The 72089-nt window shown below is 42.0% G+C and overlaps 4 protein-coding genes and 1 long non-coding RNA gene across 20 annotated transcripts; 3 read left to right on the forward strand and 2 right to left on the reverse strand.

Moving 5' to 3' along the window:
* The first annotated feature begins 22488 nt into the window (after positions 1–22488).
* LOC127306392 (BAG family molecular chaperone regulator 5, mitochondrial) lies at positions 22489–23513 on the forward strand. The gene has a single exon (XM_051337014.2). The coding sequence runs from the start codon at positions 22685–22687 to the stop codon at positions 23291–23293; it is 609 nt and encodes a 202-aa protein (XP_051192974.1). The 5' UTR covers positions 22489–22684; the 3' UTR covers positions 23294–23513.
* A 138-nt stretch (positions 23514–23651) lies between these two features.
* LOC127306393 (uncharacterized) lies at positions 23652–30904 on the reverse strand. Of its 16 annotated transcripts, none has more exons than XR_007854637.2 (7): positions 30596–30902; positions 30368–30523; positions 30107–30224; positions 29808–30013; positions 29633–29713; positions 26043–26180; positions 23652–24973 (listed from the first exon to the last, which is right to left on the reverse strand). XR_007854637.2 is itself a non-coding variant. In XM_051337016.2 (6 exons), the coding sequence occupies exons 2-6, from the start codon at positions 30417–30419 to the stop codon at positions 26750–26752; spliced, it is 531 nt and encodes a 176-aa protein (XP_051192976.1). In that variant the 5' UTR covers positions 30420–30523; positions 30596–30904; the 3' UTR covers positions 23652–26749. The 16 variants fall into 16 exon arrangements, 9 of the variants coding, with proteins under 9 accessions (XP_051192976.1, XP_051192984.1, XP_051192986.1 ...); XR_007854636.2 differs by having other exon boundaries at positions 23652–25690; XR_007854643.2 differs by having other exon boundaries at positions 23652–23882; positions 24446–26826; positions 29633–30013.
* A 10683-nt stretch (positions 30905–41587) lies between these two features.
* LOC127306390 (uncharacterized) lies at positions 41588–48802 on the forward strand. The gene is made up of 5 exons (XM_051337013.2): positions 41588–42199; positions 45507–45822; positions 46285–48003; positions 48330–48447; positions 48612–48802. The coding sequence occupies exons 1-3, from the start codon at positions 41852–41854 to the stop codon at positions 47964–47966; spliced, it is 2346 nt and encodes a 781-aa protein (XP_051192973.1). The 5' UTR covers positions 41588–41851; the 3' UTR covers positions 47967–48003; positions 48330–48447; positions 48612–48802.
* A 566-nt stretch (positions 48803–49368) lies between these two features.
* LOC127309376 (early nodulin-like protein 14) lies at positions 49369–50380 on the reverse strand. Its single transcript, XM_051340249.1, has 2 exons — positions 50035–50380; positions 49369–49910 (listed from the first exon to the last, which is right to left on the reverse strand). Exons 1-2 carry the CDS (start codon positions 50363–50365, stop codon positions 49540–49542), a joined length of 702 nt encoding a protein of 233 aa, XP_051196209.1. The 5' UTR covers positions 50366–50380; the 3' UTR covers positions 49369–49539.
* Positions 50381–58399: 8019 nt separating this feature from the next.
* On the forward strand, positions 58400–61849 carry LOC127306389 (uncharacterized). Its single transcript, XR_011747557.1, has 4 exons — positions 58400–59085; positions 59160–59402; positions 60378–60437; positions 61531–61849. It is a non-coding gene; the product is annotated as an uncharacterized lncRNA (long non-coding RNA).
* Positions 61850–72089: the final 10240 nt, after the last annotated feature.

The raw sequence follows: 72089 nt of genomic DNA on the forward strand, positions 1-72089 counted from the left end.
GGTGGACAAGTTCCGCGCGGAGGTCGTTGACTCCTTTTCCGACGACGAGTCCGATTAGTCGGCTGATATGTCTCAAACGTATCTAGAATTTCTTATGTTCCATGCTACTTTTATGATGATACTCACATGTTTTATACACACTTTATGTCATTATTACGAATTTTCCGGCACTAACCTATTGACGAGATGCCGAAGAGCCAGTTGTTGTTTTCTGCTGTTTTTGGTTTCAGAAATCCTACAAAGGAAATATTCTCGGAATTGGACGAAATCAACGCTCAGGGTCTTATTTTTCCACGAAGTTTCCAGAAGACCGAAAGGATTACGAAGTGGGGCGACGAGGCGCCGACACCACAGGGCCGCGCGGCTTGGGTGGGGCCCGCACCGCCCTATGGTGTGGGGCCCTCGCGCCGCCTCCAACCCTACCCTGCCGCCTACTTAAAGCCTTCGTCGCGAAAACCCCTGTACCGAGAGCCACGATACGAAAAACCTTCCAGAGACGCAGCCGCCGCCAATCCCATCTCGGGGGATTCAGGAGATCGCCTCCGGCACCCTGCCGGAGAGGGGAATCATCTCCCGGAGGACTCTTCATCGCCATGATCGCCTCCGGATTGATGTGTGAGTAGTTCACCCCTGGACTATGGGTCCATAGCAGTAGCTAGATGGTCGTCTTCTCCTCATTGTGCTATCATGTTAGATCTTGTGAGCTGCCTATCATGATCAAGATCATCTATTTGTAATGCTACATGTTGTGTTTGTTGGGATCCGATGAATATGGAATACTATGTCAAGTTGATTATCAATCATATATGTGTTGTTTATATTCTTGCATGCTCTCCGTTAATAGTAGAGGCTCTGGCCAAGTTGATACTTGTAACTCCAAGAGGGAGTATTTATGCTCGATAGTGGGTTCATGCCTCCATTGAATCTGGGACAGTGACAGAAAGTTCTAAGGTTGTGGATGTGCTGTTGCCACTAGGGATAAAACATCAATGCTTTGTCTAAGGATATTTGTGTTGATTACATTACGCACCATACTTAATGCAATTGTCTGTTGTTTGCAACTTAATACTGGAAGGGTTTCGGATGATAACCTGAAGGTGGACTTTTTAGGCATAGATGCATGCTGGATAGCGGTCTATGTACTTTGTCGTAATGCCCTGATTAAATTTCATAGTAGTCATCGTGACATGTATGTGCATTGTTATGCCCTCTCTATTTGTCAATTGCCCAACTGTAATTTGTTCATCCAACATGCTATTTATCTTATGGGAGAGACACCACTAGTGAACTGTGGACCCCGGTCCATTCTTTACATCTGAAATACAATCTACTGCAATACTTGTTCTTTACTGTTCTTCGCAAACAAACATCATCTTCCACACTATACATCTAATCCTTTGTTTACAGCAAGCCGGTGAGATTGACAACCTCACTGTTACGTTGGGGCAAAGTACTTTGATTGTGTTGTGCAGGTTCCACGTTGGCGCCGGAATCCCTAGTGTTGCACCGCACTACACTCCGCCACCAACAACCTTCACGTGTTCCTTGACTCCTACTGGTTCGATAACCTTGGTTTCTTTCTGAGGGAAAACTTACTGGTGTGCGCATCACACCTTCCTCTTGGGGTTCCCAACAGACGTGTGTCAACTATACGCCAGCAAGACTTTTTCTGGCGCCGTTGCCGGGGAGATCAAGACACGCTGCAAGGGGAGTCTCCCACATCCAATCTCTTTACTTTGTTTTTGTCTTGCTTTACTTTATTTTATTTACTGCTTTGTTTGTTCGCTATATCAAAATACAAAAAAATTAGTTACTAGTTTTACTTTATTTACTGTCTTGTTTGCGTTCTCTATATTAAAAACACAAAAAAAATTAGTTACTTGCATTTACTTTATTTAGTTTGCTTTATTTACTACTGCTAAAATGGGTACTCCTGAGAATACTAAGTTGTGTGATTTCACTAGCACAAATAATAATGATTTCCTATGCACACCTATTGCTCCACCTGCTACTACAGCAGAATTTTTTGAAATTAAACCTGCTTTACTAAATCTTGTTATGAGAGAGCAATTTTTCGGTGTTAGTTCTGATGATGCTGCTGCCCATCTTAATAATTTTGTTGAACTTTGTGAAATGCAAAAGTATAAGGATGTAGATGGTGACATTATAAAATCAAAAATTGTTTCCTTTCTCCTTAAGAGGAAGAGGTAAAGATTGGTTGCTATCTTTGCCTAAGAATAGTATTGATTCATGGACTAAATATAAGATGCTTTCATTGGTAGATATTATCCTCCTGCTAAAATTATATCTTTGAGAAGTAGCATAATGAATTTTAAGCAATTGGATAATGAACATGTTGCTAAAGCATGGGAAAGAATGAAATCTTTGGTAAAGAATTGCCCAACCCATGGACTAACTACTTGGATGATCATCCAAACCTTCTATGCAGGATTAAATTTTTCTTCGCGGAACCTATTGGATTCAGCTGCTGGAGGTACTTTTATGTCCATCACTTTGGGGGCGGCAACAAAGCTCCTTGATAATATGATGATCAACTACTCTGAATGGCACACGGAAAGGGCTCCACAAGGTAAGAAGGTAAATTCTGTTGAAGAAACCTCCTCCTTGAGTGATAAAATTGATGCTATTATGTCTATGCTTGTGAATGGTAGATCTAATGTTGATCCAAATAATGTTCCTTTAGCTTCATTGGTTGCTCAAGAAGAACATGTTGATGTGAACTTCATTAAAAGTAATAATTTCAACAACAATGCTTATAGGAATAATTCTGGTAACAACTATAGGCCATATCCTTCTAATAATGGTAATGGTTATGGTAATTCTTACAACAATAATAGAAGTGTACCCTCTGGTCTTGAAGCCATGCTTAAAGAATTTATTAGTACACAAACTGCTTTTAACAAATCTGTTGAGGAAAAGCTTGGTAAAATTGATATTCTTGCTTCTAAGGTTGATAGTCTTGCTTCTGCTGTTGATCTTTTAAAATTGAAAGTTATGCCTAATGAAGATAAAGATATTAAGTCATTTGCTACAGGAAATGCCATCCAAGTTCGAATTAATGAAAATATTAGATTGATGGCTGAATTGCATGCTAGGTGGGAAAGAGAAGAAAACGAAATACTAGCTAAAGAGAATAATGTAGCTAAAGTTTGGACTATTACCACCACTAGTAATGTTGATGCTTCACATGTTGCTAAACCTCCTACTATCAATGATAAAATAATTGGTGTTGGCAATATTTCTACTCCTAGTGCAAAGCGTGCAAAATTGCCTGAAACTGCTTGTGATAAAACTGCTGAAATTTTTCAAAATATTGGGGACAATGATCCCATTGCTGTAGATCATAATGGTTTAGATTTTGATGATTGTCATATCTCTGAAGTCATAAAGTTCTTACAAAAACTTGTTAGAAGTCCTAATGCTAGTACTATAAATTTGGCCTTCACAAAACATATTACAAATGCTCTCATAAAAGCTAGAGAAGAGAAACTAAAACTTGAAACTTCTATTCCTAGGAAGTTAGAAGATGGTTGGGAGCCCATCATTAAAATTAGGGTCAATGATTTTGATTGTAATGCTTTATGTGATCTTGGTGCAAGCATTTCTGTTATGCCTAAGAAAATCTATAATATGCTTAACTTGCCACCATTGAAAAATTGTTATTTGGATGTTAATCTTGCTGATAATTCTACAAAGAAACCTTTGGGAGGATTGATAATGTTCGCATTATGGTTAACAATAACCTTGTCCCCATTGATTTTGTTGTCTTGGATATTGAATGCAATGCATCTTGTCCCATTATATTGGGAAGACCTTTTCTTCGAACTGTTGGTGCTACTATTGATATGAAGGAAGGTAATATTAAGTATCAATTTTCTCTCAAAAAGGTATGGAACATTTCCCTAGAAAGAGAATGAAGTTACCTTATGATTCTATTATTAGCACAAATTATGATGTTGATGCTTCATCTCTTGATAATACTTGATTCACACTTTCTGCGCCTAGCTGAAAGGCGTTAAAGAAAAGCGCTTATGGGAGACAACCCATTATTTTACTTCTGCACTTTTGTTTTATATTTGAGTCTTGGAAGTTGTTACTACTGTAGAAACCTCTCCTTATCTTTATTTTATTGCATTGTTGTGCCAAGTAAAGTCTTTGATAGTAATGTTGATACTAGATTAGGATTACTGCGCAGAAACAGATTTCTTACTGTCACGAAATTGAGTAGCCCCGTCTGTAGGTAACTCAGAAAATTCTGCCAATTTACGTGCGTGATCCTCATATAGGTACGCAACTTTCCTTCAATTTGAGCTTTTTAATCTGAACAAGTTAAGTTCCTTAGAAAAATTCGTATTTTCGGACTGCTCTGTTTTGACAGATTCTGCCTTTTATTTCGCATTGCCTGTTTTGCTATGTTTGATGGATTTCTTTGTTCCATTAACTTTCAGTAGCTTTGTGCAATGTCCAGAAGTGTTAAGAATGATTATGTCACCTCTGAATATATGAATTTTCTATTATGCACTAACCCTCTAATGAGTTTGTTTCGAGTTTGGTGTGGAGGAAGTTTTCAAGGGTCAAGAGAGGAGGATGATACAATATGATCAAGAAGAGTGAAAAGTCTAAGCTTGGGGATGCCCCCGTGGTTCATCCCTGCATATTTCAAGAAGACTCAAGCATCTTGGGCATCCCCTTTTTCATCGACAACTTATCAGGTCACCTCTAGTGAAACTATATTTTTATTCAGTCACATCTTATGTGCTTTACTTGGAGCGTCTGTTTGCTTTTGTTTTTGTTTTTGTTTGAATAAAATCGGATCCTAGCATTCTTTGTTTGGGAGAGATACACGCTCCGCTGTTGCATATGAACACATGTGTTCTTAGTGTAAGTTTTGTTGTATCGGTTTATACTTGAGTTTGCTTCAAACAACCTTGCTGCCTGATGACCCACAAGTATAGGGGGTGTATCGTAGTATCTTCGATAAGTAAGAATGTCGATCCCAACGAGGAGCAGAAGGTGTTGACAAGCAGTTTCGATGAAGGATTCACTGTAAATGCTCACAGACAAGTATTCAGGGGGTTTTGATGTAACAGTTGAATAAAGTACGAGTAAGTAAAGTGCGAGAGTAACAATTGCAGCGAGTGGCCCAATCCTTTTTAGCACAAAGGACAAGCCGGTTTGTTTACTTATAATGACCAAACGTTCTAGAGGACACACGGGATTTTAGTCTAGTGCTTTCGCTACATACGGCTAAATAATCTTCATTGTTATGATAAGTGTTGTGTGGGTGAACCTATGCTAATGCACCGCCCTTCCTAGGACTAATACATACTTGTGATTATACCCCTTGCAAGCATCCGCAACTACAAGAAAGTAATTAAGAATAAATCTAACCACAGCCTTAAACTCTGAGATCCTGCGATCCCTCCTGCATCGATATACCAACGGGGGTTTAGGTTTCTGTCACTCCGGCAACCCCGCAATTAGCAAACGAATACAAGATGCATTCCCCTAGGACCATAAATGGTGAAGTGTCATGTAGTCGACGTTCACATGACACCACTAGAAGAATAACACCACAACTTAAATATCATACCATTGAATATTACTCAACCATAGTTCACTACTAACATTTAGACTTCACCCATGTCCTCAAGAACTAAACGAACTACTCACGAGACATCATATGGAACATGATCAGAGGTGATATGATGATGAATAACAATCTGAACATAAACTTGGTTCAATGGTTTCACTCAATAGCATCAACAACAAGTAGAGATCGATACCGGGAGAGTTTCCCCTATCAAACAATCAAGATCAAACCCAAATTGCTACGGCGGTGACGATGTCCAGCGGTGGAGACGGCGGTGATGATGGTGGAGATGATGATGATGGTGATGGAGATGATGTCCAGCTCGATGATGGTGACGATAGCGTCGATTTCCCCCTCCCGGAGGGAATTTCCCCGGCGGATTCCTGCCCGCCGGAGAGCTCTTTTCTCTCTGGTGTTCTCCGCCCCGCAGAGGCGGCTATAACTCTTCGCGAGGTACCCTCTGTGGCTTAGGTTTTCGGGACGAAGGATTTCGCGAAGAAAAGGAGGCGAAAGGGGTCGTGGGCCCCCCAAACCACATGGCGGCGCGGCCAGGGCATGGGCCGCGCCGCCCTAGGGTGTGGGCCCACCCTGGGTCCTCCTGGCCCCTCCTTCTGGCTTCCTTCGTCATCTTGAAAAATAGGATTTTTGGTATAATTTCCTTCCACGGTTGATCTTCCGAAATATTGCGTTCTGACGGTGCTTTTTCCAGCAGAATCCTGGCTCCGGTGCTTGATCCTCCAATAATGATGAAACATGCAAAATAGATGAAATAACATAAGTATTGTGTCCCAATATGAAATATATCAATGAATAACAGCAAATTATGATATAAAATAGTGATGCAAATTGGACGTATCAACTCCCCCCAAGCTTAGACTTCGCTTGTCCCCAAGCGAAACTGAACTCGATAGACAGGACCACATGTTTATGGAGTGAAGAGTCGATAAATAAAATACGGACAAGAAGCATCATATTCATTCACACAGGACATTATAGTAAACAACCTCTTATAACTCATCTTGAAACAAGTATAAGGTAATCACAAGTAAAGGTGCATAAGAAATCATAATTGGTGATGGCAAACTTCGTTCTTGGTCAGAGAACAATTAACGGATTATATTTATCTCATTGAGCAGCGCTCTCATGTTAAAGTTTATAAGGCACAACTTGCATACTCAATCATAATGGTCTTCTCATGATCATTGATAACTTGCAAAGCTATATTCATTCAGATAAAACTTGTACTAAACAAGGAAGAATAAAAGGAATGATGAAGCAAATCACAATATAATGGTTTGATCACAACTACTCAAATGCTTGCTTGAGATGGAGGGAAATAGGTTTACTGACTCAACATAAAGTAAAAGACAGGCCCTTCGCAGAGGGAAGCAGTGATTAAATCATGTGCTAGAGCTTTTTCAGTTTTGCAATCATATAAAGAGAATAAAAGTAACATTTTGAGAAGTGTTTGTTGTTGTCAACGACTGGTAGCGGGTACTCTAACCCCCTTGCCAGACAACCTCCAAAGAGCGGCTCCCATATTATTTTCATTTTGTGTGGCACTCCTTCCAACCTTTCTTTCACAAACCATGGCTAACCGAATCCTCGGGTGCCTGCCAACAATCTCATACCATGAAGGAGTGCCTTTTTATTTTAGCTTTATTATGATGATGACACTCCCCCCAACCTTTGCTTACACAAGCCATGGCTAACCGAATCCTTCGGGTGCCGTCCATCAATCACATACCATGGAGGAGTGTCTATTTAGTTTAATTAATTTGGGACTGGGAATCCCATTGCCAGCTCTTTTTGCAAAATTATTGGATAAGCGGATGAAGCCACTAGTCCATTGGTGGAAGTTGCCCAACAAGATTGAAAGATAAAACACCACATACTTCCTCATGAGCTATGAAACATTGACACAAATAAGAGATACTAAGTTTTGAATTGTTTAAAGGTAGCACATGAAGTATTTACTTGGAATGGCAGAAAATACCATGTAGTAGGTAGGTATGGTGGACACAAATGACGTAAGTTTGGGTTAAGGTTTGGATGCACGAGAAGTATTCCCTCTCAGTGCAGGTCTTTGGCTAGCAAGGTTAATTAGCAAGCATAAGAGTCGAGGGAAACAAACAAATATACATATGATAGAAACAATCATGCATCTTCCTTGTAAGCACAAACAATCTTAACTTCAGAATAATAAGCTATGAGCTAACAAGAAAGACAATGAAACATCTACATGTATTTCTCTTTTCTACTTAAACCTCAAAGTGTTGTTGCTATTTGACCAATGCTAAGTTTGCCAAAACCAAATAGATTTATTCAATGCTCCCAAAGTGATACCAATACTAACAACAAGGTAAATCATATGATAGAGATTGCAAACTAGAATAAGATGTGCAATATGTAAATGATAAGACTTCTCATTAATATTCCATAACGATAACTCACACCAAGGGATACATAGACAACCAACTAAGGAGAGATACTTCCAACTGCAACCCATCTTATACGATAACTTCCCTACTCATGATATGACACTACTTGACAATAAAAGTAAAAGGTAGTGATAATGTGATACCGCGGCACTCCCCCAAGCTTGGAACAAACCAAGGGGATGCCAATACCGATGATGAATTACTCCTTTGGTGATGGTGGTGATGAATTCCTGACAAGCTTCTCAATAAGCTCCTGAAGCTCGTCAATCCTGTATATGAGATTGCGAATCATCTCTGAATTGTGCTCGACGCGGTTAAAGAGTCTGTCTGACGGCGAGTCCCAGCTCTTGGAGTTATTTCCCCACTCTTCAGCCTCAGGCTCCTTCTCTCCTGCAGTGTTAGAGCGATCTATATCCCACTGGCTAGGCAATGCTGCCTTGGGAGTCCCTTCAATTTGATTATTGAAAATTAGATTGTGGAAGGGGTGATGAGTGCCCGATGGAGATGTTTTCGAAGCTAGGTAATGACGTGGAACCCCTCCTCCAGTGCGAATTCTTGCGCTCTTGCTTGCACTAAAAGGGTTGTCCACCACCTTGATGCTTGCGATAGTAGCGCGCGGGTGTGCGCGCGAATCTTCCTCCACCTCTTCTTCATCCTCTTCCTTGACGTCCTTGTCTTCCTCTTTCCACCCAAAATCTCGATCATCTTCATCCGGAAACTCCTTGCCCTTGTTCTTGGAGACCATGGTGCTTCTAAACTGAAAACAGATCCTGGCAGAAACAGCTCGAAACAAAACACGTCAAGAACACGATATACGGACCTCCAGGGGTCCAGGGGATTATATAGCAAAAATTTTCATGACAAACGGAAAGTACCAGATCGAACCAGAGTCGGAAAGGGGCGACGAGGCGGCCAAACCATAGGGCGGCGCGGGCCCAGGCTTGGCCGCGCCGGCCTATGGTGCCACGCCCTCGTGCGTCCTTTCCACTCCGTTTCGAACTCGTAATTTTTCATATTTTCCAAAAACAGCGAAAATATTGTTCGGAAAGTAAATTGCGTACTTTTCATTACCGCATCAAGTTACCTATTCAAAGTCGAGTTCTGGCGGACTGTCAATTTGCCCTTTGATGAAAGCCTCCGGTGTTTCCACTTGAATAATATCAACATCAACATTATAGGAATCACCTGAGATATAATGCTTGAGTCTTTGTCCATTCACCACTTGCGTAGCATTGCCTTGGAGAGAGCTAATTTTGATTGCTCCTGAACGATACACCTCCTCGACAACATATGGTCCTTCCCATTTCGAGAGTAATTTCCCTGTAAAGAATCTGAGACGAGATCGATACAATAGGACTTTATCCCCAATAGTAAATTCTCTTTTGATAATCCTCCTATCATGCCATTTTTTAACTTTCTCTTTAAAGAGTTTAGCATTTTCATAAGATTCACTTCTCCATTCATCTAGAGAACTCAATTGCAACAACCTCTTATCACCGGCAAGTTTAGGATCTTTATTTAATTCTCTAACAGCCCAATAAGCTTTGTGCTCTAGTTCTAAAGGTAAATGACAAGCTTTCCCATAAACCATTTTATAAGGTGACATTCCCATGGGATTTTTATAAGCAGTTCTATAAGCCCATAGTGCATCCTTCAATTTACTAGCCCAATTCTTTCTAGTTTTATTAACGGTCTTTCCCAAAATAGATTTAATCTCTCTATTTGATAATTCTACTTGACCACTAGTTTGAGGATGATAAGCGGAAGCAATTCTATGATTAATACCATACTTAGCAAGAGTTTTTCTAAAACCTCCATGAATAAAATGAGAACCTCCATCAGTCATAATATATCTAGGCACTCCAAATCTAGGAAAAATAATATCTAAAAGCATTCTTAAAGAGGTCTCACCATCAGCACTTTTTGTAGGTATAGCTTCCACCCATTTAGTAACATAATCAACAGCAACAAGTATGTGAGTGTTACCTTCTGAAGACGGAAAAGGTCCCATAAAGTCAAATCCCCAACAATCAAACGGTTCAATAACAAGAGTATAATTCATTGGCATTTCATTACGTCTGGAGACATTACCAACCCTTTGGCATTCATCACAAGATAAAATAAATTTCCTCGCATCCTTGAAGAGAGTTGGCCAATAAAAACCTGATTGTAGAACCTTTTGCGCGGTTCTTTCTCCGGCGTGATGTCCTCCATAAGCACTACCATGACATTTACTCAATATTTCTTGTTGTTCATACTCGGGAACACATCTTCGCATAATACCATCCACTCCTTCTTTATATAAGTGTGGGTCATCCCAGAAATAATGCCTCAAGTCATAAAAGAATTTCCTCCTTTGCTGAGCTGAAAAGGTTGGAGGCAAGTACTTGGAAACAATAAAGTTAGCATAATCAGCATACCAAGGACTGTCTCGCGAGCTCACCTTTATTACAGCCAATTGTTCATTTGGAAAACTATCATTAACAGGAACAGGATCATAAGCAATATTTTCCAATCTAGACAAATTATCAGCAACAGGATTATCAGCACCTTTCCTATCTACAATATGTAAATCAAATTCTTGCAAAAGAAGTACCCATCTAATAAGCCTCGGCTTAGCATCTTTCTTTGTCATTAGGTATCTAATTGCAGCATGATCAGTATGAATAGTAACTTTTGAATCAACAATATAAGATCTAAATTTATCACAAGCAAAGACTACAGCTAATAATTCTTTTTCAGTTGTAGCATAATTTCTTTGAGCAAGATCAAGAGTTTTACTAGCATAATGAATAACTTTCAGCTTTTTATCTAGTCGCTGTCCAAGTTCAGCGCCTCCTGCAAAATCACTAGCATGACACATAATCTCACAGGGTATGTTCCAATCAGGAGGTTCAACTATAGGAGCGATTGTTAAGGCTTTCTTAATAGTTTCAAAACCTTCCTTACAATCATCAGCAAAAACAAATCTTAAATCTTTTTGAAGAAGATTAGTAAGAGGCTTTGAAATCTTGGAGAAATCTTTAATAAATCTCCTATAAAACCCAAAGATGACCAAGAACACTACGAATACCTTTAACGTCCCTCGGATAGGGCATCTTCTCAATTGCTTCAACTTTAGCTCTATCAACTTCAATACCTCTCTCAGAAATTTTATGTCCCAATACAATTCCTTCATTAACCATAAAATGGCATTTCTCCCAATTAAGAACAAGGTTAGTTTCTTCACATCTCTGCAAAACTTTATCAAGGTTTCGCAAGCAACTATCAAAAGAATTCCCATAGACGGAAAAATCATCCATGAATACCTCTACAATACTTTCACAAAAACCATGAAAAATAGCAGGACATGCATCTTTGAAAAGTAGCAGGAGCATTACATAAACCAAAAGGCATGCGTCTATAAGCATAAGTTCCATATGGACAAGTAAAAGTGGTTTTCTCTTGATCTTTAGCTTTAACGACAATTTGTGAAAACCCGAATAACCATCAAGAAAGCAAAAATGAGTATTTTTAGACAATCTTTCTAGCATTTGATCAATAAATGGTAAAGGGTAATGATCTTTCTTAGTAACTTTATTAACTTTTCGAAAATCAATGCACATTCTATACCCTACAACTACTCTTTGAGGGATGAGCTCATCATTATCATTAGGCACAACAGTCATTCCTCCTTTCTTGGGAACGCAATGCACAGGACTAACCCATCTACTATCAGCAATAGGATATATAATACCAGCTTCAAGAAGTCGTAATACCTCATTCCTTACCACTTCCTTCATCTTCGAATTAGACGACGCTGATGTTCAACAACAAAGCTTTGCATCATCTTCCATATTAATAGCATGTTGGCAAATAGAAGGAGAAATCCCTTTCAAATCATCAAGAGTGTAGCCAATAGCTCCTCGGTGCTTCTTCAATATTTCCAATAACCTTTCTTCCTCAATCTCTGAAAGCTTAGAACTAATAATAACAGGATATATTTTCTTATCATCAATATGAGCATATTTAAGATTATCAGGCAAAGGCTTTAAATCAAAAACAGGATCTTCCTTTGGTGGGGGTGTTGTACCCAAATCTTCCACCGGTAAATCATGCTTGAGAATAGGTTGGCGAAGAAAAATTTCCTCAAGCTCATCTCTTTCTTTCCTAAAAACTTCACTCTCGCTATCCTCCAAATGTTGCTGCAAAGGATTGTTAGGAACAAGAACAATAGATGCACACTACTCCATTTTAAAATCATTACTAGGCAAATCAGCTTTATAAGGAGTTTTAGTAAATTTAGAGAAGTTAAACTCATAAGATTCACCAGCAAATTTAGTCAAAATTTTCTCTTTCTTGCAATCTATAATAGCTCCGCAAGTATTTAGAAAAGGTCTACCAAAGATAATAGGACAATAATCGCTAGCAGCAGAACCAAGTACCAAAAAGTCAGCAGGATATTTAATCTTACCGCATAATACTTCCACATCTCGAACAATACCAATTGGAGAAATAGTTTCTCTATTAGCCAGCTGAATAACCACATCAATATCTTCAAGTTCACAAGAATCAATTTCGTGCATAATCTCCGTGTAAAGCTCATAAGGAATAGCACTAACACTTGCACCAATATCACATAATCCATAATAGCAATGATCACCAATTCTAACAGATAGCATAGGAACACTAGCTTGTTTGGGTTTATTAGGATGTGAAACAATATTAGAAGCATCTTCACAGAAAATAATATGACCATCCTCCACATTTTCAGTCACAAGATCTTTAATTATTGCAACAAAGGTTCAACTTTTATTTGTTCTTCAGGTTCTACAGGTTTCTTTTCACTTTTATGAACCGCACTATTTATAACAGAGTACTCCTTCATTTTAGCAGGGAAAGGAGTTTTTTCAATATAAGCTTCGGGAATAATATGATCAGCAGTTTCAACTACAACGCATTTATTAATAGATGAATCAATTTTATCTTTATAAGGTTCATGATACTTATCAAAATTCTTCTTTGGCAATTCATAATGAGAGGCAAAAGCTTTATAAAAATTTACAGCAACTTGAGAATCAAGACCATATGTAGCACTCATATTACGAAATTTATCAGTATCCATAAAAGCTTCAATGCATTTATAATCATAAATTATACCTGATTCTCTATCCTTGTCGTTCTCCCAACCTTCAAGTATTTTCTTGGATCCGATCAAGAAGGTCCCTTTTAAACTCTTCTTTGTTGCGTGTAAATGATCCGTAACAAGAAGTATCCAGCAAGGTCTTGTCTTGAAAAGAAAGTCTTGCATAGAAATTATCAATAATAACATTACCAGGAAGCTCATGAATGGGGCATTTGAGCATTAAAGACTTCAATCTCCCCCAAGCTTGGGCAATACTCTCTCCATCATGAGGCCAAAAATTATATATGCGATTCCGATCCTTATGAATTTCACTTGGAGGATAGAACTTAGAATAAAACCGGGGCACAATATCATTCCATTCAAGAGAATCCCCATTATCCAGTAATTTATACCAATGCGCCGCTTTACCAGACAGCGATAAAGAGAATAGTTTCTTCCTCACTTCATCCATAGCAATACCTGCACATTTGAATAACCCGCATAATTCGTGCAAAAACAGTAAATGATCACCGGGGTGGACAGTTCCATCCCCTTCATAGCGGTTATCCATAACACGTTCAATAATTTTCATAGGTATTTTATATGGTATCACTTCCTCACTGGCGCCTCATCCACTACCGTTGCGGTAGTAGTAGATTTCCCAAATAAAAATTGCAGAGAAGATCTCTCCATAATGACTTATAGCAGCAGTAAATAAAATCAGCACAACAAGAAAGGTTTTCCTTACCAATTCCACTTACCAATAGCGCTTCACTCCCCGGCAACGGCGCGAGAAAATAGTCTTGATGACCCACAAGTATAGGGGTGTATCGTAGTATCTTCGATAAGTAAGTATGTCGATCCCAACGAGGAGCAGAAGGTGTTGACAAGCAGTTTCGATGATGGATTCACTGTCAATGCTCACAGACAAGTATTCGGGGGGTTTTGATGTAACAGTTGAATAAAGTACGAGTAAGTAAAGTGCGAGAGTAACAATTGCAGCGAGTGGCCCAATCCTTTTTAGCACAAAGGACAAGCCGGTTTGTTTACTTATAATGACCAAACGTTCTCGAGGACACACGGGATTTTAGTCTAGTGCTTTCGCTACATACGGCTAAATAATCTTCATTGTTATGATAAGTGTTGTGTGGGTGAACCTATGCTAATGCACCGCCCTTCCTAGGACTAATACATACTTGTGATTATACCCCTTGCAAGCATCCGCAACTACAAGAAAGTAATTAAGAATAAATCTAACCACAGCCTTAAACTCTGAGATCCTGCGATCCCTCCTGCATCGATATACCAACGGGGGTTTAGGTTTCTGTCACTCCGGCAACCCCGCAATTAGCAAACGAATACAAGATGCATTCCCCTAGGCCCATAAATGGTGAAGTGTCATGTAGTCGACGTTCACATGACACCACTAGAAGAATAACACCACAACTTAAATATCATACCATTGAATATTACTCAACCATAGTTCACTACTAACATTTAGACTTCACCCATGTCCTCAAGAACTAAACGAACTACTCACGAGACATCATATGGAACATGATCAGAGGTGATATGATGATGAATAACAATCTGAACATAAACTTGGTTCAATGGTTTCACTCAATAGCATCAACAACAAGTAGAGATCGATACCGGGAGAGTTTCCCCTATCAAACAATCAAGATCAAACCCAAATTGCTACGGCGGTGACGATGTCCAGCGGTGGAGACGGCGGTGATGATGGTGGAGATGATGATGATGGTGATGGAGATGATGTCCAGCTCGATGATGGTGACGATGGCGTCGATTTCCCCCTCCCGGAGGGAATTTCCCCGGCGGATTCCTGCCCGCCGGAGAGCTCTTTTCTCTCTGGTGTTCTCCGCCCCGCAGAGGCGGCTGTAACTCTTCGCGAGGTACCCTCTGTGGCTTAGGTTTTCGGGACGAAGGATTTCGCGAAGAAAAGGAGGCGAAAGGGGTCGTGGGCCCCCCAAACCACATGGCGGCGCAGCCAGGGCATGGGCCGCGCCGCCCTAGGGTGTGGGCCCACCCTGGGTCCTCCTGGCCTCTCCTTCTGGCTTCCTTCGTCATCTTGAAAAATAGGATTTTTGGTATAATTTCCTTCCACGGTTGATCTTCCGAAATATTGCGTTCTGACGGTGCTTTTTCCAGCAGAATCCCTGCTCCCGCTTGATCCTCCAATAATGATGAAACATGCAAAATAGATGAAATAACATAAGTATTGTGTCCCAATATGAAATATATCAATGAATAACAGCAAATTATGATATAAAATAGTGATGCAAATTGGACGTATCACTGCCTAAGCCTTGTATTGAGAGGGATTACTTCTCGTGCATCCAAATCCTTGAGCCAAAAATTATGCTATTTGTGTCCACCATACCTACCTATTACATGGTATTTCTCTGCCATTCCAAAGTACATTACTTGAGTGCTACCTTTAAAATTCCATTCCTTGTCTTTTCAATATATATAGCTCATGGGAAAATAGCCTTAAAAACTATTGTGGTATTGAATATATTGCTATGTATCTTATTTCTTATAAGTTGCTTGTTGAGCGGTAACCATGTTTCTGGGGACGCCATCAACTTTACACTTTTGTTGAATATCATGTGAGTTGCTATGCATGTTCGTCTTGTCTGAAGTAAGGGCGATTTTCATGATCAAATGGTTTGAGTATGCATATTGTTAGAGAAGAACATTGGGCCGCTAACTAAAGCCATGAATCATGGTGGAAGTTTCAGTTTGGACACAAATCCTCAATCTCTTATGAGAATATTATCTGTTGTTGAAATGCTTATGCATTAAAGAGGAGTCCATTATCTGTTGTCTATGTTGTCCCGGTATGGATGTCTAAGTTGAGAATAATCAAAAGCGAGAAATCCAATGCGAACTTTCTCCTTAGACCTCTGTACAGGCGGCATAGATGTACCCCTTTGTGACACTTGGTTGAAACATATGTTATGCAATGAAAATCCGTGTTAATCCAAGCTAATTAGGACAAGTGCGAGCACTATTAGTATTCTATGCATGAGGCTTGCAACTTATAGGATGTCTTATACATAACACATATGATTTATTACTACCGTTGACAAAATTGTTTCTATGTTTTCAAAATGAAAAGATCTAGCACAAAAATAGTAATCCATGCTTCCCTCTGCGAAGGGCCATTCTTTTACTTTATGTTGAGTCAGTTTACCTACTTCTTTCTATCTTAGAAGCAAACACTTGTGTCAACTGTGTGCATTGATTCTTACATGTTTACCTATTGCACTTGTTATATTGCTTTATGTTGACAATTATCCATGAGATATACATGTTGAAGTTGAAAGCAACCGCTGAAACTTATATCTTCCTTTGTGTTGCTTCAAAGCTTTCTACTAAGAATTTATTGCTTTATGAGTTAACTCTTATGCAAGTCTTATTGATGCTTGTCTTGAAAGTACTATTCATGAAAAGTCCTTGCTATATGATTCAGTTGTTTAACCATTGTCTTTACCATTGCTTCGAATCGCTGCATTCATCTCATATGCTTTACAATAGTATTGATCAAGATTATGATAACATGTCACTTCAGAAATTATCCTTGTTATCGTTTACCTACTCGAGGGCGAGTAGGAACTAAGCTTGGGGATGCTTGATACGTCTCAAACGTATCTATAATTTATTATGTTCCATGCTACTTTTATGATGATACTCACATGTTTTATACACACTTTATGTCATTATTACGCATTTTCCGGCACTAACCTATTGACGAGATGCCGAAGAGCCAGTTGCTGTTTTCTGGTGTTTTTGGTTTCAGAAATCCTACAAAGGAAATATTCTCGGAATTGGACGAAATCAACGCCCAGGGTCTTATTTTTCCACGAAGCTTCCAGAAGACCGAAAGGATTACGAAGTGGGGCGACGAGGCGCCGACACCACAGGGCCGCGCGGCTTGGGTGGGGCCCGCGCCGCCCTATGGTGTGGGGCCCTCGCGCCGCCTCCAACCCTACCCTTCCGCCTACTTAAAGCCTTCATCGCGAAAACCCCTGTACCGAGAGCCACGATACGGAAAACCTTCCAGAGACGCAGCCGCCGCCAATCCCATCTCGGGGGATTCAGGAGATCGCCTCCGGCACCCTGCCGGAGAGGGGAATCATCTCCCGGAGGACTCTTCATCGCCATGATCGCCTCCGGATTGATGTGTGAGTAGTTCACCCCTGGACTATGGGTCCATAGCAGTAGCTAGATGGTTGTCTTCTCCTCATTGTGCTATCATGTTAGATCTTGTGAGCTGCCTATCATGATCAAGATCATCTATTTGTAATGCTACATGTTGTGTTTGTTGGAATCCGATGAATATGGAATACTATGTCAAGTTGATTATCAATCATATATGTGTTGTTTATGTTCTTGCATGCTCTCCGTTGCTAGTAGAGGCTCTGGCCAAGTTGATACTTGTAACTCCAAGAGGGAGTATTTATGCTCGATAGTGGGTTCATGCCTCCATTGAATGCAGGACAGTGTGAGAAAGTTCTAAGGTTGTGGATGTGCTGTTGCCACTAGGGATAAAACATCAATGCTTTGTCTAAGGATATTTGTGTTGATTACATTACGCACCATACTTAATGCAATTGTCTGTTGTTTGCAACTTAATACTGGAAGGGTTTCGGATGATAACCTGAAGGTGGACTTTTTAGGCATAGATGCATGCTGGATAGCGGTCTATGTACTTTGTCGTAATGCCCTGATTAAATTTCATAGTAGTCATCGTGACATGTATGTGCATTGTTATGCCCTCTCTATTTGTCAATTGCCCAACTGTAATTTGTTCACCCAACATGCTATTTATCTTATGGGAGAGACACCACTAGTGAACTGTGGACCCCGGTCCATTCTTTACATCTGAAATACAATCTACTGCAATACTTGTTCTTTACTGTTCTTCGCAAACAAACATCATCTTCCACACTATACATCTAATCCTTTGCTTACAGCAAGCCGGTGAGATTGACAACCTCACTGTTACGTTGGGGCAAAGTACTTTGATTGTGTTGTGCAGGTTCCACGTTGGCGCCGGAATCCCTGGTGTTGCGCCGCACTACACTCCGCCACCAACAACCTTCACGTGTTCCTTGACTCCTACTGGTTCGATAACCTTGGTTTCTTTCTGAGGGAAAACTTACTGCTGTGCGCATCACACCTTCCTCTTGGGGTTCCCAACAGATGTGTGTCAACTACACGCCAGCATCGGCGCAGACATTGGCAACTACCGCGGCCTCCATGATCCACGAATTCACCTCAAACCCGGGTCGGTGCACCGGGGCTCTGTGAAGGGCGCTCCAAAAACCTGCTGCGCAACAGAGTGGCAGGGCAGGCCCGCCTCCATAAGGACTACTTCCACCTCACCAATCCGGTGTTCCCGGAAAAAGAGTTCCGGCGCCGGTACAGGATGTCAAGGGACCTGTTCTTGGTCATTCTACGCGGTGTCAGAAACTACGACCCCTACTTCCAATGCAGGTCCGATGCAACAGGTGCGCTAGGCTTCACCTCCTACCAAAAATGCTTCGCGGCTATTCGCATGCTCTCATATGGAATGACTGCGGATATATTCGATGAGTATCTTCGAATGGGTGAGAGCACCTGCCTTGAGGCCATGTACAGGTTTTGCCCGAGCTGTGATTGCCGTATTCGGACAACATTACTGTAGGGAGCCAACTGTTGAGGATACAAGGCGGCTCCTGTCTATCAACGAGTGTAGAGGGTTCCCAGGAATGATTGGCAGCATAGATTGCATGCACTGGGAGTGGAAAAACTGTCCATTTGGATGGCAGGGTGTGTACAGCGGGCATGAGGAGGGACGGACTGTCATTCTTGAAGCTGTCATATCTCAAGATTTATGGATTTGGCATTCATTCTTTGGCATGGCCGGTTCCAACAATGACATCAATGTGTTGCACCGATCACCGATTTTCAACCGCTCATGCAAGGCAAAGCTCCCCGGGTGAGCTATGAGATGAATGGAAATGAATATGACAAGTCATATTATCTTGCTGATGGCATCTACCCTGACTGGGCCATACTGGTGAAGACTGTTCGTAATCCAAACTCCGAGAAGACGAGGAGGTTTGCCAAGATGCAAGAGGCTTGCAAGAAAGATGTGGATCGTGGATTTGGTGTTCTCCAAGCTCGGTGTGCAATTGTCCGTCACCCGGCAAGAACATGGTCGCTGAAGACCATGCATGAGGTGATGACATGTTGCGTGATCATGCACAACATGATCGTTGAGAACGAGCGTCCTGATGGCCGCAATGAGAACCACTGGAAATTTCAAGGTGAGCTGGTTGCGCCACTTCCTAGAGCTTCATCTTGGGAGGACTATCTACATATGAATGTAGAAGTCACTAACGAGAACGTCTGCAAACAGCTGCAAACGGATCTGATGGAGCATCAGTGGACATTGGCTGGCCATGAAGATCATGCCTAGAGGAATATTATCTTATTTTCATGTAGACTTTTCAAAATTTGAATGTAATAACTATGACTTCGTTGAATTCTTTATTTTGTTGTTTGGAAACTTCATAATTGATGCAAACGCGGTAATGCGTCGGGCCGCTGGAGCCACCCCCAGGCGCAAACGGACGCGCGGACAAAAACGGTATGTCTCGCGTCCGCCGCGCGATGTAAACGGACGCTAGCGGACACCGAAATGCATCGCGCCGCTGAAGATGCCCTAAGTTCTCATTCATGGAATCATTTTACCGCATATTCCCTCCATTCATAATTAGCTCGTGTTCTTTGTTCAGACAAAGTAAAGTTTTACCAAAAGTAAAAGAAAAAATATCGACATACATAATATCAAACGCATATAATTTGAAAGTATACTTTATAAGGATTCTAATAAAATATATTTTATATTATAGATGTTGATATTTTTTCTACATACAAACTAAAACTGGAACGCAAGGTAATAATGAACGGAGCGAGTACTAGGCCCAACGTAATTTTTTGTTTTGTTTTCCCTTTCTAAAAAGGAGGTTGAAACTCCTGCCTTCTACATTGAATTGAGGAACACAACCATTTTGATTAAAGTTGATGTAACACAACGAGGGCAGAGTGATCAATGAGAAAGAAAGTGCATTGCATAAATAACTACACCATAACATGAAAGATCGGGATATAACGACAAGAGGGTGTGGTGAACAAGAGTTAGCTAAAACTATTGCCAATTTAGAATTTAGTGCAGCAGAACGGCATAAATATAGAAAATAGCTACGTAGCGGATAAGTAGCGGATAAGTGCTATGACGCATGATGTTAAGCATACATCGATAAAGAAAATATATTAATACTGCCAAAGATAAAAAGTCGGAGAACATGCAATACACATCAGTGGTTGGAGCACTCTTAGTTGTCAAGAGACAAACTTGAATTGCAATACTTCAACGCATTGCACAGTTCAAAACAAAAAGAGAAACAAAATAATAATTGTGCAGAAAGTAGAGGAGACAAGTGCACATGTTTGTTTCCCAGAGTTCGAGCCGTCGACACCTGCTCTATGTCTCCGTTGGAAGGGGCTATGAACAGTGCACCTAGGTTCAACAGACATCACCCGCTGTCAACAAACCCTGTTCTCTGTTCCATCAGCTTGAGCCCACTGGCTCCGCCAAGTCACAATGGATAGAGCTTCGATGGGTGATCTGGAGGCCTATCCGTAGCCAATCCATATCTTGGAGGTTCATGGGTACATCGGCCCTCCACACCTCGGAGGTTGCAGATAGACACCTAACCATCTAGGAGATGTCGAATCTCCAAGGGTATGTTCTTGATATTCTTGGCCACAACTTGTTCCGTGTTTGGTGTCCAATCAAATCATGAGCTCGTTCTCTCCAATGTATAGGATTGAATAGATACAAGAGAGAAGGAGGGGTGAACCACAAATATCGATCAAGGACCGCGTGCGTGCAGGTGGGCCGCATGGACCCGCATTGCCTTGCTTCCCTAGTGGCTGACAAGCAATCTAGCGCAGCCTCTGCCCGCGGCCACTGTAAATCCAACCTAAATTCCTATATGTATGCTGGGCAGTTTGGAGATGGGCCTTACAAATGAGACTTTGGTGTGATCACAGTGTTTTTCTGCAATTCCTATTTAATGCTCTTTGCGTCCATTAGCAAGCAAACGCGTAGCCCCTCCCATCCGTAACACCTCTAATTGGTCGGCCCAACATGAATTCGACTTCTTGGTTTATTCCGGTTTTAGGAGTGTTCCAGAACCTTTATGGTCAAGGTTTCTGCTGTTTTCTGTTTTGTTTTTATGAGACGGTTTTCCTGTTTTTACTGCTTTTTTGGTTTTCTGTTTTTCTGTTTTCTGGTTTGTTTTGTGATGTTTTCTTTTCTCATTTTTTTCACAAGATGAACATTTTTTTAAATATGAATAATTGTAAAATGTGAACATTTTTTCAAAATATTAACCTTTTTAAAGTGAACATTATTTGAATCCGATCAATTTTTCAAAATAAGAATGTTTATAAAAATAAGAACACTTTTCAAAATGCGAACAATTTTTCAAAATATGGACGTTTTAGAACATTTTTCAAATCTAAATAACTTATTCAAATCTAAATATATTTAAAATATAAAAAATTCGTAATTTCGTACAAATTTCAAAATTGAGATGTTTTTAAATCTGAATATTTTTCAAATCCGAACAATTTTTTAAAAATATGAACATTTTTGAATCTGATTTTTTTTCAAAATCTATAAGTTTTAAAATCTGAACAATTTTTTAAGTACATTTTAGTTTTTTTAAAATCTGAACAATTTTGAAAATCTAGACGTTTTTAAATCTGAACATTTTTCAAAATCTAAACATGTTGAAATTTGAACATTTTGAAATCCGAATATTTTATTTACACGAAATATTTCAAAATTAATCATAATGATCGGACATAAAACATGATGTGTTAGGAAGAAAAAAAATAAATAAAGCAGAGTAGGAATCTTTTTTCTTTTTTTGAGCTTACCAGAGTAGGAATCGATCGGATATAAAAGGCCGGCCCATGTGAAACGGAGCCTTCAAGCGTTGCACCCGTAACATACGCAACGAGCGCCGGATAGGAGCTTCCGTGTTCCCTCAAAAACAAAAAAGAGCTCCCGTGTTTCTCTTTGGTGTGATCCCACTCTGTTGCATGCCGAAGTCCGAAGGCCCGGATCATGTTTCCGGACAGTTCTCGGTTGTCCTTTTCGGCTCGGCTGGGTTTTCCCACCTTTCGGTGCGGCCGGCTCAGCCTACAGAGATCTCCGGTCATGCATTCACCGAGCAAAAGCATATGCGTCGACGCTAAAGTGGTGCACAAAATAAAGCCACCTATGGCTGTGGGATAGCACGCACCGAAAAAGAGAGACGAGGAAACCCCGACCTGGCCCCAAAGGAACACGCCGCAGGCGTGGCTGACCTGACCGCGGGCGGGCGGGCGAGCAGCACACTGACCTTTTATTTGCTCCACTGATCCAAAGCGCTCGCCATGGGCTCCTACCGCTACAGCTCCGCCTCCCACTTCTTCTTCGCCGCCGGCGACCCCAACCCCACCGCCCACAAGCCCGCCAAAACCGTACGCATCCCCGTCACCTCCCCCTCGCCCCCGAAAACGGCCCCGGACGCGGCGGCAGCCGCCGCCAGGATCCAGGCGGCCTTCCGGGGCCACGTCGTCCGGCGGCACGTCGCGGCCGTGCGCTCCGCCGACCGCGAGGCGACGCGGCTCGAGCGGCTGCTCCGGCGGCAGGAGACCGTGGACGCCGTCCGCGGCGACCACCGCGAGCGCGCGCGCTTCTCCGAGGCGCTCATGGCCGCGCTGCTCCGCCTCGACGCCGTCCCGGGCCGCGACCCGGCCGTGCGGGACGCGCGCCGCGCCGTCAGCCGCCGCGTCGTCGGCCTCCAGGAGGTCTTCGACTCCATCCTCGCCGCGCCCGAGGCGGACACGTACGGGGTACCGGCCAGCCTCGACCAGGTCCTCGAAGGGATCTGGGGCGTACGGGGAGAGGCGCCGCTGCCCGCGGCGGCGGCTGGGGAGCAGGAGGAAGCGGAGGCGAGGAGGAGCGGCACGTGCTGGGGCCGGTTCTTCGGGGTGCTCTAGCGTGCGCCTTCCGCCGTGTATTGTTTCTCAGTGCGCTGCGATCGTAGTATACCAAGTATAGATACGTGTATTTCGTGGATATGTTACAATGACACATGAACATGAAACGAACTAGTGGTTGGGGCGCCCCATGGGGCGCCTCCTCACTGGAGCTGTGCGATCTAATCCCAGTACAATGACAAATAATTCAACGCTCAAATCCTAGTCCAATGACAAATAATTCAATGCCCAATACGGGTTTCCTTGGCTTGCCTCCTACGTGGTCTTGCATCCACATCAGAACTCATTCTCGCATTTTTCACTTTACAGTTTCTACGCAAGCAGACAACGCAACATCCCATGGAATTTGAAGTCCAAATTATAAGAACTTTAGGCCACTTCCAAAATTATGAATAAACCAAAGTTACAATATTGTGTATAGTAACACATAGAAAAACTCCACATTTTAGCCAAACACAAATACAACTCAGTCTGCTGGTATCACACTAAATTGAGGTCCCAGCGGGGAGTAAACAGTACCACATGTAGAGCCCGTACACCTTTTTAGCATGAACTTCTCATTGGCTATATTGAATTCAACATCTGCCACCTATACAAAAGAAACACAGAGGAAATCCAGGGCCACGAGGACAGATTTTGATAGCAAAATCCACATAAAAAAGAAGTGCGCGAACTGCACAAGAGCAGGTTAACACCTGACTTATGAACCCAACATAAACAACACAAGTCGGTATCGATATAATCAAGGCGTTGACTAAAATTGCTTTTGGAAATTCTGCAACTTGCTATCATATTTATAGGTAGGTATACAAACATACTAAGTTACTAACTGAAGAAACTGATATAAATAAAAATAAGAGCTTGACAATAGCCATCTAGGTAATAACAATGGAAGCCCTCACCAAAGAAAAATAAGCTAAACAAACCTGACAGTTGTTATGGTAATATCGTAGAAGTGCTTAGACTAAGATCCTGAAAACTGACTTGTCATCACAATTACTGAGAATAGTTTAACCATATAACTACAAAATTTGAGAAACACACAAACCAATGCACAGATCCAATACTTTAAATAGCAATTAACGAGTTCATTAAATAAAAAATAACTATCCACCTAATAACAATGGAAGATACAATTGCCAAAAAGGTTACCTTGATAGCAAATGTTGGACATCTGCTGCTTGCTTAGAAAACATGCCCTTGTTGCCTCCCTTTTTAGTAGTGATACCGAATCCGATATAGCCGGAGAGATGGTATTCTCTTGATTCAGAGGAAAGAATGAGACATGGATAAGTAGTGTTCCTCATACAGATCATTAGTCAACCGGTAGAAAGCCAGAGCAGATACACTTCTTTTGCTGCAACTGGATGCAAAGTAGGTAATGGGAGACAGTCAACGTAACACATTCTGAGAACAATGCGACAATTCCAGGTGAGCAGACAATTGTTCTTCGCACTACCTCCATAATTACTAATAAAAATTTATCAGCACAAGACAATTTATAAAGTTGTTGAGCTCATAAACATGTTAAATGAGGAACCTTGATAGTTCACTTAGATTTGTACTTAAAAATGAAGCAGCCCCTAATGTACATCATCAGGACATATCAGTCATATTGAGCAAAATATATCAGCAGAACGCATTTTCTGAGCCATGGTTCAATCAGACTTTTTTGCGGACCTGCAACATACCATCAAGTTTTAGGATTTAGCAAGGTATATAATTAGATATATTTTCAAACATCAAGCACTAATTTGCAATACTCCCAAATGATATATTTAGTCATAGGTTGAAAGAAAATTTAATCTCTGGAACAGATGTAGCAGGGGAAGTGCGAGCATCATGAACAAGAAAGCACCAATAAATCTATGATGGCCTGGACCATGTATTTTAATACCACGTCCCATACATATATTGGATGTGAGAGACGGATGGTAAGTGGTAACAACCCAGGCATGTGCTGTCTCGTTGTGAGTATTTGACGTGAAACCACAACACAATACTCACTGAAAGGAAGGAAGCAGCAGCAACAGGCACGAACGACAGCAGTTAAGGCTACAATCAAAGACCAGAAAGTGCAAAGTGGACACGGCTGAGGCTGCAGTCTACAAACAGAGAATGAAAATGAAGGAAAATAGTACTTATATAAGAATAGAAAACCAAAAAATTACATTATAAAGGCAACCATATGGGAGCCATGCACCAAACAAATAACCTGATGTCTTGTGAGCTAGCTTGTAAAAACCAAAGAGAAGTGGGTGTTCAGAACCCGCTTCTTGGGAATCAGGCACTTTTGCTCAAATATATTCACAGATTCTATGATATCATTGATACTCGTGGGCCAAGATCATGGTGTAACTAAGATCAGTAGGCAGTCCCCCATGCACTCCCTCCACCCTGAGTCAAGTGACATTTACATGGGGATTACTTTTAAGATAATCAAGAGAAAAGGGATCGCGAATAATCTGACGAAATGGTCATGACACAAACAGGTCCATATTCATGACAAAAAAAGGTATGTTGGGACTTCAGTTTTTCACAAGAAACAAAAGATCTCTAGGGCCCCAATTTTGCTTTTTATATAGATCCTGCCTAAACTGCATTCTCTTTCCATTCTAGTGGTTCCTATGATATTATAAAAATGCAGAAGTATCAAATTACTGCTCATTATCCTCGTATTATGTGTGGAGAAAGATTTCCTGTAGATTTTTTATTATACAATTTCCAATAGTTGTGCAATGCAACTTACTTATAATTTGTCAGGTTCTATCAAGTTCTGCATTGATAAACTTCTCATGCTTTAGAATTCTTCCTTCTAAGACACACCAGGATTGTAAAGCAATATTGCTGACCCCAGTTCAGCTCTTGTTGATTTTGAAACTATTTCCTTAAGACAGGAAAACACAATATAAGTTACATACTGAAGTTGTAAAGCAATCATTCTAATTCCGCACTGGTTGATCTTGAAGCAATTTCCATTAGACAGGAAAAAACAAAATTTTACACAGAAAACATAGTGTTGTAAAATTTAAACAGAAAAAATGTTCAGGTGCTAACACTTACACACTGAAGCTACCGGCATTCAGGTACAAACTCTAGGCAAACTAAAGCTATCGACGTCAGGGTAGCCACCTCATTACAAAATAAGATACAAATCAATAGAAGATTTACTTGCCAACTAACTGATCTCCATGATCTCTCATGAAGGGCACAGTAAAGACAGGTTGCACCTCTCATGAGACCACCGAGAGAGCACAGCTACATATTGGACATGCTTCATGAGGGATGAACTATCTACGATCTAGAAAAGGCATACAAGATGCGGTCAACAATATTACAAAAATATTGTAGCAGTAACATATGAGATACCCTAAAAAAACAGAACCCCGCTACTTGGAAAACAATCTACAGTAAGCATGATGGTAGGAGAGAAATACATCATAAGGGCAAACCATTTTATTGCTTATATTGTCTCTTCCTCCAAACATCAATACTTTCCTTGATGGAAGTACTGGCTTTAGCATGCAATCGAGCTAGCAGAGCATAAGGAACATTGTTTCAGAAAAAGAAAACAGCATACCAAGTATAAAGATCGTTACTACATAACCAAAAATATACGACAAACAAAGTAAGAACTGGGCAGAACAATTATGTTGTGCAAGTAGCATTGTAACAGAAATAAACTCTAGATATAATACGAAAATAGAGTAATGAGGTTTTGGCTTCATTTCTTCTGTTTTCGATCTCTAGCAACAAGCATACTGCTATAGTCAACCACATTCTAATGTATGCTGCAGAACTTAAGAAACTTCAGAAACCCTAAAATAAAACAAGGAAAAACAAGATATTTGACAGAAAATTAAATTTACGCTCATGCTTGTAAGAGCATCCCCACTCGTTGGCGCTCCCCACGCCCAAATCCGGCGAAATTTTCGTCCGGATTGGATGAAGATTTGGCGTGGGGAGCGCCGAAGTTCCAGCCGTCCCCCCGGCAGGAAACCCCCAACCTCGACCATTTGACATATTTCAAACAAATTCAACATAAAATTTAACAAGTTCGGCAAACAAGAGTACGAAAATTGCTGAAACAAATTCGGCGATAATCAGTACAATGTTTAACAAGTGCTGAAACAAATGAAGCACACAATTTCACAATTTTTCAAACGTTGGCGTTGCCTCGGAGCCTCCATATGTGCTCCACCAGATCATCTTGCAGCAGCTGATGCATTGTAGAGTCTCGAATCTCCTGGCGCATAGCAAAGAAGGCGGCCCATGATGGAGGCACCTGGTGATTAGGCTGTGCAAGAGGACCCTCTCTCTCATATGGTGCTTCTTGCTCAGCCAGAGGAACCGGATGCTTTCGCTCATCTTCAATAATCATATTGTGTAGGCACACACAGCAGTTCATCACCTCCCACATCTGATCTTTGGACCAAGTCATAGCGGGGAACCGGACGACAGCAAATCTCTGCTGGAGGACACCAAATGCTCGCTCGACGTCTTTTCGGCAAGCTTCTTGTTTCTTGACAAACTCGCAAAGTTTGGGGGTGCCAGGGTTGGAGATAGTCTTCACAAATGTTGCCCACTTTGGATAGATACCGTCTGCAAGGTAGTATCCTTTGTTGTAGTGCCGACCATTGATCACATAGTCCACCGGAGGAGCATGACCCTCAACAAGCTTGGAAAAGACCGGGGAGCAGTTTAGGACGTTGATGTCATTGTTGGATCCAGGCATACCAAAGAAAGAGTGCCAAATCCAAAGATCATGGGTAGCCACTGCTTCAAGTATCACAGTGCAGCCTTTTTTGTGACCCTTGTACATTCCCTGCCACGCATAAACGGACAGTTCTTCCATTGCCAATGCATGCGATCAATGCTTCCAAGCATCCCTGGAAAACCCCTAGCTTCATTTGTTGCAAGGATCCTCCGAGTGTCTTCGGCAGTGGGTGATCTCAAGAAATAGTCCCCGAACACCGCTATGACGGCCTGCAGAACCGGTAGAAACAATCAAGGGCGGTGGACTCCGCCATCCGAAGATAGTCATCTGCAGATCACCGGGAGCTCCATACGCCGACATCCTCATAGCCACTGTGCACTTCGCAGTGACGAAAATCCAACCAAACCAAAGGCAATCCGCCTTGCATCGAAGTAGGGATCAAAGTGGCGGATGGCATACACAATTTGCGAAATAGCTTCGCTCATCCCGAAACGACGCCGGAAAACACTCTCACCGTGCAATGGATTGTCGGCGAAGTAGTCGGCGTACAACATGCGGTAGCCCTCCATTCGGCTGTCTCGGCTTGCACTTCCGGCGACCTCGTGCCGACCCACCACGTCGACCGGTTGCCGGTCAGGCGTACATGCTTGCCAAGCAACCAAGGATCATCATGTGCTCGTCGTCTTGGGCGGCCGCCATCTCTTCTTGCATAAGCTCGACGAACATCTGCTCCTCCTCTTCGTCCGAGTCCATGGCCGGCGAGGCAAATGGACGAACACCGACGGGCGTGGTCGAGGCAACCCGAGCCGCGAGCGACGAGGGAGCAAGCGGCCGGAAAACAGGCCGGCGGAAGAGCAGCCAGATAGGCCGTCGTCCAAAGACGGCGGAATATAGGCAGTGGGGGAAGGAGGGCGGCGGAATCTGGGCAACAAGCCGGCGGGGTGGTGCCGGCGGCGAGAGAGATACGAGGGGTGGGGGAGATTTTGAGCGACGTGGCGGTGGGGTTCGTGCGTCGAGTCACCGACAGATCGGGCCCTTCCCCGCTTTTCACTCGTCCGGAGTCCCCGAGCGCTCCCCGGGGGGCCGGGGGTGGCGTGGGCTCGCCGGATGGATGAAGGGCCAAATCCGGACGAAAACGAGGAACTGGGGGCGCGACTGGGCCGAATTACGCCGTCCGGATGGAAAAAACGCTCGCCGGGGGCCTCGACGGGGGCACGAGTGGAGATGCTCTAATTCTACGACATGTCTATGTAATTTGCTCTATAGCTTGTTGCTAGCGACGTGCCGCCATGAAACTGGCTTAAAATTTTGAAAGATAAAGCTATGATGATTTCATGAAACATAAATAATGTATGCTGATACCATATCTCATGTCTGAGCACCTAGACATATTTGGTTCTTGAAGAGTGCCACTTTCATACAGTAAAAAATGGTGGATTCATACATTACTATTTAAGTAAATCTGAATCCATTAAAAACAAAACGCTCCATTTGTTTCGCTATTCTTTTAGGTAGACCAACATATATTCTATTCTTTTTTAACCCCTAAATCATCTACTAAATCTGGTAGAGAAAAATAAGCGTGGGTTGCAAGAGCGAGAGATGATGATCTGTGACCATACCGAGCTTGCGCAAGCACTCCACCCTCCTGATGATGGAGGCAAACCTATCGAAATCTTCCGTTATCATGTCATCCATCTCATCTGCGTCATGCACATACACGCAAAATAAATCAAAGTCATACGCACCCAGACCTAAAACGGAACAGTCCCAAAAAAACAACAACAGATGGGCTACCACCAATGATGATTTCCATGACAAGGTACCCTGACCGGAGCACCGCCTGCTTTGCCAAACGCAGCAGCCGCTCGTCGCTGGCGGCCTTGCCAAGCCTTTGCACCACATTCGTGTATGAGCCAATGTAAAAGCAGAAACAAAATACCAGTTGTTCTAAAGCGATATGTGCAATCAGAAGCAAGCACATCCACCATTGGATATCTGATCTAGAAACAATTACACATGAAAAAAAATTATAAGTACACAAAAAAGTGCCAAGTGCAGAATCACACCCTTTGATCTAAAAGAAAAGTACTTACTTGATTCTTAAAATAAATCGGTTAGCATGAGGGGTGTCGCTCAGTTCGGGCCAGCCAACACGCAGATCAACAAAAAGATGATGTCCTCGCTTATGTATATTCGTGTCACCAAATCCACCTGAAACAATAGCAGGAACAAATTGTAACGCTGTGATGGCTAGATCCCAATCCAATCAAGGCAAGAAGCTACCCAAAAGAATTAGGGAGAGATGACAAGGACGGGGAGAGGAAAAAGAGACAGATCCATGGTGATGTTCCTACCGCTGAACTTGTTTCCATGATTTTCTTCTTCCTCCCTATGAGAGACACACATCTGGAAGCAAAGGTAGTCCAGAGTGCACTCCGGTGTTGCTGATGCCGTTGACCCGTGTTGCCATCGCCGCTCTATGTGTCTTCTCCTAAATGATGGGTCATATGCTGCCAAAAAACGAGAAGCAAATCAGGGAAGATATGAAAAATCACACTGGAAAAAAGGGAGCGGAGGGCGACCTGAAGACCTCCGGCAAGGCAATCACCGCCCTGATCCGCTTCCACAATCTCGAGCTACCTCCTGCTCCAGACCAAGCGGGCGACCAGCACGTCCTCCCGCCATCGCTTCGAGAAGGGCCAAGCAGAGCGCCGCCGCCCCTAGGACTTAATGGTGGCGAGCATAGCTCCGCCGAGAGGAGACAAGGGAGGCCGGTGGAGCAGCACCGGCGGCAAGGTTGCGTGTGAAGAGGCGGCGGCGTGGAGGTCGAAGGGGCAGCGAGGAGAGGGGAAGTGCGAGTGGAGACTGCGGCAGCACGCGAGTAATTGTGGTTAGGGTCTTCGCTCTTTTAGCTCCTCCAATCAGATGATGACACGTGGACCAGATGAAGCAACGCACCGTCCAACCCCTCAGCGCGAGGTGGGGATCGTGGATAGCCCCAGAGGCCTCCCTACCCACACGCACTTGCTTGTTCTACATACCTATAGTGGAAAACAATTGCTTCGGATTTTGCGATCCCTCGTAGAGGGGAACCCAGCTGTTATTTCACACTCTAAAAGCTGAATCGGAATGGTTGCTTGGGGAATTTGTTCGAGAACAAGTATTGTTCCATTATTCTTTTTGTCTTCTCCTTTTTCCTAGCATCAATCTTATTTTTGCAGAACAGGGAAACCACATTTTGCATATTTTTAAGTTTCAAGAACTTTCCGGGTGTCAAATGGGTCCCAACCTTTTGCCACATTAGTATTGGGAAATGCCATGATGTGAGAAGAAGGAGATGAGTTGGGTGTCCATGGGCCGGCTAGGAGTGCCCATGGCGCAACCACCAACCTAGTCATGTCATGGGGGGCTGGTGCCACCTCGTGGGATTCGTTCGTCTTGATCCAAAATCATCTATATATATGCTTGATATCACGGAGTCACATGGAGGCAGCTAGTAAACCTAGGAACACGGAACATAGAGAAACCTGCAAAGATTGGAGGAGAAACGCTGCCGGAGTTGCCACACGGTTGCTCAAATACCTACATCAACATAATCACCATCACCACCATCATGAAGATGGAGTAGTATACTCTTGTATTATGGGTTTGTGGAAGTAACATGTATCATCTCTATCTATGTACTTCACTAATTAGAGTTACATGAACTGCCTACATGATTATGGTCATATATGTATTGCCTTGATGGTAGATCTTTTGTTATGAGATGAGTTATGAGATGTAGTTGAGACATATGTGTTTGATGTATTAATAGATGCATATGTTACCCCTTCATGTATGCTATGTTCTGCTTAAACTTGTACAGAAAAATCCTTCTAGGGAAGATGTGTTAGTTGAGTAATATGGTGGAATGTTTATTTGTCACCAAAATTTGTGTGATGCTAAGATTTTTTTTTTGCCTTTCCAATGATTACCTCCCGAGGGATAAATGAATAATTATGTTATTGTTCAAATACTGTCATTCTAGGTGACCTTGTTTGCTCAAGGTAGTATATTGTTAATCAAATATGTAAATGTTATTTAAAAAATACTCTGGGTTGATGGAGTTTTCCAACTAAGGAGTATTAGTGAGATGCAAGTGCCATCTCTATGCTAGGACGTGATGCCCATATTAATGGGTACCAGTCACTACATAAAATTTGCCATCACTCTTAACTTGTTATTTAAAACTATATTCATGCCACCATGTTTACGGGAGAGGCCAAGTAAAACTATGAACCCAGTCCATTTTAACAGATAAGAATACCGTTTACTTTACTTTGCATGAACTTTTAACTTTCAACTTTAGTTAAATTTGAAAGTATAATAAACTTTGCTTTACTTTCTTTTGCTCTCTTTATATTAGTGTTTGTATCTCGTACACGCCATGTGTCCTTGACAAAAACCTCGATGGATTTGTCGACACAAAATTATTGCTTTGCATTTGTAGATTGCTTGAAGAGGACAGGTAGATAGAACCGTTTTGCTCAAGAGTTCGATATAAACACTATAGTCACCCTTGAGGGAAAAAACTATGTTTGCTACATCACTTTGCGCTTGGAGTAACGCAGATTTGTTGCCATCTATTGTCGCCTGAGTAGCCCCGATGGGAGCGAGGAAGAACCCCATCAAACAAGTTTTTCTTATTCTTTCTATTTCTATGCTACTTATTACATTGAGATGGATTAAGAAACTCTAGCTCAATTCGTGGTTAGCACTTGCCATAAATTCACCATGTTTTCTCAAATTCTAGCATTGGAAAAACAGGAGCTTGCAAACCTTTTAGGTTGGCAACATAGTGATAATTAAAGAAATAGGCTATATCAAGCGGGTAAGCACGTGACATGGTGACAATTAAACAAATAGTAATCATGTAATTTCCATGTTCACTTCGATATCTGCTGTCCACAACTGGCGCGTGGTTGACGTGGGAGATTTGATGGCGATTGACGGGCTTGATGGAGTGTCTTGATTCGTTCCCCGGCAACGGCGCCAGAAAAGTGCTTGATGTCTACGTGTGCTTCTATTCTTGTAGACAGTGTTGGGCCTCCAAGAGCAGAGGTTTGTAAAACAGCAGCAAGTTTCCCTTAAGTGGATCACCCAAGGTTTATCAAACTCAGGGAGGAAGATGTCAAAGATATCCCTCTCAAGCAACCCTGCAATCACGATACAAGAAGTCTCTTGTGTCCCCAACACACCTAATACACTTGTCAGATGTATAGGTGCACTAGTTCGGCGAAGAGATAGTGAAATACAAGTAGTATGGATGTATATGAGTGGTAATAGCAATCTGAATAAAATATGGAAGCGAGTAAACATGAAACAGAACAGTAAATAAGCGGAGATTCGATGTTTGGAAACAAGGCCTAGGGATCATACTTTCACTAGTGGACACTCTCAACATTGATCACATAATAAAACTACTCTACACTCTCTTGTTGGATGACAAACACCATTCGTTGTGTAGGGCTACAAGAGCACCTCAATGCCGGAGTTAACAAGCTCCACAACATTCGATGTTCATATTTAAATAACCTTAGAGTGCATGATAGACCAACGCAATTATACCGAGTACTAACATAGCATGCACACTGTCAACATCAGCTATGAAAGGGGGAATAGATCACATCAATACCATCATAGTAATAGTTAACTTCATAATCTACAAGAGATCACAATCATAACCTACACCAAGTACTTCATGATGCACACACTGTCAACATTACATCATGGAGGAGGAATAGACTACTTTAATAACATCACCAGAGTAACATAACTAGATCATAAAGAGAGAGATGAACGACATAGCTACGGTAGAGCCCTCAGCCCCAGGGGAGAATTACTCCCTCCTCATCATGGAGACAGCGATGGCGGTGAAGATGGCGGTGGAGATGGCTTCCGGGGGCAATTCCCCGTCCCGGCAGGGTGCCGGAACAGAGACTTCTGTCCCCCGAATTGGAGTTTCGCGATGGCGGCGGCTCTGGAAGGTTTTCTGGTGTTTCGTCAATCCATGTCGATGTTTTAGGTCAGGGAGGCTTTTATAGGCGAAGAGGCGGAGTCGGAGGGGTTACGGGGCTCCCTCCTCATAGGGGGGCGCCCCCCCCCCCTTGGCCGCGCCGCCCTGTGGGGTGGGGACCCCTGGCTCCCCTCTGGTCACCCTTTGACTTTCTGAAAGGTCCCGGGAAAAATAAGATGTTGGGCATTGATTTCGTCCGATTCCGAGAATATTTCCTTTGTAGGATTTCTGAAACCAAAAACAGCAGAAAACAGGAACTAGCACTTCGGCATCTCGTTAATAGGTTAGTTCCGGAAAATGCATAAAAACGATATAAAGTGTGAACAAAACATGTAGGTATTGTCATAAAATAAGCATGGAACATAAGAAATTATAGATACGTTTGAGACGTATCAATTATCCCCAAGCTTAGTTCCTACTCGCCCTCGAGTAGGTAAACGATAACAATGATAATTTCTGAAGTGACATGCTACCAACATAATTTTGATCAACATTATTGTAAAGCATATGAGATGAATGCAGCGATTCGAAGCAATGGTAAAGACAATGATTAAACAACTGAATCATATAGCAAAGACTTTTCATGAATAGTACTTTCAAGACAAGCATCAATAAGACTTGCATAAGAGTTAACTCATAAAGCAATAAATTCTTAGTAGAAAGCTTTGAAACAACACAAAGGAAGATATAAGTTTCAGCAGTTGCTTTTAACTTCAACATGTATATCTCATGGATAATTGTCAACATAAGGCAATATAACATGTGCAATAGGTAAACATGTAAGAATCAATGCACACAGTTTACACAAGTGTTTGCTTCTAAGATAGAAAGAATAGGTAAACTGACTCAACAATAAAGTAAAAGAATGACCCTTCGCAGAGGGAAGCATGGATTACTATTTTTGTGCTAGAGCTTTTATTTTGAAAACATAAAGAGAGCATAAAAAGTAAAGTTTTGAGAGGTGTTTGTTGTTTGTCAACGAATGGTAGTGGGCACTCTAACCCCCTTGCCAGACAGACTTTCAAAGAGCGGCTCCCATGAAATTTTATTTTTGGGTGACACTCCTTCCAACCTTGCTTTCACAAACCATGGCTAACCGAATCCTCGGGTGTCTGCCAACAATCTCATATCATGAAGGAGTGCCTTTTTATTTTAGTTTTATTTAGATGACACTCCTCCCCACCTTTGCTTTCTCAAGCCATGGCTAACCGAATCCTCGGGTGCCGACCAACAATCATATACCATGGAGGAGTGTCTATTTGTAACTTTATGAAAGTTAATTAATTCGGGGCTGAGAACCCCATTGCCAGCTCTTTTTGCAAAATTATTGGATAAGCGGATGAAGCCACTAGTCCATAGGTGAAAGTTGCCCAACAAGATTGAAAGATAAACACCACATACTTCCTCATGAGCTATAAAACATTGACACAAATAAGAGGTAATAACTTTTGAATTGTTTAAAGATAGCACTCAAGCAATTTACTTTGGAATGGCGGAGAAATACCATGTAGTAGGTAGGTATGGTGGACACAAATGGCATAGTTTTTGGCTCAAGGATTTTGATGCACGAGAAGAATCCCTCTCAATACAAGGCTAGGCTAGCAAGGTTGTTTGAAGCAAACTCAAGTATAAAACGGTGCAGCAAGACTCACATATGAACGTATTGTAAGCATTATAAGACTTTACATCGTCTTCCTTGTTGTTCAAACACCTTAACCAGAAAATATCTAGACTTAGAGAGACCAATCATGCAAACCAAATTTTAACAAGCTCTATGTAGTTCTTCATTAATAGGTGCAAAGTACATGATGCAAGAGCTTAAACATGATCTATATGATCACAACAATTGCCAAGTATCAAATTATTCAAGACAATATACCAATTACCACATGAAGCATTTCCTGTTTCCAACCATATAGCAATTAACGAAACAGTTTCAACCTTCGCCATGAACATTAAGAGTAAAGCTAAGAACACATGTGTTCATATGAACGAGCGGAGAGTGTCTCTCTCCCACACAAGCATGAATTTATTCAAACAAAACAAAAACAAACAGACGCTCCAAGTAAAGTACATAAGATGTGACCGAATAAAAATATAGTTTCAAGAGAAGAAACCTGATAAATTGTTGATGAAGAAGGGGATGCCCAAGGCATCCCCAAGCTTAGACGCTTGAGTCTTCTTGAAATATGCAGGGATGAACCACGGGGGCATCCCCAAGCTTAGGCTTTTCACTCTTCTTGATCTTAGTATATCATCCTCCTCTCTTGACCCTTGAAAACTTCCTCCACACCAAACTCAAAGCAAACTCATTAGAGGGTTAGTGCATAATCAAAAATTCACATGTTCAGAGGTAACACAATCATTATTAACACTTCTGGACATTGCCCAAAGCTACTGGAAGTCAATGGAACAAAGAAACCCATCCAACACAGCAAAAGAGGCAATGCGAAATAAAAGGCAGAATCTGTCAAAACAGAACAGTCCGTAAAGACGAATTTTTAAGAGGCACTTAACAGGCTCAGATGAAAAAGCTCAAATTGAATGAAAGTTGCGTACATATCTGAGGATCACGCATGTAAATTGGCAGATTTTTCTGAGTTACCTACAGAGAACCCTGCCCAAATTCGTGACAGACATAAATCTGTTTCTGCGCAGTAATCCAAATCTAGTATCAACTCTACTATCAAAGACTTTACTTGGCACAACAATGCAATAAAGTAAAGATAAGGAGAGGTTGCTACAGTAGTAACAACTTCCAAGACTCAAACATAAAACAAAATTGCTGTAGTAAAAAAAAACATGGGTTATCTCCCAAGAAGTGCTTTCTTTATAGCCATTAAGATGGGCTCAGTAATTTCAATGATGCACTCCTAAGAAATAAGAGTTGAAGCAAAAGAGGGCATCAAGAAGCAAATTCAAAACACATTTAAGTCTAACCCACTTCCTATGAAAATGAATCTTGTAAATAAACAAATTCATGAAGCATAATGCAACAAGCATAGGAAGATAAAACCAGTGTAACTTCAAAAATTTCAGCATATAGAGAGGTGTTTTAGTAACATGAAAATTTCTACAACCATATTTTCCTCTCTCATAAAGATTTTCAGTAGCATCATGAACAAACTCAACAATATAACTATCAAATGAAACATTCTTATCATGAGCTATATGCATAAAATTATTACTCTCCACATAAGCATAATCAATTTTATTAGTTGTAGTGGGAGCAAATTCAACAAAGTAGCTATCATTATTATTCCCATCAAGTGTAGGAGGCATAGTATAATCATAATAACATTTACTCTCCATAGTAGGCGGCACCAAAAGACCACTATCATTATAATCATCATAAATAGGAGGCATATCATAATCAACATAAACTTTCTCCTCAATACCCGGAGGACTAAAGAGATCATTTTCATCAAAACCGACCTCCCCAAGCTTAAATTCTTCCATAGCATTAGCAACAATGGTGTTCAAAGCATTCATACTAATAACATTCCCATTAGCATGCATAAGTTCCATGGGTTTTTTTAATTTTCTCTTCAAACACATCATGTCCTAATTCAAGATAAAGTTCATAAAGATCTCTCATTTTGTTGTTGTCTTCCATTAAGCCTTACTAGTGTAAAACAAGAGACAAAAATATGCAATTGCAGGATCTAAAGGAAATAGCTTCGAGCACTTACAACGGCAACAGAAAATAACTTAGTTACCTGGGACCGGAGTATGAGTGTCTTTTACCTTTCCTCCACGGCAACGGCGCCAGAAAAGTGCTTGCTGTCCACAACTGGCGCGTGGTTGACGTGGGAGGTTTGATGGCGATTGACGGGCTTGATGGAGTGTCTTGATTCGTTCCCCGGCAACGGCGCCAGAAAAGTGCTTGATGTCTACGTGTGCTTCTATTCTTGTAGACAGTGTTGGGCCTCCAAGAGCAGAGGTTTGTAGAACAGCAGCAAGTTCCCTTAAGTGGATCACCCAAGGTTTATCGAACTCAGGGAGGAAGAGGTCAAAGATATCCCTCTCAAGCAACCCTGCAATCACGATACAAGAAGTCTCTTGTGTCCCCAACACACCTAATACACTTGTCAGATGTATAGGTGCACTAGTTCGGCGAAGAGATAGTGAAATACAAGTAGTATGGATGTATATGAGTGGTAATAGCAATCTGAATAAAATATGGCAGCGAGTAAACATGAAACAGAACAGTAAATAAGCGGAGATTCGATGTTTGGAAACAAGGCCTAGGGATCATACTTTCACTAGTGGACACTCTCAACATTGATCACATAATAAAACTACTCTACACTCTCTTGTTGGATGACAAACACCATTCGTTGTGTAGGGCTACAAGAGCACCTCAATGCCGGAGTTAACAAGCTCCACAACATTCGATGTTCATATTTAAATAACCTTAGAGTGCATGATAGACCAACGCAATTATACCGAGTACTAACATAGTATGCACACTGTCAACATCAGCTATGAAAGGGGGAATAGATCACATCAATACCATCATAGTAATAGTTAACTTCATAATCTACAAGAGATCACAATCATAACCTACACCAAGTACTTCATGATGCACACACTGTCAACATTACATCATGAAGGAGGAATAGACTACTTTAATAACATCACCAGAGTAACATAACTAGATCACAAAGAGAGAGATGAACGACATAGCTACGGTAGAGCCCTCAGCCCCAGGGGAGAATTACTCCCTCCTCATCATGTAGACAGCGATGGCGGTGAAGATGGCGGTGGAGATGGCTTCCGGGGGCAATTCCCCGTCCCGGGAGGGTGCCGGAACAGAGACTTCTGTCCCCCGAATTGGAGTTTCGCGATGGCGGCGGCTCTGGAAGGTTTTCTGGTGTTTCGTCAATCTGTGTCGATGTTTTAGGTCAGGGAGGCTTTTATAGGCGAAGAGGCGGAGTCGGAGGGGTTACGGGGCTCCCTCCTCATAGGGGGGCGCGCCCCCCCTTGGCCGCGCCGCCCTGTGGGGTGGGCCCCCTGGCTCCCCTCTGGTCACCCTTTGACTTTCTGGAAGGTCCCGGGAAAATAAGATGTTGGGCATTGATTTCGTCCGATTCCGAGAATATTTCCTTTGTAGGATTTCTGAAACCAAAAACAGCAGAAAACAGGAACTGGCACTTCGGCATCTCGTTAATAGGTTAGTTCCGGAAAATGCATAAAAACGATATAAAGTGTGAACAAAACATGTAGGTATTGTCATAAAACAAGCATGGAACATAAGAAATTATAGATACGTTTGAGACGTATCAATATCATATAAAACCACACCCATTAGACTTATTGAAAAGGTATGGAGTAAATAATTTGGAGGATGACTCCAATACACCGTTGTGGACAAGTTGTCAACATGATAGTAAAACCACCATAAACATGTGCCATGCCAACAAAGCCGCTCTCCAAAACTGGTTTAGAGGATATTTTATTTTGTTTCGCTTCCATTTTTTACTTCAAGAGGTTGTGTCAGTTAAAAAATAAAGTGTATATAAGTCAAAGTGGGCAAAAAAGGTGACGTGTTTTTCTCGTGTTTTTAGCGGGGGTGGCTCTACCGGTTCCCCGTGCCAGATTTGAAGGTCGGCCTCTTAATCATTCTAGCAGGCTCCACCCTGGCAGATCTAGAGCCAGTTCCACTCGCCAGATCTGAACGTCCTCATCTTAATGCTCCTATCGTGCTCCCCTCGCCGGATCTTGATTCGATTCCCCTGGCTAGATCTGAAGGTCAATGTCTTAATCCTCCTAGCACACTCCACCCTGTCTGATCTAGATCTGGTTCCTCGTGCCAGATCTGGAATTCTACGTCTTAGTCCTCCTAGGGAGCCCCCCCATCGGGTCTAGGGTCGTTTCCCTTGGCAAGATCTAAAGGTCGGCTTCTTAACCCTTCAAGTCTGCTCCTCCCTCCCAGATCTGGACTATGATGACCCTTCGTCGCTTGATCTAATGCGATTCTTGATGTTAGAGGTGAGGATGGATACCAGGACAAATACATGGTTGTGCCAACTGCGACAGTGGCGACACATGTGGGTGTCGTCTTCTTCATCTGAGGCATCACCGAAGTAAGTTCCCCTCCCTTCCCCCTCTTATTATCCTAGTGAAATCAAAAATACCGTGAGGGAGCTGAGCGATGAGATCCTCGTCGCCACCTTTATCAGCGATCACATGGTTGCTCCAGCGGCTTCCTTGAGAAGCGGCGTGCAGTGGGAGACAGGGGAGGCATGCGGCGGATTTAGGGTTTGGTTGCCGCCAGAGTAGCCCTGGTGGGAGCAGGGAGGCGGCCGATCAAACCATATTTTTGTTCTTTCTATTTTTACCTGCTGTCAAGTTCTTTCCTTTTTTGGCCAGGTCGAAAAAGAAATTGGTTAGGTTCCATTCAATGTCTGAAAAATCACGAAAGTTTGCACCTGAAGACCTTGTCTGGCCTGTTTCATGTAGTAGTGACTAATTGCTATATAGGGATGCAGTGTAGAACTCTAGCTTCTAGCTTAATTCAGGGTTAGCACTTGCCACAAATTCACCATGCTTTTCCAAATTTTGTCATTACCAAAACATGGGCCAGACAATGTTTATGTCACCAACATGGTGCATCACCAAGTGGTCTATGTCAAGCGGGTAAGCACGTGACATGGTGACAAGTAAACAAGTATTAATCATGTAATTTCCATTTTCTCTTTGATTTCATATGAAACCGCGCCCATTGGACTTATTAAAAAGGTACAAAGCAAAAGGACACGGAGGACGTCTATGCTAGGCCCCCGCCAACAAGTTGTCGGTATGTCTACTAAAACCACCGTAGACATGTGACATGCCAACAAAGCCACTCTGCCAAACAAAGGGACGGAGACAAGGGGGGACGAGGGGGCGGGGGGCTGTGCCCCTCTATGCTCATGATTTTCCTTTGAACACAAGGCATGGAAGCTCTTTGTTTATGTGATTTTAGCTAGTTCTGCCTCCCTCATACTAAGATTGCCCCCCTTATACTTCATTCCTGGCTCTGTTCCTGCCCAAACAGGTTAGATGACATTTTGTCTGGTTCCGAGCGTCCATTTTTTCTTCATGAGGTTGTGTCTAAGAAACGGTATGAAGAAATAATAAGGTGTCTCCAAGTCAAGGTGGTTACATATTTCATCTAAAAAATGGTGGTTACATATTTATTTTCTTAGAAAAGAGTATTGGTTAGGAAATAAATCAGAGCCTGCATTAGGAGGTCTTAGCCTCCACAGCCCACCAATAGCCCAGTTCTCCAGCCGAGCTTCCCAGCAGGCCCAATCTCACAACACACAAACCTCATCAAAAGAGGGAGAAAAAAACTAAACGGGCGTCACCCCCTGGGAAAGTCAAACCAACGTCACGGATACGACCTCCCACCCCCATGCCACCATCCAGGCCGTCCATCTGGCCCGGGTCCGGACCCCACACACCACCAACCCAACCCCCACCTCTCACAGAAAACCTCATCAGAGAACCTGGGATAAAAAAAACTTGCGTGCTCTGCTTCGCGTTCTACTCCCAGGAATCCCCTCTCTCTCATCGCCCCCGCACCGTCTCCCCCAAAACTTGAGCCCTGCCCGTCCCTCCGCTTCGGCCATCTCACCGCCACGCCATCTCTCTCGCACTCCCCGTCTTCTAATTGAGCGCCAAGCGGGAGAGACGCCGTTTGAATTGCGCCCGGCCTCAGCTTCCAGCGCCTTCTCGAACCTTCCCGAGAGGCCCCCTCCCGCCCACCTAGGGTTTCGCCTCTCTCTCTCAGTCCATGGGGGACGCCGCGGCGGCGTCGCCCCAGGCGGCGCCGCGGAAGCGCCGGCGCGGGGACGGGATGCGGCGGGTGGCGGAGATCGTGATGGTGCTGGCGGCGGCGGGGGAGGCGCGGGGCGGGCGGGCGCCCACGCCGGCGGAGCGCGCGCTCGCGGCCGAGGCGCGCGAGCGCCTGGCCGCCGCCGTCGCCGACGGCGCGGCCCGGCCCAGGGATCTGTTCCCCGGCGAGGCCGTGCGCGCCCTCGTCGAGGATCTCGGGCTCAACCGGGCCAGGGACCCCGCCGCCATGGGGTTCCGCCCGCCCAGGGCCTCCATCGCCGACAGGCTCCTTCTCACCAAGCGCAAGGTTTGTTTTCCCCAATTCACTCGCCGCCACTGTTTGTTGGCCTTGTGGTGTGCTGCTAGTACTAGCGGCCAGTATTGGAGCGATTTGGTGATGGTCGATGTGAAGCTGTATCGAATTCCATTAGCTAGATTATTATTAGACACCTGCTCGTAGAAGCGCAAGCTACTACAAGTATACCATGTGAATGCTACCTTATTCACTAGCTCATGTGCTCCTGTTGTACCCCTAGTTCGAGTTATTTCATCTGCCCTCACAAGCAGTAGAACATCCAGGATTATAGTCATGGTTGGTACGGGCAGTCTATGGCTGATGTGAGGATGTATAGAATTCCATTAGTTAGATTAGGCTGCCGCTCGTACAAGTGCAAGCTACTACAAGTATACCATCTGAATGCTACTTATTTACTAGCTCATGTGCTCCTGTTGTACCCTAGTTCAGGTTATTTCATCTGCCCTCACGAGAAGTAGCACATCCAGGATTATAGTCATGGTGCCGGTGGGTACATACATTCTATGGCCCATAGTTCTCTGATTCATCTCTAATAACTGTTATGTTCATTTTACACGTCACCATTGAAAATTGTTCAGTTACACAAACACTAACGAAAATCAAGTGACATCAACTAAACGGTAGCTTTGCAAAACATACCGTGTCTCGCTTGAGACCGTCAGCTGCAAAGCATAATAAGTGGAACAATTGTGCAACAATTTTGCTTTACTCAAGGCGCGAACGCTTCTTGCAGCTATTCATTCCAGCAACGTCCTGCCCACTAAGCCATTGGCAGCGTGCCTTGTGATTACAGAGCCACACAGCTGTACCCCAGGCATCGTTGCAGGACCACCACTGCTCATGAATTGCTCATAGAGTTTGTTTTAATGCGCGGCAAGAGTTCTGGCCATCTATTAGAAGGAGAAAGCAAAGAGAGGCAAGGAACATAGTCTGTGAAAGGAACAGCAAGGGCTCTGAAACACCCGAAAGATCACAGAAAGAGGAAAACGCCGAGCTAGGAAATGTTGATGTTATCGTCTTTTACCATGTTACACAACGTGTCTTAAGATGGACATCTTCATCAGGGCCGTCTCCAGAAATTTGGGGCCCCTGTGCAAAATGGAGGCCCCAGATGAGCCGAGCACCAACATAGGCGGAGGTAGAAGTTGGAGCGATCTTTTTTAATACGAAATCCCGAGGAAATAGGCTACTCGTATTTTATACATAAATGAAAATAGATAGGAGTAGAGAGTCATACAGATATGTATAGTACTAAGGGAGGATACAAGATGGAGCGATTTTGTCCGTAAGGAAAAGAAGGCGGAGTGATTGATCTCCTTTACTTATGGCGTATTGGTGTACATGCATTTTGTTGTTTTTGTTAAAACCAGTATGCGCGCATTTAAGTTGGAGGCTATGATCAAGTCCATCTGTGTTGTGTGTTGTAGTTGGGCTGGTTCTGTCTTTGGCCCAATGGGCATTAGAAGGAATCAAGAGGCAAAACCAGTCTCGCTAATAAAGTTTGGTTGTCCGCTGAATCCGTCCATACCCCTCCACAACCCAGATTCATGTCCTTCCTTTCTAATATCATTCCCAACGAGACATGGGCCCACAACTCAGATTCATCTCCTTCCTTTCTCCTATTGTTCGCAACGAGACAACATACAGTTTTGACTACTCAGAACCGTGGCGATGCATACGCGTATAAGATTTGGGGGCCCCAAAGTTTTGAGGGCCCTGTGCGGTCGCCCATCTCTCACGCCCCCATCGACGGCCGTGATCTTTTTGAATGTCATCTACAAACAGATTGCTCCGAAGTCCGAACCATAAACCGTGTTGGAGATTCCACAATTCCTCTCTTTCCAGATATTCCACCACGTGTAGATGACAATTCTGATATATAGGTACAGTTGTACACCAGGCACCATTGCAGGTCCACCACTGCTCATGAGTTTCTTTTCCTAAAATAGAGTATTTTTAATGTGCGACAAGTGCACTGCCCATTTATTAGAAAAAGAAAATAAATGGAGGCCAGTAACAAAGTCTGTAAAAGGAACAGCAAGGAGTCTGAAACATAGTTGCCAGCGATCCGGGTCGTGCGGGTCGAGGAACGGGGTCGAGGATCGAGGATCGACATCCTAGCGAACAAGGATCGACATGGGGTATACATCTCCGGTACGCCGATTTGGTACGCGGGTCGGAATCCATTTAATTTTGGGTCGATCCAGTCAGCCAGTCAGCCCACCACCACGTCAGCCCAGGAAACTCATCCGTTCCGTATTTCTTCTCCAGGAAGACGAAGCACCAAACAAATCCCCAAATTCCTTCGGTCTATTCCGATGACCAAGTCCAGCAGTGCCTCCCACGGTCAGAGCCCGACCTCCCCTAGTGAATTCCAGGCGACCAGGCGGCGACGGCGGTGACAGAGGAACGGAGCAGGGCAGGCCGCAATGCGACGGCGCCGTGAGACTGAGACCGTCGCTCAGCCGCCGGCATACATGGCAGGACGGAAACTGCGGCGGCATGCCTGGTATGCACTCGCCGCCTTGCAACTGCCGTGCTCAACATCAATCAAACGGGGTCGTGACCCGGCCACGAATCAGGTCGACCCGTTGTCGTTCCCGATCCTCGATCCGGGTCGATCGATCCGGGATCGTGGCACGCGGCACCGACCCCGAACCTGGCAACTATGGTCTGAAACACCTGAAAGATAATAAAAGGAGGAAATGCTGAGCTAGGAAATCAAGATGCAATCATTGTTTACCACCTTAGGCAAGATGCCTAAGAAGACAAACATTGTCCTGAATGTCATGTACAAACTGATTGCTCCGAAGTCCAACCCATAATCCTAGTCAGAGATTACACAATTCATCTCTTGCCAGATATTCCAGCAGGCGTAGGTGACGATGCTGATATAGTTACTTCCATCATGCACATATGTTGAGTAAATGTTTTTCTTTTGTTCCATGGTAACTTATAGCTTCAGGTTTCCCAAATTAACTTCCACAATTAGTGTCTTTGTGAATTTGCTTCTGCTGAGCTGACTGCTGTACTTGTAGATCTTGTTCTTGTTTTTGTTACTGCGGTGTATGTAATTGCTCTTTTCAGGAAATATTTAAACTTGGTATTTTTTAGATGTATGTCCTTATGATGTATTAGTTATATATTGCTTGAAAAAATAACTTTTATGAAGTAGTAATAATAATATCTAGCTGTTGAATCAGTCAATCACCTGAATTAACTCTGGACCTTTGTTTTATGCTAAACTTACTATATATCTGCTCACGGACAATTTTGGCTACCTTCTTTCATTCTGTAGATGGAAGAAGTTAAGGAACCTCCAGTGCAACAAGCAACCATCACACCACAAACAACTGGCTCAACTGGAATGGCTGAATTCCAAGGTTCACATGGAGCTCCCATGTTTGCTGGTGGATCTCTCAGGACTTCACCAGCTGTTGCAGCCTTGCCTACTACAGCCCCAGCAACTTCTAACTCTGTAATGGCCTTGAGACAGCATGGATCATCTCCTATAAAGCCAGTTACTAATCCTTCGGTTGTTGCTGTATCCCATACTGCTCAACCACATGTTAAGTTGGAAAGAGGTGTTAATGGTCCTTTGAATTTAACACGAGGTACTGCTACATCATCTTATCTAATGTCTACAGTGTTCATACTTCATTTCATTTGCATTCTGTGAGTTGAAACTTTCTATTTTTAGATCATGAACACCATTCTTTTTTTATAGAATAAATGTTTGCTTGGTTCTGAAAGAATGTCTTGCGGCACAAATATTATGCACACAAAACTCTTGGCAATTACACTATCTTTCGAGTTTATTGCCAGAGGTGTAAAAGACACAAAAAAAGACACTGAAAAATGAACTGTTCTTATAACTACAAGTATCTATGACCGAAACTGTCTAGATGTTTGTCGTCTAGCATTTAAATTTTTATGCGAGAACACGTAGTTGCTTAACTGTCACTTCCCATCGTGTCTGAAACTGTTTTTCGTATTTATGGTTGTAAAAAAAGATTTGGTACTCTTTGATTCTACTAGCTCAGAAACTAACTCACCTGTCTTGCCCACTGCTGCAGCGACCCCTGGCCACTTGAACAAATCACTGCATGATACATCTGCTAGGCCAAATCTTAATGCAGCACCGAGTACAAATCAGATCATCAAAAGTCAGGACACAAAGGTAGCAACAATTCAAGCTGCGACGGGAAACCCTGTTATGGGACATCATGCTACACAAGGAACAGCATCTGTTACTGCAAAACCTACTTTTGCCAACCACAATGCAATAGCAAAAAATGTTCAGCACGTTCTGCAACAGCCGGCAAATCATCCTAGTTGGACTCCACCATCAACCGAGTACATGCATGCTCGTTTGGACTGCCAGATATGCAAAGTTGCTATCATGGATGCGAACAGTTTGCTTGTTTGTGATGCTTGTGAGAGGGGAGCACACCTGAAATGCCTTCAGCATTATGGTAATAAAGGTGTTCCTACAGCTGACTGGCATTGTCCAACATGCGTAGCACAGAGTAAGGGTAAACCCCTGCCGCCAAAATACGGCAAGGTTACAAGAACTGTTGTAGCATCACAGGCTGGCCCACCTGGTGGTGGAACACAGTTCTCTGTTCAGGGAGCAGGAGAAAATATGATTGCGAAGGAAAATCAGCAAAAGGGTGCTACAAATGGAAATCTTACTAAGCCAAATTCCATGCAAGGTAGTAGCACTGTGCACAACAGTACTGTGTTGGCTCTTAGTGCTCCCACTGACCGTTCGCAAGCACAAATACACTCTATCTGTGAACCTGCAAAAGGAACTGCCAGTAATGCCGAAACATCCTCTAATGAAATGGAATGGAATGAGCAACCTTGCAGTAGTACAGGATGTGAATTGACTGCTGGCAGTAGTTTTGGTACTCCTTCTGGCAAATCTCCTGACGAAAAAGTGAGCAATGCAGTATCTTTGCACTCTGTCGATTCAGCCAACGACAACACTCACGGTCAGCAACCTACAGTAACTTCTAGGATAAATTGTTCGGATAGTTCATTTGTTGTTGCCGCTGAAGCAAAGGTCAAGTTGGAAGCACAGTCTGAAGCCCTTCCGAGCGGAGATGTGGAAATGGCTGCTAATAATGGGACACCTGTCGATCAAGTGATCCATGGTGCCACTGAAGAAAATATTAGGACTCAAGCAACCTCTGCGCCAAATGCAGACAATGTGGATATTACTAACAACATGGAAACACCAGTAGATCAGGGCAGCAATGTTGTTGCTGAAGAGAAGGTCCACACTGAAGCAGACTCTGAGACACATGCAATGGAAGATGTGGAGATGACTACCAGCACTGGGACACCAATAGGTCAAAGCAACAACACTGCTAAAGAAGTTGAGTTCCAGACTGATACAACCTCTCAGCCACATGTGATCAAAGATATGGAAGTGACTGCCAGCCCTGCAACAGGAGTGGATCAAAAGAGCAACAACGGTAGTGAAGAAAAACCCTGGTCTGAACAAATATGTGCTGTCAAAGATGTGCAAATGACCACCGATGCTATAGCAAATGGATTAGTTGAGAATGGAGTAACACCTCTGAGCGTAGAGGCGGACGCAGATGATTCTGACTTCAGTGCAATGCCAGATCATCATAGCAACCATCAGGTAATTCCAAACGGGGTGGTACATGTGAAGGATGAAGTTCTATGCAGTCAGGATGGTGAACTTGAGAGTTGCACTGCAGCACCAAAAGAAGAAACTGACTAGATTCAGTATTAGGGTTGCATCACATTTAGTTTTGCAGGTGCGTTTCTAACTTAACCTGTTTTATAAACTTACTATAATAGATGTTTTATTCAACTGGTAGTTTGATCTAAAATAAAATTAGCTGTTTCTATGTCTGATTTGTGGTAATACTAACATTTAAGAGCAATACATCTGGATATTTGGTTATTCTGGTGCAACAGTGGCATTCGGAACGTGCAGCCTGTCTGAATTGTGAGGGTCCAATATATTCTTGAAATGTTATAACCACTGTTTCTCTCCCCTTAAACACTGTACTATTAAACCCTTATAAATGCCTCTCAGATTTAGCATTGTGTATCCAACCTTACGTTTAATCTTTAACAGATGGGGAGTATGAAGGATCTGCCAGTAGTTCTGCTAGTGTCACTGATTAGCATGCTCTCTACATTCTTCTGGGTCACTCTTCATAGATTATGAGTCATGGACAGCTAATTTCGTCAAGGTTTGTACTGCGTGCTACCTTTAAAAACCTTTTATGACCTCTTTTCGGGTTTTCTCCTTGAATGATACGCACCCACCAGAGTATTATTCACTACTTTTATTAGTACCACCCAGCTTATTCTTCTTCATTTCTGCTGACATGAGATTTCCTTTAAATTTATGTAGGTCTATACTGCCTCTTGGTGCCTCATGAGGTTGTTGTACTTTATGTAGTTCATTCAAGCTATCCGTTTCTAGTTAGTTGATTCTTTTTCTTCCTTGATCCTCTGCGCTAATCTTCGAGTCTGTAATTAGATAGGCTTTTATTGTGAGGACTGAATTATTTTGCGTCATAATAATGACTTTTGCTTTCACAATCCTTGTTTGATGGCACCGGAGAATTGTTCTCATCCATCTCTGCCCGTCGAGGCATCCAAGTATCATTTTGGCTTGCTGTGCCTGCGACAGCGTGAAGGCCGCTTTGAGATGTGCATCCTGGGGACAGCCTGACAGGCTTACTCGGGTTAATTTGTTCCGTGCAACGTGCCTAGTTCAGCTCTGTCGCAGCTTTGCACATTGCCCAGTTTGACTTGCTCTTATGTTGCATGCGAACGGTGAAGCGATGGCGTGCTGTGAAGGCTTAGCGCTGCCACACAGAACTTTCATGTGTCAAGGTTGGTGTCCGACTGCCTCTATTGTGCTGGACATCACTATTCTGAAGAGATTGCGGTGAGCCGAATAAGCTCCAATGACTGCACGGTTACACTCCAGAGTCCAGAGTCCAAATCTTGCTTTCATAACACACCCCATAAACCCAGTAAATGAAGCAGGCTCGCCTTTCCCTGGAAAGAGCTCAACTTCACAGGTTCCATACAAAGATAACCAAATGAACCTAGTTAAATCACATCATTGACATATTGCTACAACTTGTGTGACATTCTGCTATGAAACATCACTGCTCCAAAAACTAAAATAGTATTATGAAACGGAGGTAGTATAAAATAAACAGCCGGTACACTTATTAACGAAATGAAACAGACATCTAGATCTAGGATAAGCAAGGCCATACATAGGCGATCTGATCATACACGCAGCGCTCTTCCTGCTCAAGTTCTCATGCACCTAGGTTCAGAAGACCCCACACAAAGACCAAGCACAATGCTGCGCGCACCAGCGGTGCCACTGCAACACCTGGGGAGCCGCTCGACGCCGACGGCGCGGGCGCCGTCGCGGCAGCTCCATCTTCCTCCGTCCGCGGGGACGCGCCGGCAGACACCGCAGCACCCACGTCGACGTGCAGCTTCAGCCCGCTCCTGCACTTGGCCGGGTCGGCGCTGACAAAATACCTCGCGCCTTCGTCGTCCAGGCCAACCCTGCTGAGCCCGTCCGTGTACATCCTGACGGGGTTGCCGACCTTGCATGCCGCGAACTCCGCCTCGCCTCCGACCTCTGCGATGCCGCCGTCCGTCGCCTCGTGCGCGAACCCTGAGAACCCCACGGTTCAGGCATCGAACTTGAGTACTTGACAATGCAGTGCTATGAGACTGAAAGATGGGGAACTGTAGAGATTCACGAGAGTGCGTGAGGCGTAGTGGTGGGCTGGACTTACAGAGGGAGTCTCCGACGGCGAAGAGCCTGTCGGCCGACCAGGCGAGGACGTCGGAGGCCACGTCCCACCCCGGGTCACCTCCGACGACATGGTGAACGGGAACGACGGCGGCAGCGGGTGCAGCTCCTGCGACGTGTTGATGCATGGTGACGGCCAGAAACAGAAGGCCGGTGGCGACGGCTGCCACCCGGCCGTGGTTCGTGGCGGAGGCGATAGGCATGTCGTGCGGTACGCCGGAATCGGAGCAGGAGGCGGGGGAGGAGATGGAATGGTACGGTGTGGTAGCTGTTCGCTGTAGGAGTGTCACACGATGAAGTGAGTCGTTTGCCATAAGTTGACTGGCCAAAGTAGTCTCCAACAACCAGTCCTGGCACGAGAATGGTAGGCTCTCAAAGCTGCATGAGCCAAAAAAAAAAGGAAACAAAGAAAATAAAGTTAAGTTTAAGCTGTGGATAGCTGGTCATAGCCTCATAGGTGGTAGAAGGATTGAATTTTGAGACAAAAGGTAGAAGAATTGCGAAAGTTGACTAGGCATTGCTGATTACTAAATTTGATGCACGAGCTCATGGAGAAGGGCCGGTAATTTATTTCAACACTGACCTAGTGGACACAAAGGAGAGAGAAACTAGTGAGGTCGCATGCAAAGCATAGTCAAAAACCACTCAATCCTTGGAAGGGGTATCATCAACAATATCCAAAGTCAGGGATATTTGAACCAAAGCAAAGTTGAGGGCCCTAGAAGAAACTACGGGGTAAAGTGAACTTGTCTCGGAAAACTAAGGGGGATAGTTGAGTAGGGGATGATTGTATAACCAAAGTGCAATGCATACTGGTTAGAATAATCTAGATTTACTATATGTTGGCAATATCTTTTGTAGAAAGGTCCCAAAATGAACAATCTAGCATATTCTTTTAGATGGCATAATCCAACGCACTATACTTCATCATGAAGAAAGGAAACGTTTCAAGTGGTTATTTAAGAGGGCGTTTCTAGGGTCTAGACATTTATTCGTTGACGTTTCTCATGATTACACAGCCAATGATCCAACTAGATATGTTGACTTAAGAGGTGTTTTCTAGGATCAAGGCAAATATATTAACAGTGAGGTTCGGATTATACTAGTTTGAAAAACACAACATTATTCCTTCGATGGCCTTTTACCATAATGATATACTTATCTATTAATGTAATTAAAAAAAATTATAAGTTAAGTAATGTGTAATAGGATCCTACATTCTCATGAACCACACCATTCCGTGTACATGGAGCATAAAAAATTACACTTATATATACATGATATATTCCACCTCTATATTTACCAATTTGTCCGTCAAAATATTAATAAAATTATTGTTCAAAAGTTCCACAATAAGTAGATGATAATTTTTCAATATAGATGATTCGTAAATAACTCAAGAGATTTACTAAATGAAACCTGGGTGAAGTATTATATCGTGTCACTTAATATTTGGAGTGTGATCTCGATGGGACATTAGAGCCATATTTTTTGTGACTGTCCACAAGCTATATCCGAGACAACAAACAAGTTGTCACTTGTAAAGTGTAAACGATTGCAATGCTAAGAACAAAATAGATTATGGTCATCATGTGTGAATAAATATACAATGTCGTTTGTACCATCAAAAATAAATTTGGTTTGATGTATACTTGTTGTTGCGGAGATGGAGATACAAGTAGGAAAGATACTACTGTAAAATTCATAGCAAAAAGAATATACTAAGTTTTCCCGCAAAAAAATAATATAATATTTTTGACTTCTTCTATTCAACTTTACAAATTCAAAACATTGCCATCATAAATGCTACGGATGAACCAAGTACCCAACCAAACACTTGCATTTTTGGGGACACAATGTTGCATTTGCCATGCATAGTGTGGTTTCTATCCGAACTGATTCTGGGTGGCATTGGTGAGGACGCAAGAGAGGCAGTGGCCACAACATTAGCTGTCTGCCTGCTCTGGAGTACAAAAAATCGATGGAAAATTGGAAAAAAATCGCATGGTTGCCCGCTAGGTCTGCATGTTTAGACAAAAATACAACATAATGGGGATCTCCACCTATTTTACTAAGAAACGTCTGTTATGAGTTGTATAAAAGATCAAAAGTGAGGGAAGAATCATTTTTCTCAATATTTTGGTAGAACTCTTTTTAAAGTTGCATCAAAATAAAATAAAAATTATGTACAAAATACATTCTCATTTGGGTGGTCTCTGGTTTCATTGTGAAATAAGTGCCTAACTCAGTATAAAAAACCATAATTTTCTCAAAGCCTTAACTTGTTGTTGCACAATTATCACACAAATATGTAGTGCAAGTAATTTTTTTTGCAAGAGCTAAATAAGAAGAGCAAGAACTATACAATCGAAATAGTCAAGCATGCAAATAGTAAGTTGGTGAAAACTTTCAGGAATCAGACCAGGAAGGAGTCAAGGAGGCACAAGAGGAAGGCCAAATAAATATGATGAAAGCCTATCTTTAGATGTTGGAACATACAACAAGTCAATCATTGGTACTGATTGACAAGTCGATATGTGCCTTTGCAGGTCTCAGAGGTCAGGTACATTTAAGCCTCGCAACCGTGGGGTTCAATGATGCTGAGCTACATGATACTCGATCAGTAGCTTGTTGCTTGAGCACATGGGTAGTCTCTGGTAGCTATATATATTTTTTGGTTTATGATTGCTTCAGCCCGGTACCGATAGGGCCATAGGGGATCATTCAAACATGCTTGGAAGGAGAGACAATGAGGACAGTTGTGGAGCTTTCTCCAAGGTTATGGAGATCGCTACGACCCTTTGTGTAACACACCTACACGGGTTTACACATCATTGTGTGCCTTGGCCTCCTTTTATCTAGTCTAAACCTTATATCTAGGTTATTTTCATGGTGTTCCTTCGGTATTCATCTATTTTTCGTAGATAAATTGGTAACTATCTTTTAGCTGTATTGATGGATAAGCTCCTGGCCTAACTTAGGCAATGAAAAGTTAGACTATAATTTATCCACTTGCAAAGTGCAAAAAAAAAAACACTACATTTGTTGTAGCAGCCGCTTTCCTTGTTTTAACGAGGTTGCATTCAACTCACCAAAGGTAACCGCCACACCACGCCCCGCCTCCAATCGCGCAACCACACCAGCTCATTTCCCCCTTCCCTTCTCTCTCCTCTCCTCTTCCTTGACAGCTCCGAGCGAGAGGCCAGGTCTCTCCCAAGTCTTCTCCGGCGGCTTTGCCGGCCGGAGATGGCGAGGGAGGGGTGCCGGAGTAGATTTTAGGCTTCTTTTTTTAGTTTTTGGCTATATGCCGGTAGTTTGGAGTAGGGTTCAAGATCTTCTGGATCAGATCTTGAACAGTCTGAGTGCGTGGCTTCGTCTTCTCGAGCTCCGGTGGCCGGAGACGACGAGATCTGCCACCCCAGCAATCTCCGTGTATAAGATCCACAGCTGCTACCCCTGGATCTGCGCTGCTGGGCTTCCATCTCTTCCTCCTCTGGCCGGCCTTGGAGGCGAGGAGAAGAGGAAGGATGGTGCTAGTAGCTGCGAATCTGGTGGTAGGCAGGGGTTTTCTCCATGCCTGGCGTGTCGACGCCGCGCCAGGCAAGCGCCGCTGGCAGGCTCTGCTGTTCTTCCATGGTGGAAGACGGGGAGGTCTGCTTCTACGGCGCGCCCTGCTTCAATAAGCGCCCTCGCCATCTCTGCTTCGGTGGACTGGTCCGTCTCCATCTCCTCTTGGCCGGCCTTGGTGGCGAGGGGGAGGAGAGGATGTGTGTGGCTGCGACGACCCTGCAGAGGAGGTGCTCGAGGTTCCTGGAGCATGCGACCTCGGCAGCAGTCTCCAAGCGTCGGCTAGCTCCGACCGTTGCTATCCTTGGCCATAGGGTTGGCCCTGCTGCGCTCGGACTTGTTTCGAGCTTTCTCCTCCAGCGTTGGAGGATCTTCTTCGACTACGGCACCGCGACGAGCGCTGCCCCGTCCTCAAGTGGTTTCGTGTAATATCCCAGGTTTAGAGGCTACAAATGATAGAACACCAAAGTGTGCATTGCATTCATGCATAGAAAATCCGGGGAATTTTCGCGCTTTCAAATAAAACTTACCACAGTAATTGAAGTTTCACTTGACTTGCTGGAATTGAAGTAGATCATCAAGTCAAGCGCTATAAACTTCACTGTGATCTTTGCTAAAACCTTGTTTTGGGTAGAGATGATTTGATCTATGGATTAGATCAAATGGAATTAGCTTTACAACAACACATTCTTTAAGAATCAAACCCTAACTTATTAACACTTAAAAGTTAGCAACTACCTTTGTGTGTAATTTAATTCACTTCTAACCTTATTACCAAATAAGGTAAACCACAGGGTCTAAAGTGCATAAAATCCACACATTCTTATTTAAATCATAACTTATTAAATACATGGAATATCATAAAACTAAATCCATTTACATTACAAATTATAGTTCAAAATATTTAAATAAAACTAACTATGAGTATTTTGAAACTCATATGACCATGCCTTGGTGAAATCAAACACCAACTATCCAAATTTGAGGAATAACCTTCAACTTTGACTTTTTGATCAACATTATAATATAACTCCAATCAAATATGATATAGTGAATCATCCACAATAATATAACTCTCCACAAGATATTTAGTAACAAATGTCACTTGGCTATCCAAAAATAAATCATATGAGAGGATAATCTCTATGCCACATAGGATGAAAATATATACATGACTTGCATCCCAAGCTTTTCCACCTCATGCTCAAAGGATTGCTATGGATGAGGGCATGACAACCAAGCACCTTACTCATCAAACCAAAACAAGAGTCACCACCCATGTGTCATGATACTAGAGCTTGCCCAAGCCTATAAATAGAGCCACACCCTTCATCCATTTGATCACCTTGTAGCATGATACAAGGAAGAAAACACATAGAGCCACTCCATGTGAATTATCTAGGATCAAGATGAAGAAGCTAGGAGGTGGAGGCATACCACAAGATGCAGGTTTATCAGATTTCATGAAGAACAAGCTACAAAAGATACCAAGGTAGAATTCCTAGGAAAACCATATATTTAGAGGATCATATCATCATCTCTTAAGTAGGATCTTAGGCTATTCCAGGATATTGAGTAGTGAGATAAGATATAATATTAACCATAGCCATGTCCATACAAGAATATTAGAATAGTACTAAACTTAGTTGTTCAAGACAACATTTGATCTTGGAGGTGAGAACCCTATTCCAATAGCAATACCTTAGGAAACCAATTCCATAATCATCACAACTTGGTATTAATTATAAACCCTAAAAATCTAGGATGAGTGTGATGAGAGGAATATTAAAGAGGGATTAGTGAGCAATGAGTGAATCTTGTCTAATGCATGATCATACCTTGTATATTTAGATTATAAGTTAAACCCATATGATTAATAGATCTCATCTGTAACATAAAATAATAAGTATATCACTAGTAGTTAACCCCGGACCAATCCTCATGCCTTGAGTAGGAGTAATGATATTGTTCTTAAACCTTGCTTGTCCAAGCACTTGGGACAACCCTAGCATTGCCTTGATACAAGAATTCTAACAAAGTAAGGAGGAGTAACCCTAGCCAATTAAACATAACCAAGCTTATGCTCATACCTAATCCTAGTTGTGTATCACTTGGGTGATCACTACTAAAACCCTAGACCACTTTTTTGCATTTTAATCCAAGTATCACTTTGGAATATAAGAAGAACCCTGCCATGCCTCATGCCTATTTAGACTTCAAATAGTGAAGCATCACTAAAACCCTAAACCCTTTCACATAGGATCCACTCCACATAAAATCATGAACCAACCCCATTCTCAATACCATTTAATTTAAACTTCAACCATAACTATATTATATGTGAACAATCCATATTGTTAAACCTAATGATGTGTCCCCATGAACTTGTATAAATTTTTAAATCATTTAAAACAGAATTGGTTCCTAAATTAAGAAGAGAACTGAGGTAAATACTTAAACCCAATTCTACTTTACTCAATTCTCACAAAATATAATCTAATCAAAATTGCAATACTTGTTTAAACAACAACATTATGCAGTGACCATGATTATCAAATTGTATTGATATTCAAATAATTTAGAACCTGCAAAATAAAATAGAATTCAATTTGAATTCAAATCACAAAATAGACAACAGATAATATAAACAGAAAATAAAAAAAAAGGAAAATAGAGAAAGGGAGAAGATTACCTAGCAGGCCACCACAACCCATCCGCAGCCCAGGTTCCAGCCCAGCCCACGAACTAACTCAGCCCACCATCACCACTTACCGTTTCGTCGCTATCAAAATACAAACGAAGGGCGTCGTCTTCCTCCTCTTCTCCACGCTCGACAGCGAGCCGACGCAGCTCCGCCACGTCCTCGATGGGGATAAGAACGCCGCCGGACGCCACTCGCCACTCCAGAGCTGAGATGAACTTCATCTGCATCCACTGCCAGTCAGAGCATCAAGATTCCCGCACAGAAACCCTAATAGAGAGCACCGCCGTATCTTGACCGCTCGTCGCCGACACTCGTCGTCGTTTCTGATCACCTCCAGCCCTATTAAGACCACCAGGAGGATCGCCGTGCTCCTCTTGTTCACCTACGCCACTCCAATCCTTTGCATTCGCTCTCTATCTCCCGATCTCTTCCACAACATCTCATCGGAGTCGATCACGAAGCCGGCAATGGAGGCCACCCCATGGTCTAGGCGGTGGCTGAGCAGCACCCCCGTGTCTCAGAGAGTCTCCTGGTAGAAGGAATCGAGGAGGGGAGCTTCCTATCAGCGCAATCGACTCGATCCCTTCCGCTCAGGTTCGCCGGAATCCATGGCATTGCCATCGTCTTAGACCATCAACGCCTCCGTCGAGCACACCATCATCCTCAGGGTGAGCATGCGCTTCTTTAGAGTCTCTTATCACCTCATATCGTCGCCCGTAGCTCCGTTTCGAGATTTGGCCGGAGTGCGCCACCGCAGTACTTAGTTGCCGATGATGCTCCGGTGAGCTTCTCGGAAAACCGCCACCACCATCATGCTCAGTAGGTCAAGGGGAGTCGATGGGTGTCAGTCACGCATCCGGGAGGCTCTAGATCGGCGACGCCGTCGTCTACTGGTCGCCGGCGTCAAGCCGTCGGCGCTGCCGACGTGGCGGTGGGGTCACATATGCATGTTGACTGGTCGTTGCCAACGGGGCAACTGACCTAGTCAACGGTCTCACTCATCAGTAGCAGTAGCTAGGTGTGAATCGGTACATGTAGTAATTTTACATTTAGTTAAAAACCAGAAAATCACTGAAACTTTGTAAAATCGTATAAAATTCATTTCAACTCAGAAAAATTCAAATAAGATATTAAAATGCTCACAAAAATAAACTCTATCCAATAAAAATATAAAATAAAAATATGTGTCAAAATAAAAATTCAATTATTTTTAACCTTATTAATTATGCCATTTCATTTGTTTTAAAACAAAATTGGAATTCAATAATTATCTAAGTTTCAAAAACAAATAATAACTATTCAGTAACTAAGTAAGATTTTAAGATTAGTTTTATTTATCATAATTGCATTGTCACATCCCGAAATTTCGCAAATTTCGAAATGTAAAATAAAAATAAATTTAATGCTTGATTGTTTGGACTTGATTGAATTTTTCACAAGGAATTAAAACTTTTGTGTTTATTAAAATGTATTTGCAAAAATATAGAGTTTACATAAACTGGTTTTCAAAATATTTTCCAACAATACTCTATTTTGTTCGGAGGATTTGAAACTTATAAAATCATTTATTTTGAGAAAAACGTTATCCCTAAAAAGGCACAATAGCCACATAGAATTGTATGTCAAATTTTGATTTTTATAAAGTTTATATTTTTATCCTAAATTTAGTTTCATATTAAAGTATTTTTCATAACGAATCGAACGATACCTCATTGGCATTTTTCCGATTTTATTTAGAGCCCCAAAGTGATTTTTCCAATTGCTGTTTAGAAAAAAAAAAAAGCCATGGAAGTCATACATCTTCCTCCTGGGCACGTACACCCTACGTACGTTACAGCCATGGAAGTCATACATCTTCCTCCTTATTTAGGACATTCAAGGCAATAAAACGGCTCACCATCAACACGAAAGTTATTCCAATTTTCGTGGAGAATCCGTTCAGGGAATTAATTTTTCATTTAGTGCACTTAATCTCTCAAACCGTACAGGTGCACCGAATGCCACCCGTCGGCATACACATCCCGATCTCTCTCCTCAGTCCATCTCAATACGAACAGACAGGAGCACCGTGTGTTAGGAAATAAACCGCGCGTATGTGTGCGTGCGTGGCGTGCGTGTGTCTAGTTCTAGTCGTGTTCGTGTTCAGGTTGGTTCGAGCCGGTTTGTGGCGTCGTAGGGAGCAGGTAGTAAGCGCAGGGTAGGCCAAGGTCTCGCGGATGAGGTAGACTCACGATCGAGAGAAGATGGATCGCGGCGTACGCGCGCCGGAGCGATTGGAAGTTGCTTGGGTACCACGTTGATGAAGTTGCGTGGAAGCTACGTTTCAGCTTGCGTGGGTGCTGCGTTGCTCAGCTATAAAAAGGCTTGTAATCTGTCCAGATTTGGTGTGGAGAAATAAAGAGTAAAAAGGGGCTGTACGTGCGGCCGGAAAACAACTCCCGTATTTCTTCTACCTACGTCTTGTGTATGTGCGCGAGATCAATCTGAGAGAGAGCTAGCTAGTCTAGCCCCAACACCGTGCGTCCCTTCATCCTCCATCTTTTGCGTTCTCACACTTTCTTCAAATAAGCCATGTACAGACCACACCGGCCAAGTCAACCTCACCCATAAACTTGAGTTCATTGCTGGTTTTCGACGTCCTCCGTGATTATCTCGCCGATTCCCTGTACCAGGAGACTCCACTTGTCTAGGGCTACCTCCAGGACATGGAGGTACATCAAGTTGTCGTTGTTGGTCGCGACACCTTCGGAGTTCATCGGATCGGTACGTCACGTCCGTTGATGTTTTTGATCAATTTCTTTTCCTGGTTGATTCCCCTCATCGCCGCCTAACTCCAGGACATGATTTTGCGCCATTTACTTCTGTTTTCAACGCTGCCGCCGAAGCCATGCCATCGCCGTGTTGAGAGATGAACGTCTGGAGCCGTATCGGAGAGCGCCAAGGACGCCCTGAGAATGTTGTCACCTGCTGCACGTCGTTTGCCACTTCGCCATTGCCAAGGACCGCCGGAGCGTCGCCTGTGTCGACGGTTGTGCCGCCATCGTCGTCCTTTTCCTGGCCATGGACTTTGTTGTAGCTCGGTAACAACTTCGCATTCCGTTCTGCTCAATCTGTACTGTATTCTACGATTAGATCATTGGCCTAATTGTTAGCCTATCACGTGTTGCTAGCTATGTGTAGCTCTATTTTTATTTTCACGCTCCAATCAACCGATCGATCAGTTCGTGCTAGCTCATAACTCATGCCAAATTTTGAAATTATGTAACTGTAGATCTAGAGCTCCGTTTTGAAAATTTGTTCTTCCGTTAAGTTCGTAATTAAATTCTCTATAACTTTCGTGTAGGAAGTTTTTCCATCCGAGAAACTTTCTCGAACAACTTTTCTGACACCACTAGTATTTAACCGCGTATTGTAAAATTCATATCTTGAGTTCTACATGTCGGTTTTCGACAAACTCTATACCGTTGGAATCAGTAAAATGCCTAGATCATTCTGGATATTTTGCATGTCGGATTCGCCTACTTTGTTTTCGCGGTATTTCTATGCTCCGCGATATTAGACACATTCACCATGTTTCATGATCACATCTCTCCACAACATATTATCCTAGTCATGTTATTCAAATAACAATTGAGTTAATTGAGTAATTCAATATATCACAAATCCATACCCAAGCCTATGTGTAACTCATACTATCTTATTAAGTGTTGTCACACTCTACCAAATAGTATTTTGAGTTGCGCTATTTGAGACTCATGTGATTTTATCACATGGATCATTCCAATTACCCACTTATGTAGGAAACAACTTTTGACCTTAGTTCCTTGTCAACATTTTCCTTCTAAGCATTTGGTTTAGATACTATTTATTTCTTTCTAAGTAATTGACTTGACCATTCCATCTCCCAAAGCCATATCTTGCAAGCCATGTCTCATGCCATATCTTCTTTGTCCGATGACTAAAATACAATGAATAACAACTTGTTGTTTGCCTTGTTTGATTTTGTTATTGTTGTTGAATGGTGTGTTTATGTTGTGCTATATTTTATCTTATAGTTCGTATGAAGAGCGACGTGTTTTGTTGAGAGAAGTGAACGATCTTCAATTACCAAAAAGGCAAGTGACATTCAATCCTACCTATTTTATATTATGCATTAGTGTTTTTCAACTAGTATGCATGATAGGTTTTGTTTTAAAAAGTGAAGTGTATATGCTATGCTTAGTAAACCTGGTAGTGTGAAGCCGCTCTCAAGATACTTGCTAGGATGCTATTTCGCTTTGCAATATCAAATGCCAATGTTGTTTCGTTGTTGGATGGGAGTGTTTGAAATTAAAAAAAATTAACAACCCTAATGAAACACCTGGGTGGAATGGTTGTATGGTGGGCGGCTACTCAGGGCCCCGATCCCTGGCTGATATACCCAGTGGACAGGTGGGTGGTTTTCACCTGAGAGTGCGCAGTTGAATAGTGGTTGCTCTAGACCGCACCTCTGGTCAACCAGGGGATCGTGCGGGGGTTTATTACCTGGGATGGGTTTTAAGCCTGTGAGTTTCACTTGTGGTTGGCTACCCAGGATTAAAGAGATTACCAAGTCGTCCATGTTTAGATAGCTTCCAGTGCAGCCTTATGGTATTATGGGCTCTGCCAGGATTATTAAGTTGTGAGGTTCAACTTGTCGGCTAGACATTCAGATGTGGCGACGACCAAGGGGAACGGGTCTAGCCAGTATGGTTGTTCTCTCCTTCTGAAAAATCTTGTCTCATTCTTCTCTTGGGAAGGGTGGGTCGTAAGGTGAAAGTGCACAATCTCTCGAGAGTTAAACCTAAGATCTTAGCCGTGTCCCCGATTATGGACAATTTGAGCTTCTAGGCAAGGAATGTACGGAAGAATCTCATCACCTTTTCTGAATGTATTTAAAATTGTGTATCAACCTTCGAAAACTCATGGGAGATGTAACCATGTGATTATTCTAAAACCCATGGAGGATTTAACCATGGTGCTATTTCATAATGTCATTCAAGGATTTTCAAAATGTTTTGTTTTAAATAAAATATAGGATAAAATTGGCTTTATGCAAATTTGCCTAAACTCCACTAGCCAAATATCATGTAGATAATCATGCCTAAAAACTGCCACCATATAAGTGACATTTGCCAGTACATCATTGTACTGACCTCCATTCGTGGGGCTGCATATTCAAACGTGCAGGTTCTTCGGAAGATGAGTACTATTAGGATCTGGAGTCTACATTCCAACATGTCTGCCTGTGGCGCATGAAGATGATGGAAGCTCATTGCAATTTATATTTCCGTTGTGTTTGCTCGAACTCTATTATATGAGCTAGTCCATGAGACTATGCAATTTGTAAGGTTTTACTTTACCCTCTGGATCAACGATGTAGTAAATTGATACTATTGCAATGATTACTATATTTTGTAATGTGTGTGCTATCAGTGATCCCGGGAATGGCACTATACACAGGTATCTTGCCTTTATTAAAAGGTAGGGTGCTACAGAATCGCCGGAATCCATGGCCTTGCTGTCGTCTTCAACCATCAATGCCTCCGTCGAGCACACCATCATCCTCAGGGTGAGCATGCGCTTCTTTAGAGTCTCTTATCACCTCATATCGTCGCCCGTAGCTCCGTCTCGAGGTTTAGCCGGAGTGCGCCGCCGCAGTACTTAGTTGCCGATGATGCTCCGGTGAGCTTCTCGGAAAACCGCCACCACCATCGTGCTCAGTGGGTCAAGGGGAGTCGATGGGTGTCAGTCACGCATCCGGGGAGGCTCTAGATCGGCGGCGCCGTCGTCTACTGGTCGCCGGCGTCAAGCCGTCGGCGCTGCCAACGTGGCGCTGGGGTCACATATGCATGTTGACTGGTCGTTGCCAACGTGGCAACTGACCTAGTCAACGGTCCCACTCGTCAGTAGCAGTAGCTAGGTGTGAATCGGTACATGTAGTAATTTTACATTTAGTTAAAAAGCAGAAAATCACTGAAACTTTGTAAAATCGTATAAAATTCATTTCAACTCAGAAAAATTCAAATAAGATATTAAAATGCTCACAAAAATAAACTCTATCCAATAAAAATATAAAATAAAAATATGTGTCAAAATAAAAATTCAATTATTTTTAACCTTATTAATTATGCCATTTCATTTGTTTTAAAACACAATTGGAATTCAATAATTATCTAAGTTTCAAAAACAAATAATAACTATTCAGTAACTAAGTAAGATTTTAAGATTAGTTTTATTTATCATAATTGCATCCACTTAAATATTAGTGATAATTCATAAACCCTAATTTGCAAATTGCTATTTTCTATTTTTTAAAATGATAATAAATCAAAAAAAATACTAAAGGCTAATATTATTTCGGTAATTCAAAACTTGTTTACCTAAACATCTTTAGTCAACAAGTTAATTATTTTAAAACCTCATAATAATTGTTAAACCCTGATTTCTAAATTAAAGCTAAACAAGAGTTATCCTAATTATTAATTCTTGTGAACATAAATAAAATGCTAAAACCATTATTAATTTTGTTTGAAAGTAATTAGTTACCACACCTATATTGCCAATCATCATTTTAGGAGTTGTACCATAATTTAGAAACCCTAGTTTCAATTTGAGTAAGACCTTGATCCCGTTATTTCATGTGATCATTCCACCTTAGAAGCAACTCTAAAACCCTAGTTATGTGTCACATGTGATCATGTGAGATTTACTTGACATATAGAACCCTAATAAGCAACAATTGAATGCATGCTTATGATCCACTAGCATAAAACCAAGTCACATGAGATTATCATTTCATGTCCCTATTCTTAATTAAAATCTATATGATTCCCTAGTATCACTTAGGAGCAAATCCTAACTTGTTAATTGGATTAGTACCATTGATCACTATTCCTATATACCCCACCATTAGAAGCAACCTCAACCATCAAACCCTAGTAGAACCATAATGATGAACCCTAGTACCAACCTTGTGTAGCAATTCACAACACATACTCCTATTCCACTAAACCCTACTTCGAAAGTAATAAACCACTTAGCTTAGAAACCATTAGTGATTACTTAATGAAGCAATTGTGAAGCCATAGTAAACCCTAACTCATAGCAAAACCTTGACCATCATTCTTTGATATGATACCCATAATCAACCATAATAATAAACCTGCTAATACTTGTTACATATAGACCAATTCTATTTAAGAACCCAACTAGTTCCTATTAGAGAACTAAATGAATCCAATAGTACACCCTAGAAATACATAGCTCCTATGTATAGTAGTTCATATTCTTATTTAACCTGTTCTTCAAAAGTTATTCTTTTGAAGTACAAATGTCAATCAAACCTTAGAAGCCCTAATCCTTCTTTGAAATACTCATTATTTCTTAATCAACATGTTCTTCAAAAGTTATTCTTTTGAAGTATAATACAAGTAATCATCAACCATGTCCTGTAGAACTTAAAATTAACAACTGCTCTTTACATATTGTTCAACTACAAGTCCTTTATGTGTGTGCTTGTTATGATGTCTTATATCACTTGGTTATGATGCTAATATAACCAAACCCTAATAAGAACCTTGTTTGAGAACCATTCTAAAAGTGCAACAAACCCTAAAGAAATCTTTACAACTCATACATCCTAAATCATCGAGATTAGGTTACGCTCGGTACGATTGCATCTCATACTATGCATTATAGCATCTTTGCAAGTTCTTTAAACATTGTCCTTACTGGACAATGATGGTATTTCAGAATTTGGAGTTCTCACGTATCGAAGCTTTTGCCTGCATAATCTTGCAGTCAAGAAAGGCAAGTTCATCGCTTGCTCATGTCATTTGATTATTTTTATCAAACTATATGCAAAGTACTATACTTATCCCTCTTGCATTGAAAAGCAAAGTATTATTTTACAATTATGAATATGACTATGTGGTGGGCAATGGAACCATGGTATGTGTTGATATGGTGGAGGTTCCATTGCATGTGTACTACTCATCTAGGACTAAGTACCAATGTCGTCCAGTGATTCTAGCGCCGTACATATCGCGTTGACCATAAGATCTATAATGGCTCTGGGGAAGTCAGCTGTATCTTTTCCCTCTTGCATATCAACGGACCTGGTGGAGCCTGGCTGGGTGTTGGAGATAACACTGCAGTAGATTGGGAAATCCTTTAAAATCCCCATCCGTGTGGATGAGAGGCTCTATCTTCTATGAGGGATTGTCCATAGTACACTGGGGGTAAAGCCGTATGATCGGGAGATGTCTACCAGGGGTGTACGGATGGACAAAAGGGTGGGTATGCAAGGTCGCGGAGAAGGCGGTGTTTGGCTTGGATCTTACACCTGGCCTCACATCAAGGAAGTGTGGACGGGAAAGTATACGCCCGGTTGGCAACAAGGATAAGGTCTCTTATGGGAAAAGTAACGCACCTCTGCAGAGGGTATCAAATTGTGGCAGTCACTCCCTGTTCCGGGAAGGGAACTACGAACGCGGCAGGAAAGGAACTCCATGAAGTTCTGGTCAACCTGTGAAGACTGATGGGCATAGTTTTCAGAATAAAATAAACCTTGAAGAATTGTTTATGAAAACTTGCATTGGCCTATGACTTTCTGGTCTATGGCTGTAGCTAGTGCATGATACACCTATTTCCTAATATGAACTTGCTGAGTACGCTCGTACTCATTCCCTCCCATTTGAACCCCCTTCTTAGATCAAGGCACCGAAGGAGAAACTACTGTGGAACTCGAAGACAAAGGAGTCAACTGCAACAAGATGAAGAATCCAGTCAAAGAAGTCAATGGAGTCAACTTCTGCATCAGCTATAATGGAAACCTAGACTAGTAATAAAAGGGAACCTTTCCCTAATCCTAGCACCTAAGTAGCTAGATTTCTATAGCAAGCCAAGTAGCTCTTAAACTTGAGTTAGCAATAAGTTATACTATGAGTCGTTCTTCTGGAGCTTTATTTGAAGTTTTACCTCACTGTAAAGTAGGAGGCTATGTTGATCTTATGTAAACAGTTCGTGTGTACTTCTATAGACATACCTTGGACTCGCATATGTTTCTGTTGTACCACTCTGAGGGATGTAATATGAGTGGAACGGTGTTTCACTTGTGTTATGTCAACGACTTGTGTACTACACCATGCAGTGGTACGCTGGGTCACCACAGCTGGTATCAGAGCAAATGCTTTGACCCTAGGATTAAAACCCTTTAAAGGAGACCTATAGGTTTGGTAGTGTCTATAGGAAGTTGTCTTAGTTAAACCAACCATTCTTTTGACTTGAGATGGGTATTCACTTGAGGATAATCCTGACACACTTGAGTCAACTTTTCTTATCTATTTTATTAAGTAAAGTTAGTTAGTTATCTTGCTTCATTCCAAATAATTAGAACACAATTGGAGCTTAAGATAATGGGTGGTAGTAAACCACAGTTGGTATACAATACATGGTAGTCCAAAGAGAGGATACAACCATAAGGAAGATATCCTATTGGAAGAAGTATACCAATACAAGTATGGTTAAGAAAGAGTCATTTAAAAAGCCAAATGACGGACCTTAAATAAAGGAGACAAGTTATATGTAGTAGCATATACCTATGATGAGTCAATCATGGGAGGTAAGGAAGAGTGATAGGAGTTATATGAGTCTACTTTCAATAATAAACTAGGTACTCATATATGATTCACTTGAGAGTCATGATGTGATGGAGTAGAACATCATAAGTGAATTAACAAGAGTATGATAAGGAGTAGGATTTAAGGAATAGTTCGAAAGCTTAGGCCTTAAAATCCTAGAAAATGTGCCAAGTATGCTCGAACCAAAGATGATAGTCGGAAGAAGGCTTTATTAGAGCATAGCTTATAGAGAAACTTGGAGTTATTGGTGGTAAACTTTAACAATCAAGTGTTGAGAGTAACCATGTTATGGTTTCGAGAGATCATGTGAGATTAGTCTTGAATTATGTGGAAGGTAAGTAGTTCTTTCCAAGGAAATTAGGTGGGTTACAACCATTCTGGACCAATTTGCTCAAGTTTATTTGATTGCAAGTGAAGAATTGAGGTAAATAATGAGACAAATAGTAGGAATCCATATATATGTGCTAAGTATCCCAACCTAAACCTATCTTATATGGTGTTATATACTACACATCTGAGCCTGATGTTTAGGGATGTCTTACCCAACTATTATATTCGGGCATATAAGGATGTGTATTATAAGCACAAAGCTGAATCTTCTTGGATTTTATTGGATTCTCATTGTTTGACTAGATCCATACATGAAGTTTGACTTTGATATGCAAATGTATGTTGCAATATCAAGCTCTTACTTGATGTTATAGGTCTAGAGGGTAAATGTATTCATGTGAGGAAGTGACGAATTCTGAAGATTTTGAAGACAAGATGAAGGTTCATTAGAAGAAGGAAGTAAAGTTGTGTGAAGCAATCGCAACAATCTGAAGGAAGGACCAATTAAAACTCACTTTTATCCTTAATTAAGGAGCACTTCAGCATGGAAGTACCATGAAAGTGAGAAAAATAGTGAATATGGAGTAGTAGAAGTGGAACCATGTTCATTATGGAAGAAGGGAATGCAAGTGAAGTCACTTGAGATACTATTTTCATAGTATCAACAATTGGTTTTCTTACAAAACAAACCTTGGAAGAAGGAAAATGGACCAGTAAAGTCGCAGCTGGCATAATAAGACCGCAGCTGATATAGGATAGTCATGAAGAGGAAGTATTGAAAGTGAGGTAGATCTTAACTAAAACTCTAGAATTATCTGCATCTGGTAGGTAGATGTTAACTAGAACCATAAGGTAGCCATAGTTGGTATCCAATAAGCAACATGTGGTGCTAGATAGTCTGCAGCTAGCATCAAATAGTCCGCAGCTTGAACATTCCTTTACTCTAAAAAAAAAGGATTCCGCAGTTGGTATCCCGTAGTTGGTAAGAATTTAGTCGGGGGATTCACATCGGATACCCACAATTGTGTGGGTACACCGCAAAGAAGTCTTCGTGAGACCTAGAAACACACCACCAATAAGCCAGACCAAGACTAATTTTTTTAACCTTGGAGTTTAATGAATCGAAGAAAAGGAGTTTGAAGATCATTAGTAAACTCCAAGGGGGAGAGGAAGGCTGAAGGAAAAGTATTAAAATATGATATTTGGAGTGTGATAGACGGAGAAAAAGGTATGAACTGAGAGGAAGTTTGATCTTATTTTCATAAGGTTGTCGGGAAATACCCATATGTTAGTACTCTCAGGAGGATGTCAGACAAGAAGCCAAGGTTCATATCTCGAAGAAGTAAGAGTTAGACTCTAACTTAAGCAGGTAATTAATTCATAATTACTTAGAAGTAAAGGAGCTCAAGCAAGTCTAAGATAATGAAGTTTGATGAAGAAGATATCAAAGGACAATCAAAGCCTAAGAAGATAAAAGACCGAAGAAGTTTGACCATACCAAAACATAAGCCTATTAGAAAGATTCCTTCCATGGAACCTAAAGAAACCAAAAGGAGGATAACTAGCATAAACTAGAAACCATGATTGGATGGACTAAATGAGTCTAATCCATTCGTAGGAATAAACCACCAGGACCATGCCTATTGTAAATACCTTACTAAGTACCATTACTTTCGTTATGGTAGTAAGGGAAAACAATACCCTACCTTAAATAAATCTTTTAGAATTAAACTTTGGGTACCGCAGCTGGATCACCGCAGCTGGTAGAACCAAGTTTTAAGTAACCAGATAGGAAGCTATCACCACAACCATTAGTAAAGTCCATTAGCCCAATAAGATGTCCTAATCCAAGGAATTTTGAAGAATAAGACTAGAAGCTTAGAATGTTGGAAGAAATCTTAGAATTTAAGAGAGTATCAGTGCCAGATATCAGAAGACTACAGGAAGGATCTGAACAAGGGATATATTCAATTATATCTACTAAGATCACCATGGAGTTTGAAAGGATCGTGATCTGTTCAAGTTAGTTCCACATTCCGAAACGTGAGAGCGTTCGAACTTCGGGACGGAGTTCAGTTTAAGGGGGATAGGCTGTAATATCCCAGGTTTAGAGGCTACAAAATGAGAGAACACCAAAGTGTGCATTGCATTCATGCATAGAAACTCCGGGGAATTTTCGCGCTTTCAAATAAAACTTACCACAATAATTAAAGTGTCACTTGACTTGCTGGAATTGAAGTAGATCATCAAGTCAAGCGCTATAAACTTCACTGTGATCTTTGCTAAAACCTTGTTTTGGGTAGAGATGATTTGATCTATGGATTAGATCAAATGGAATTAGCTTTACAACAACAAATTCTTTAAGAATCAAATCCCTAACTTATTAACACTTAAAAGTTAGCAACTACCTTTGTGTGTAATTTAATTCACTTCTAACCTTATTACCAAATAAGGTAAACCACAGGGTCTAAAGTGCATAAAAGCCACACATTCTTATTTAAATCATAACTTATTAAATACATGGAATATCATAAAACTAAATCCATTTACATTATAAATTATAGTTCAAACTATTTGAATAAAACTAACTATGAGTATTTTGAAACTCATATGACCATGCCTTGGTGAAATCAAACACCAACTATCCAAATTTGAGGAATAACCTTCAACTTTGACTTTTTGATCAACATTATAATATAACTCCAATCAAATATGATATAGTGACTCATCTGATGACCCACAAGTATAGGGGGTGTATCGTAGTACTTTCGATAAATAAGAGTGTCGAACCCAACTAGGAGCAGAAGGTGTTGACAAGCAGTTTCGATGAAGGATTCACTGTAAATGATCACAGACAAGTATTCAGTGGGTTTTGATATAGCGGATGAATAAAGTACAAGTAAGTAAAGTGCGAGAGAAATAATTGCAGCGAGTGGCCCAATCCTTTTTAGCACAAAGGACAAGCCGGTTTGTTTACTTATAATGACCAAATGTTCTTGAGGACACACGGGAATTTAGTCTAGTGCTTTCGCTTCATATAGCTGATTAACCTTCATTGTTTTGATAAGTGTTGTGTGGGTGAACCTATGCTAATGCACCGCCCTTCCTAGGACTAATACATACTTGTGATTATACCCCTTGCAAGCATCCGCAACTACAAGAAAGTAATTAAGATAAATCTAACCACAGCCTTAAACTCTGAGATCCTGCTAGCCCTCCTGCATCGATATACCAACGGGGCTTTAGGTTTCTGTCACTCCGGCAACCCCGCAATTAGCAAACGAATACAAGATGTATTCCCCTAGGCCCATAAATGGTGAAGTATCATGTAGTCGACGTTCACATGACACCACTAGAAGAATAACACCACAACTTAAATATCATAACATTGAATACTAACCAACATAATTCACTACTAATATTTAGACTTCACCCATGTCCTCAAGAACTAAACGAACTACCCACGAGACATCATATGGAACATGATCAGAGGTGATATGATGATGAATAACAATCTGAACATAAACCTTGGTTCAATGGTTTCACTCAATAGCATCAATAACAAGTAGAAATCAATACCGGGAGAGTTTCCCCTATCTCAAGATCCAACCCTAATTGTTACAGCGGTGACAAGGTGCAGCGGTGGAGATGGCGGTGATGATGATGAAGATGATGGTGATGATGATGGAGATGATGTCCAGCTCGATGATGGTGACGATGGCGTCGATTTCCCCCTCCGGGAGGGAATTTCCCCGGCGGATTTCAGCCTGCCGGAGAGCTCTTTTCTCTCTGGTGTTTTCCGCCCCGCAGAGGCGGCTGGGTCTCTTCGCGATTATTCTCTAGAGCTTAGGTTTTCGGGACGAAGAAGTACGCGAAGGAGAGGAGGCCAGAGGGGGCTGTGGGCCCCCTCCCCACAAGGCGGCGCGGCCAGGGCAGGGCCCGCGCCGGCCTATGAGGGGGGCCCATGGCGGCCCTCCTCGGCTCCTCCTTTTGGCTCTCTCCGTCTTCTGGAAAAATAGGATTTTCATTATAATTTCCGTCAGTTGTTGATCTTCCGAAATATTGCATTATGACGGTGCTTTTTCCAGCAGAATCCTGACTCCGATGCGCGATTCTCCAATAATCATGAAACATGCAAAATAGATGAAATAACATAAGTATCATCTCTAAATATGAAATATATCAATGAATAACAGTAAATTATGATATAAAATAGTGATGCAAAATGGACGTATCAACTCCCCCCAAGCTTAGACTTCGCTTGTCCCCAAGCGAAATTGAGCTCAGTAAACAAGACCACATGTTTATGGAGTTTAGAGTCGATAAATAAAATACGGACAAGAAGCATCATATTAATTCACACAAGACATTCTAGTAGACAACTTCCTCATATAATTCAACTTGAAACAAGTAGAAGGTAATCACAAATAAAGGTGCATAAGAAATCATAATTGGTGATGGCAAACCTCGTTCTTGGTCAGAGAACAGTTAACAAATTATACTTATCTATTGAGAAGCGCTCTCATATTAAAGCTTATAACAAAACTTGAATACTCAATCATAATAATCTCCTCATAATCATTGATAACTTTCAAAGCTATATTCATTCAGATAAAACTTGTACTGCACAAGGAAGAATAAAAGGCATGATTAAGTAGATCACAATATAGATGGTTGGATCACAACAACTCAATTGCTTGCTTAAGATGGAGGGAAATAGGTTTACTGACTCAACATAAAGTAAAAGAAGGGCCCTTCGCAGAGGGAAGCAGAGATTAAATCATGTGCTAGAGCTTTTTAAGTTTTGAAATCATATAGGGAGCATAAAAGTAAGGTTTTGAGAGGTGTTTGTTGTTGTCAACGAATGGCAGTGGGTACTCTAACCCCCTTGCCAAACAGACTTCCAAAGAGCGGCTCCCATGAAGGACGTTATCTCTACCAGCAAGGTAGATCATCCCTCTTCTCTTTTGTTTACACATGCATTTTAGTTTATTTAAGGATGACACTCCCCCCAACCTTTGCTTTCTCAAGCCATGGCTAACCGAATCCTCGGGTGCCTTCCAACATTTCTCATACCATGGAGGAGTGTCTATTGCAAAATTAAGTTGCTTACTGATGAATCAGGGCAAAACATGTGAAGAGAGTTATTAATGAAAGTTGATTAATTGGGGCTGGGAACCCCGTTGCCAGCTCTTTTTGCAAAATTATAGGATAAGTGGATGAAGCCACTAGTCCATTAGTGGAAGCTGCCCAATAAGATTGAAAGATAAAACACCACATACTTCCTCATGAGCTATAAAACATTGACACAAATAAGAGGTAATAACTTTTGAATTGTTTAAAGGTAGCAGATGAAGTATTTACTTGGAATGGCAGGGAAATACCACATAGTAGGTAGTTATGGTGGACACTGATGGCATAGGTTTGGTTTAAGGGTTTGGATGCACGAGAAGCAATCCCTCTCAGCACAGGTCTTTGGCTAGCAAGGTTGATTAGCAAGCATAAGAGTTGAGGGAAACAAACAAACATACATGTGATAGAAACAATCATGCATCTTCCTTGTAAGCACAAACAATTTTAACTTTAGAATACTAAGCTAGGAACTAACAAGAAAGATAATAACATATATACATGTACTTCCTCTTTTCTACTTAAACTCAAAGTGTTGTTGCTATTGACCAATGCTAAGTTTGCCAAAACCAAATAGATTTACTCAATGCTCCCAAAGTGATACCAATACTAACAACAAGATCAATCATATGATAGAGATTGCAA

The sequence above is a fragment of the Lolium perenne genome, chromosome 6 (genome assembly GCF_019359855.2).
Source record: "Lolium perenne isolate Kyuss_39 chromosome 6, Kyuss_2.0, whole genome shotgun sequence".
Lineage (NCBI taxonomy): Eukaryota > Viridiplantae > Streptophyta > Magnoliopsida > Poales > Poaceae > Lolium > Lolium perenne.

Coding starts and splice junctions, on each gene's coding strand:
- LOC127306390 (XM_051337013.2), top strand. CDS start 41,852: ATGGGGGACGCCGCGGCGGCGTCGCCCCAGGCGGCGCCGCGGAAGCGC. Junction 42,200..45,506: donor TCCTTCTCACCAAGCGCAAG/GTTTGTTTTCCC, acceptor TTCATTCTGTAG/ATGGAAGAAGTTAAGGAACC. Junction 45,823..46,284: donor TCCTTTGAATTTAACACGAG/GTACTGCTACAT, acceptor CCACTGCTGCAG/CGACCCCTGGCCACTTGAAC.
- LOC127309376 (XM_051340249.1), bottom strand. CDS start 50,365: ATGGCAAACGACTCACTTCATCGTGTGACACTCCTACAGCGAACAGCT. Junction 49,911..50,034: donor CGCCGTCGGAGACTCCCTCT/GTAAGTCCAGCC, acceptor TGGGGTTCTCAG/GGTTCGCGCACGAGGCGACG.
- LOC127306392 (XM_051337014.2), top strand. CDS start 22,685: ATGGGCTCCTACCGCTACAGCTCCGCCTCCCACTTCTTCTTCGCCGCC.
- LOC127306393 (XM_051337015.2), bottom strand. CDS start 30,419: ATGTGTGTCTCTCATAGGGAGGAAGAAGAAAATCATGGAAACAAGTTC. Junction 29,714..29,807: donor CATGGAAATCATCATTGGTG/GTAGCCCATCTG, acceptor TGCATGACGCAG/ATGAGATGGATGACATGATA. Junction 26,827..29,632: donor GGAGTGCTTGCGCAAGCTCG/GTATGGTCACAG, acceptor ATGCTCTGCTAG/CTCGATTGCATGCTAAAGCC.